The sequence below is a fragment of the Staurois parvus genome, unplaced genomic scaffold (genome assembly GCF_062004578.1).
Source record: "Staurois parvus isolate SC_StPar_1 unplaced genomic scaffold, SC_StPar_1.0 ptg000720l, whole genome shotgun sequence".
NCBI lineage: Eukaryota > Metazoa > Chordata > Amphibia > Anura > Ranidae > Staurois > Staurois parvus.
Genome location: NW_028318516.1, coordinates 1,065,949 through 1,129,730, shown reverse-complemented (window position 1 = coordinate 1,129,730; position 63,782 = coordinate 1,065,949). Strand labels below are relative to the sequence as shown.

The following is a 63,782-nucleotide window of genomic DNA, read 5'->3' as shown; positions in this document are numbered from 1 at the left end:
GTACGGCCTCCCATTGCTGCTGTCTCCATCGCCACACTCTGCCATGTGCCACTTTCAGGTCTCCTCACACTGCTGGTGGGTTCCATTTTGTCATAGGGTGCTGGCAGATTACGGGCCTCCCATTGCTGCTGCCAGGCCCGTAATCTGCCATGGGCCCCCGTACCGACTCCTCATGCTGCTGCCAGGCCCGTAATCTGTCATGGGCCCCTGTACCGCCTCCTCATGCTGCTGCCAGGTCCAGAGTGTCTCATGGGTCCCTGTACGGCCTCCCATTGCTGCTGTCTCCATCGCCACACTCTGCCATGTGCCACTTTCAGGTCTCCTCACACTGCTGGTGGGTTCCATTTTGTCATAGGGTGCTGGCAGATTACGGGCCTCCCATTGCTGCTGCCAGGCCCGTAATCTGCCATGGGCCCCCGTACCGACTCCTCATGCTGCTGCCAGCCCCGTAATCTGTCATGGGCCCCTGTACCGCCTCCTCATGCTGCTGCCAGGTCCAGAGTGTCTCATGGGTCCCTGTACGGCCTCCCATTGCTGCTGTCTCCATCGCCACACTCTGCCATGTGCCACTTTCAGGTCTCCTCACACTGCTGGTGGGTTCCATTTTGTCATAGGGTGCTGGCAGATTACGGGCCTCCCATTGCTGCTGCCAGGCCCGTAATCTGCCATGGGCCCCCGTACCGACTCCTCATGCTGCTGCCAGGCCCGTAATCTGTCATGGGCCCCTGTACCGCCTCCTCATGCTGCTGCCAGGTCTAGAGTGTCTCATGGGTCCCTGTACGGCCTCCCATTGCTGCTGTCTCCATCGCCACACTCTGCCATGTGCCACTTTCAGGTCTCCTCACACTGCTGGTGGGTTCCATTTTGTCATAGGGTGCTGGCAGATTACGGGCCTCCCATTGCTGCTGCCAGGCCCGTAATCTGCCATGGGCCCCCGTACCGACTCCTCATGCTGCTGCCAGGCCCGTAATCTGTCATGGGCCCCTGTACCGCCTCCTCATGCTGCTGCCAGGTCCAGAGTGTCTCATGGGTCCCTGTACGGCCTCCCATTGCTGCTGTCTCCATCGCCACACTCTGCCATGTGCCACTTTCAGGTCTCCTCACACTGCTGGTGGGTTCCATTTTGTCATAGGGTGCTGGCAGATTACGGGCCTCCCATTGCTGCTGCCAGGCCCGTAATCTGCCATGGGCCCCCGTACCGACTCCTCATGCTGCTGCCTGGCCCGTAATCTGTCATGGGCCCCTGTACCGCCTCCTCATGCTGCTGCCAGGTCCAGAGTGTCTCATGGGTCCCTGTATGGCCTCCCATTGCTGCTGTCTCCATCGCCACACTCTGCCATGTGCCACTTTCAGGTCTCCTCACACTGCTGGTGGGTTCCATTTTGTCATAGGGTGCTGGCAGATTACGGGCCTCCCATTGCTGCTGCCAGGCCCGTAATCTGCCATGGGCCCCCGTACCGACTCCTCATGCTGCTGCCAGGCCCGTAATCTGTCATGGGCCCCTGTACCGCCTCCTCATGCTGCTGCCAGGTCCAGAGTGTCTCATGGGTCCCTGTACGGCCTCCCATTGCTGCTGTCTCCATCGCCACACTCTGCCATGTGCCACTTTCAGGTCTCCTCACACTGCTGGTGGGTTCCATTTTGTCATAGGGTGCTGTATGGCCTCCCATTGCTGCTGCCTCCACCGCCACACTGTGGCTCCACACTCTGGTTTTGGCCCCGTGACTGCCCAAATGAGTGAAGTGTGCGGTGATTCTAAGATCAACGGCACTCATCTGCATGTCATACTGACTGACAGTATTATTTCTCTTCCCCAGCAGACTCCAAGGGCATTTAAATTAAAGGTACAGTGTTCTGCACTAATATAAAGGCTCTCTGAAGCCTAGAAACACCCTTTTTATAAGTTAAATTCGCAGCGAATATATTCGCCTCAAATCGAATTTATTCCTCGAATTCGCCGAATCAGCCGAATCGAATTTTTGAATACTTCGCTCATCTCTAGTCACACACCTCCTCTGTGATTTCCAACACTCTGACCTCTCTCTGCGGTGGGGGATGTTGTTGCTGTCGGTAACTGCCATCGTGGGTGACTGGTACCAATGATCACAGTTGCTGACCTCAGCTGCTATAGATAACCGTTGTCCTTAGCAACCTCTGCTGTTCTGGATACAGTGTCCGTGTACTTCAACAGTAGGGGCTGCAGACTCACTCCCACATTTCCTCTGCAAGGGCACACATGGCTCTCCTCCCCCTCCTCCTTACAAAGCCTCCTGGTCCTGTAGTCCTGTGCAGTATGAAGTTCCATTGTCTGCCTCTGTGATGAAACTGCAGCTCCCACAAACACTCCAGTACTGCTGACAGCTCAGCCAATCAAACCCTTTCTGACAACATGCAGAATTAAAAGGGAAACAGTTCTTTAAAAGGGAAACAGCAATGGCCCCACTACATATGGTGATTTCTCTGTCTACACGCATGGCTGAGGAGGAATGACGTGTGGGATGAAGGAAGTATTAAGAAGCCGTGTATAACCATTTGAGAAGTGGAATCATCTGACACGCTGAGGAATCATTATATTGGTCCTGTGAGAGTGGACACAAGTGTTCTATGACCTCACTTCATGGATTGGTCATATACCCCAGGGGAGAGCACATGTGGCGGTGGGGGTCACTAATCACACTACTTTTGGCACATAAAAGGTGATGATAAAGACTGAAGCAGTGAGAGGCGGTTTATAGCACCATTGGTAGGCACAGAACATATATCATAGCACTTTTTGTTAGACTGCACTATTGTGGAATTGTTTTGGATGGTTCATATGATTTCTTTGAAGTACACATTTGATGGTTTTTAAAGGGAAGTGCAGCGCTGGTGGATATTATTTTATATAACAGCTGCAAAAGACAGTCAGACATAACCTGATTAAGGACAAGAATAAGACGCATGAAGGCTATTTGCTGGCACTGGTACTAGATTATAATAAAGAATGTAAAATAATACAGAGACACTGGACAAGTTTAAAAGCAGATAAATATTTGTACAATACTGCAGACACAATATGAATAATAAAAAATACGGTTAGCTAGCATCACAATAGAAATCATTCATATATATGTGGAGAGAATAGAATAATAAGACATTTGTGAGCCTTTATGGCTTCTGAATAATATTTGTGAGCTGTGGACATGTCATGTGGATATGGCATTGTATTTCATGAGAATGCTTTCAGGTTACAATAATATGGCAGCAGCAACCAGGTTCATACAAATGGAAAGTTACCATGACAAATGTAAACACAAGGGGGAATATAAAAGTGTTGATCCATCCCCCATAGAGTCACGTGGTATAGTGACGTAACACATAGGGAGGAGCCGATGATGTCACACCGCTCTGACCGAAAAAACCAGAACACTGTATTGTGAAACACTGAGGGAGTCTGAATGCTGAAGGGGCAGTGCATGTGCTTTTCTGTGTGTACCAGTTTAGTGCACGTTATAATGCGAGTGTATTTTTTGTAGAATTGTTTTTAATAAAGGCCGGTATTTAGATGGAAAGCACTATGATGGCTCATTTTCTTGAGCTACTATGAGGTAATTGGAGGACATCTATCTGTGGGAAATACCTGGATGGAGGTGGATTGAGAAATCTGTGCTCCATGGAGGGCATCTGGTCGGGAAGGAGCATTAGATCTAAAAGTATAAAGCATGTTGTCTGGACTAATAAAAAGAATAATCCAACACAGCAAAATACTTTTCTCCTGCGTTGGGAATGGACTCGGTAGAACCAGTAAGGATGTTCTGAAACATGCAATGCTTGCTGCCCTCAACAGACCGGGGTGATCCAACTTCACTGAATGCAAACAGAAAAATAAAAAGGGCGCACTAACCTAGTACATTATCGTTTAAAATATTTATTGGAAAAACAAGGTAAGAGGAGTGCAGACTCTTGAAGTGTTGGCTCTGAGCAAGAGGTTGTGGCCTCAAAGCGCGTTAGCCAGTTGGTCATCCAGCATTCCATCGTATGGACTCAGATGCTGCTTGGATATAATATCTTGTCCGGTGTGATATGCCTGTGTTTTTATGTTCATTGTGAGTATAATACTTACCTTGTTTTTCCAATAAATATTTTAAACGATAATGCACTAGGTCAGGGCGCCCTTTTTGTTTTTCTATTTGCATTTAATAAAAAGAATATACTGAGCATGTGGTTAAGAAAAGTACATTGGAATACATGCTGGATTTGCACATTTATGATAATTTGATACATTTAATTATCTTTATGATATGCAGTTTGAAGGTAGAAGGCTGAATATCGAGTGACACTGAATTTGTAACTTTAATATTATTATGTATATGGGAAGACAGTTAACCGTGGCCAGCAGTACATTTATTGTTTTTTCTTTGATCTTGCAGGACTTTTGTAGGTTATATTACTGTATCTTCAACACATATTTAATACTGCTGTTATCTCCAGTACTGTTCTATGTGTGTGATTTGTATTTCTTAGATCTGTATCTGGCGATACAGAGACTAGTGGTTGGAGCGCCTTCAGATCCAAGTCCGGTATGTCCTCATCTGTCCACAGAGGGGAATTGGGATGAAGGATGGAGATCACCCCCCTCTGTCCTCATCCATCCACAGAGGAGAATTTGGATGAAGGATGGAGATCTCCCCCCACTGTCCTCATCCATGCACAGAGGAGAATTGGGATGAAGAATGAAGACACCCCCACACTGATCTTATCTGTCCACAGAGAAGAATTGGTATGAAGGATGGAGATCACCCCCCAATGTCCCCATACATGCACAGAGGAGAATTGGGATGAAGAATGGAGATAACCACCACACTATTCTTATCTGTCCACAGAGAAGAATTGGGATGAAGGATGGAGATCGCCCCCCACTGTCCTCATCCATCCACAGAAGAAAATTGGGGTGAAGGCTCAAGATCGCCCCCCACTGTCCTCATCCTTTAACAGAGGAGAATTGGGATGAAGAATGGAGATTGCCTCACACTGTCCTCATCCCTCCACACAGGAGAATTGGAATGAAGGATGGATATTGCCCCTCCCCCACTGTCCTCATCCGTCCACAGAGGAGAATTGGGATGAAGGATGGAGATCGGCCCCACTGTCCTCATCCATCCACAGAGAAGAATTGGGATGAAAGATGGAAATCGTCCCCCACTGTCCTCATCCATCCACAGAGGAGAATTGGGATGAAGACTGGAGATTGCCTCCCGCTGTCCTCATCTGTCCACAAAGGAGAATTGGGATGAAGGATGGAGATCACCCTCCCCCTGTCCTCACCACACGGTAACTGTGTTTTTAGTGTCTTCTACTTCTGTAGGAGGAATCTTCATGTCATGAACAGGAATTTGAAGCTGGTCTCATCAGTGGTGGCAGTTTTGGTGTGAAGATCCAAAAATCACATTTTTATTTTGTAGTAATGAATACATGAAGGAGTAACAATACAATATAAAAATGGAGGAATTGGAGGAAGGACAAATCACTCATTCCAGAAGAACGTCCAGTAGAAATCAGTCAGTAGAATCATCATCTGAATGTGAAGGAAAGGAAAATGATGAATAATCAGTATCATGAACAGGTCAATCTGATATGATTCCATTCTGGACATTCTCTTCATATCAGGATCCGAGTATTACCTATATAGATCTAGTCGAGTTCCCAAAGACCATTTTCTAATCTTCTTCTGGATATAGACACATTCCAGTAACCTCTACCACTGCATAGAAGAATAAATGGAGAGTGTTAGAGGAGGAAATGTTCCTGTGATGATGGAAAAGGGGGAGCTCATAGTGTGCTCTGTAAGAAATGATGGTCATTTTTATATATGTATCCTCAGCCCATCAGGAGCGGCTGTTGAATTTGGGTTCCCCTATAGTCCTGCACTGCCAGTCCATTAGCATTCCCCACACACACATTCATCCATGGTCAGAAATCAGCACAAGTGACTACGTACGCTCTAGACCTCTCTCCCGCACAATTCTTGCTCCACTACTCCTCACTCCCTTTTAAGACGTACCGTAAATCGTTGGCCCTGTATATGGTAAACGCAGCAAAACAGTGTATCCCAGTTCATTGGCACTCCACACATGTCCCTACTATTCGAGAATGGTTTACCAGGATTAACAAAATTGAGGAAATGGAGGAACTGATTTCTGTGGTGCAGCAACGCCCCAGAGATTCAGGAAAACATGGGAATGTTGGAGTCACTTCAAAACCACCACTACCTACCACACAACACTGCATGTCCAATCTAGACCCCCAGACTGAATGGTTATACATAATGATGTTTCCGAGAATGCCCAGTTCATTAAGGAGATTTTAGATTTACAATTAGATGGGTTGAAAACTTGTTGCATAACGGGCGTCGGAGTGTTTGACCCATATCTTGCCCTATTGATTGTCCATATGCATATTATCTGCTAAACTAAATGATGACTTTACCGGCTCGGCTCCTACATAAGAATATGATCCATTTAACCGCACTTATCTGTCCCTCCATTGCTTCTTCTCCTTCCCCCAAATTCATATTTGGAGGAGGGAAGGGGAGAAGGGAAAGGGGAGGAAAGAGAAGTAAAGGAATAATTTACTATTGTTTTTGGATAAAAAAAAAAAAAGAAATCAGGCCTTGAGCATTGGTTTTGTTTTTTCATTAAGGGGATTGAACTTGGATGGGTAAGGGATGCATAAGATGCCCAAGGGAACTGAAATCTTGAAGACACTTCCTGAACTATTAAACTGGCTGTAAAGGCTCAAGGTTTTTTTTTACCATTATAAATTCTATGCATGAAGGTAAAAAACCCTTCTCTGTGCAGCAGCTCCCCCCCAGCCCCCCAATTCCCACCTAAGCCCCCTTTTGATCCAGTGATGTGCACTGGAGTCTCGGCTATCCTTGGATTCCCTCTTTTCATTGGCTGAGACAGCAATGGGAGCCAAAGAGAATAGAGGGGGCAGGGCCGAGCCATGACTCCATGTATGAATGGACACACGGAGCAGCAGGTGCCCCCATAACAAGCTGCTTGCTGTGGGAGCACCTGACGGGGGAAGGGGCCAGGAGAATTTGTGGGGGAATCCAGAAGATCTAGGCTGCTCTGTGAAAAACCACTACACACAGCAGGTAAGTGTCGACATGTTTGTTATTTTTAGAAAAGAAAAATGAAGCCTTTAGTTATGCTTTAACAGCTTCTCCTTTAAAGTACACAATCCTGGTTGGAGTGCTAGCCAACAACTCTAGTGGTGATGCCCAGATTCTAGATGAACTCCTCTTCCACCCCACAATCTAGTAATTCCTTTCCTGAGCAGGGGATCAGGCTCATGTCACTTTAAGTTGGGGTGCACAGTCACTAGAACAGGACTGAAATGGTTTCCCACCAGAGTGTTCCTTCCCCTATCCACCCAGGGGGTGTTGGTGTACCCACTCAGATCCTCTCCTGCATGATCAGTGGAATGGCTTCCAGGCCTATCATCTGGGTGGCTCCCTCCTTGCCACACAGGTGGTCCTCAGGGGATCAGTGAGTCTTGAGCTTTCCTCCTCTCCAGTACCAGGCTTGCAGGCAGGACCCTCCCACCAGGCCTCCTGGCAGCCTTCCTCCCCCAGCTACATCTTCCTCTCTCCATTCCTCCACCTGACTCCCCACACTCTTGACTAAGCAGTCTCTATCACTTCCAAGAGAGTCCCATCCCCTTGCTGAGCCTCCCACCAGGGATTGGCTGAAGTCCCTTTGAGAGTGCAGCCAGCTACTCTTCAGATACACCCACTGCCTCCAAGGCCCCCGATGAGAACCTCAGAACAGGGGACATTCCAGAGAGGCTGGCCTGCAGAGTCCCTGAGCGCTGTCCCAAATGTGACGCATCTGGCTGTTACACCCAAGCTGCTAACCAGCTCCTGACTAACCATTTAGGGTGTAATTCCCTCTAGTGTATCTAGGAGGGTGTTACATACTAATGGGAAGTATTTTCTGTCTTCCTGGATATGTGTGTGATGTGTAATGTACAAATCTGCAGCCGTACAATGTATGTCAGAGGTCTCCTATGCTGGGAGGAGATCTGATGTAGATTGTATGTAGATGGTGGGATGTGTGATCTCTTCATACCTGACCCCAGTATGCAAATACACAAAACCATCCCCTCTGTCCTCACACTTTAGATGATTAAATGTCCCCCATTTATTGAGCCCTCCACCACTTTGTGAATCACCCACCTAATACTGAGGGGCCCTCACCATGGCAGGGGCCACACACTCGTGGCCATCCAACTATTGGGATAGCAGACTGTATGCCTGGTGTGCTGGGCTGTCATGTGTACAGGCTGAGGTCTGATCAGTTATAATGATACATTGCACAGACAGCTGAGGATGGGGGGGAGTGATTTTTCTTTAAAGGATAAGTTCACCTTTTGAGCAAAAATAATAAATGCACTTTTTTTGCATTTATTTTTTTGCAAAAAATGTGTATTTATTTTTTTTGTCTACAAGAGCCTGGAAAGCATTGTGCCAGCGGTCAGCAGATCACTCGTGCCATGCAAGTTTTCTGCAGATCTGTTAGTATATCAACTCCCATACGGGATGTACGAGAAAGCAGATATACTGACAGGAAGATTCAATGAACTACCATGGCGCTCCACAGCTCTGTGGTGGTTCATTGAAAACTGCAAGCCGACAGCCGCTAAGACTTGCAATTCATTCATTCACAGAGCGCTGTGAAGGAATGATGTGGTTGTGTGGGCAGAGCCCCACATGGCCACGTGGTTCTCAAAAATGGACCAGTATAGGGAACTTCTCCCCGTATTTCTGTCAGTGGGGGGGCAGTGGGCAGCGACTGCAGCATTAGGAACATGTTACATGCTCCACCCTAAAAGTGGGTGGAACATGTAACGTGTTCCCAAAGGTGAACTTATCCTTTAAAGGTAAAACCTTGTGGGAGTTTGTAGGACCTGGCTGATCTGATGTTCCTCATCCACTCATCTGTAACGATAAAACTTGGGATGAGGAATAAATTCTCAATCATCTGGGAAATCTGTGACTGGCACAGGAAATCTCAGTCATCTCATTATCTGTATAACTCCAGAGACCTCCAATGGGTTCTACAGACATTGTATAGAATGGTTGTCACCCCATCCTTCCATTTTCATTACAGTGCAGCCTGGGTGTCAGAAGACCTCCCAACAATGTCCCCCTTCCATCATCTCATCACCATCCAATGTGGTCTACATTTTACTATTCACATTCTAAGACTTAGTATGTGTGTTACTCCAAATATAACACTTCTTACCTTCTATATACAGTGAAGCCGGCATTTTTGAGGACCTCATAACAATGATCCATTTCTGAGTCTGACATCTTCTTATCATCATCCAATATTATCTCCAGTCTGGTCAGAGTTGGGTTTGTGGTGATAAGTGAGCGAAGATCATTACAGCACGATAATGTCACATTACAGGCAACAATACTGGTGAAAGAAACAGGAGAAGAGAGGTGAAATGTTCTTCCAGTGGCAGAAGTAGTCACATTCCAATGAATAATCAGTGGGCAGGTCTTAGAGAATGAGATGTTGGGACATTCAGATGGATGATTTCATGGAATATTGGTTGGACCTCCCCTGTGAAATGGAGGTGAGTTGTCACCCACCTGAAAAGTCTGGATTTACACTCTTGCGGGTACATTGCAGCGTACGTGGTGATGTACACATTGGAGGGGTGAATGGCCCCATATAGATTCCCTTTCACACTAAACTGTGGCACATAGATGGGAACCGGCTACATAGGAAATAATGGGATTTCTACTTGACATGTGTCTCCATACAGCCAAACCCATGAGTATTGCTGCATGAAAACAATGTGAATAGGAGCTTAAGGCTGATATCACATGTATAAAGGAGACTTGACTCATCAATACTGAACTCTTTAACCCCTTCACACTGGCTCCTCCTGGCCCTTTAAGGGATTTCTGACACTGGGAGGCGGGGCAGGGTTTTGGGTCATGTGATCGCTGTCATGGCAATCACATGATTGGAAATGTCCTGATCGCAAGGAGAGATCAGGACCTTTCCATGAGATGCCTACCCATGTGCTGGGAGCTCACAGGGCATGCACTCTCCGCATGTGTTTGTTTACAAATGGTATGCAAATATGTGGCTGCTCGGCGTCAAGGCCCAGCCACATTTATGTGTACTGTCAGTGTGAAGAGGTTATAGTGGTTCTAACGTTTTCTTTGACACTAACGAATTCTAAGGTAAAAAACCTTCTGTGTCCCAGGATCCTCCCCAGCTCCCTGTGGGCGGGGTTACTTGCTCTGCAGGCAGGGGTACTGCTCCTCTCGTGTGCACACTCATCAATGCCCAGGACCAGGTGGGGCTGTGTTAATGTGAAAGTCAATGGTTAGGCAGAACCCCGGCTTACATATGAGTTGTACACCATGTGCAGCTGTGTAATATGCATCCCATGTCACTACACACCTTCCTCATTGTATGTAGCATTAGGAGGGACACACTGAGCCCATGTTCTCTCCACCAGCCCAGCAATACCTCTGCCACCTCACTCCCAGTGACAGAATGGGGTCCCGCTGTACACCTAGGACGTATCTCATGTGTTCACTTCACTTTACTCCTTCAGCTCTCCCATACCATGTGGCCAGGTACATGAGATCTCCATACCATGGGTTTGGTCCCAGATACTTCTGAGGAACTGACCACTAGGAGATAGGCAGAACACCAACCCCCTCATTACCAGTGACAGAATGGGGTTCCGCTGTGCACCTAGGACATACAGTATGTCATGTGTTCACTTTACTCCTTCAGCTCTCCCATACCATGTGGCCAGGTACATGAGATCTCCGTACCATGGGTTTGGTCCCAGATACTTCTGGGGAACTGAGCACTAGGAGATAGGCAGAACACCAACCCCCTCACTCCCAGTGACAGAATGGGGTCCCGCTGTACACCTAGGACGTATCTCATGTGTTCACTTCACTTTACTCCTTCAGCTCTCCCATACCATGTGGCTAGGTACATGCGATCTCCATACCATGGGTTTGGTCCCAGATACTTCTGGGGAACTGATCACTAGGAGATAGGCAGAACACCAACCCCCTCACTACCAGTGACAGAATGGGGTTCTGCTGTGCACCTAGGACATACAGTATGTCATGTGTTCACTTTACTCCTTCAGCTCTCCCATACCATGTGGCCAGGTACATGAGATCTCCGTACCATGGGTTTGGTCCCAGATACTTCTGGGGAACTGAGCACTAGGAGATAGGCAGAACACCAACCCCCTCACTACCAGTGACAGAATGGGGTTCCGCTGTGTACCTAGGACATATCTCATGTGTTCACTTCACTTTACTCCTCAGCTCTCCCATACCATGTGGCCAGGTACATGAGATCTCCATACCATGGATTTGGTCCCAGATACTTCTGAGGAACTGACCACTAGGAGAGAGGCAGAACACCAACCCCCTCACTACCAGAGAACCTGTCACCTCTGCCAGATATGATGCTTATTGACCAGCTACTATACTATATGCTCCCTTGTTCTCCCTTTTCCTGGCCTACCAATCTGCATGCTTGGATAAGGGTCTGGTATGTTTTTGGGGGGAGACCTTTTCTGTTTTTTAATTTTGGCATGGGGTTCCCCTCAAAATCCCCCTCAAAATCCATACCAGATCCAATGGGCTTGGTATGGATTTGGGGGGCCTCTATGCTGTTTTTTTATTATTTATTTTTTTAAACCGGCACTTGTTTTGTTTACATTCTGTTGACAGCGGGGATCCCTCTGGCAGGATGCAGCGGTTGCCTCCTCCTTAACAAGCTGCTACCTAATGTATCTGAAAATGTTGTTAGAACTTTTTTGGATTCATTCAGATTCATTACTATGTCTATTCGGATAGATGTACGCTGCCACCTCCTCTTCACTCCCTCTCTCTGTTGGGGTCCCTCAAGGTTCTGTCCTTGGACCCCTTCTCTTCTCCATCTACACCTCCTCCCTTGGTCACTTGATAACCTCCCATGGCTTCAACTACCACCTCTATGCTGACGACACACAAATCTATCTTTCTACCCCTCACCTCACCCCTTCAGTCTCCTCCTCACCTCGCCCCTTCAGTCTCCTGCTCACCTCACCCCTTCAGTCTCCTCCTCACCTCACCCCCTCAGTCTCCTCCTCACCTCACCCCTTCAGTCTCCTCTCGCATTAATAACCTACTAAGTGACACATCGGCATGGATGTCACTCCACTTCCTCAAACTCAATCTTTCCAAAACTGAGCTCTTAGTATTCCCCCAGCTAGAGACGGGAACAATCACAAGATGTCACATTTCCCAATCACTGCAGGATCACAGATTACACTTACTCTAATTCCTGAATTTTACTCTCCAGGTTAATCAGAAAGGAAAGATTAACAGAGTTCATTTGATCTTGTGAAAAGGATTCTTCGGCTTCAGCTTTGTCCTCTCCTGGACAATCTTTACTGGAAATAGTACAATACTGAAATCTAAAGCACAATAATGAGATATTAATTATCACCAAGAATGGATTACCATTACAACAAGAATAAAAATGTAACAATCAACATTTCCACATGGCTGCCTTCCCTCTGACTCTACAGTCCCATACGGGATCTGATAAGGACTTTTCACTGGTGGCTTTGAGCAGTGTTTGAAGTTACACTCCAGACAAAACTTAAAGGAAGCCCCTGATATGTATACATGGTCACCTGTCTACCTACACAGGGGTTTCCATAATCAACAGATTCTGGAAAATCCTGGAACACCACTTTGGTTCCAAATATATAATGCAATCCAGGCATTTCCATCTCCACCCACTTCTGCAGACAACTGGCCCTCTCCAATGTTGGGATGATGATGTCACACCCCTGGCATTATTTCCATCCCCAAAATCTCTGAATACTAAGCTTGCCCTCCATTGGCTGGACACACCCATTCCTTCCCACCAATGAATGACTGGCAGATCACACCTGACCTGGCAGGAGGAGGGTGATATGTCAGACTGCACAAGTGCTGAACACTGGACAAATTCTATGAGGTGCAGACACACTGAGAAGGTCATAGAATCTATTGATGGGACACAACATCACAATAATGGGGGGTCTATGAAGGGAAATGTGAGGGATTGCTGTCATTTCACCCCACTGGTCATTTCATCCCCATACAGTTTTAGGGGAACCCTCTGTATCTCTACTTATTACAAGACCCCATAATCCTTTCATGTTGGGGGTCTATTCTGTATATTAGACAATAGGAAAGGAAGACATGAAGAGGGAACCTTCTGACTTGTGATTTCCAGGGAGACAAGATTGGATTTGTAGTGGAGGAAAAAATGTCAAGGTGGAGGAATCTTAGAATCTCCAATTTCACCGACTTTTCTAAACAGAGGAATAACTCTGGGGATTCCAGGTTTCTCCAGAAGAAAAAATTTCTTTTTTTATTACCACTACAGGTGGAACAATTATGGTGGGACAGAAAGAGGTTGCAGACAAGGCCATGGACACAATAGAGGCCAGAAATGTATCTATAAATGTGACAGCTGGATTCACTTCTTCTTGTAGAACTCCTCCCCTTCCTTGTAAAACACCCTTTGCTTGTAGAACCCATCCCCTTCCTTGCAGAACCCATCCCCCTTACTTGTAGAATTCCTCCCCCTTTGCTTGTAGAATCATTTCCACCTTCTTTGCAGAGTTCCTCCCGTTTACTTGTAGAACCCATCCCCCTCCTTGTAGAACCCCTCCCCTTTACTTGTAAAATCCCTCCCCCTTACTTGTAGAATCCCTACCCTAACTTGTAGAATCCCTCCCCCTTTACTTGAAACCCCCCTCTCTTGTAGAATTCCTCTCCATTCCTTGTAGAACCCCTCCCTTTCAGATTTCCTTGATATGCAAGGTATTGGTCATAAAATGGGTATGGGGACTTGGGTACTGCCCTGAGGGACATGAATCAGTGAAAAAAAAATTCAAAAAGTACAGTTATTAAAGCGGCAGTCATTTTTCATTGCTTAAAAGTACAAAACAATTGAAAAATTACTTTAAATATCATGCCTGGGGGGGTCCCCTTAAACTACCTGCAAAGTTAGACATCTGTACAATGTATAGAACCTGCTGCAGGAGGACTGACTTTTAAAAAAAAAAAACCAAAATACAAACAGGAGTGTGGTCCCCCCAATCCTAACCAGGTGCTTTAGGTTTGGTAGGAAGGTTAGGAGGGAACCCACAGTGAAAATGTTTTTTTTTTTTGTTAAAGTGCATGGGGTTCCCTCTAAAAGCCATACCAGGCCCTCTTAGCTGTCTGTGAGCATCTGCCTCTTCTTCTTGGTCTTTCAGACATGATGGGGATTTATATCACTTTATTTTACTGTGTGGGATGGGATTTTGGTGCTTGGGTGCAATATGTTTGTGCACCGCACCAGGCTACCGCTATACCATGGCACCGAGCTACCGCTATAACACGGCACCAGGCTACCGCTATACCATGGCACCGAGCTACCGCTATAACACGGCACCAGGCTACCGCTATAACATGGCACCAGGCTACCGCTATAACATGGCACCGAGCTACCGCTATAACATGGCACCAGGCTACTGCTATAACATGGCACCAGGCTACTGCTATACCATGGCACCGAGCTACCGCTATAACACGGCACCAGGCTACCGCTATAACACAGCACCAGGCTACCGCTATACCATGGCACCGAGCTACCGCTATAACACGGCACCAGGCTACCGCTATAACACGGCACCAGGCTACCGCTATAACATGGCACTGGGTTAAATAAAAAGCTAAAACACACTGACCCCTACATTATCTATTCTATATTGTATATGACATACTCCTGACCCCTGCATTATCTATTCTATATTGTATATGACATACTCCTGACCCCTGCATTATTTATGTTATATTGTACATGACATTCTCCTGACCCCTGCATTATCTATTCTATATTGTATATGACATACTCCTGACCCCTGCATTATCTATTCTATATTGTATATGACATACTCCTGACCCCTGCATTATCTATTCTATATTGTACATTACATACTCCTGACCCCTGCATTATTTATGTTATATTGTACATGACATTCTCCTGACCCCTGTATTATCTATGTTATAGTGTACATGACATTCTCCTGACCCCTGCATTATCTATGTTATAGTGTACATGACATACTCCTGATTCCTGTATTATCTGTGTTATAGTGTACATGACATACTCCTGATTCCTGTATTATCTGTGTTATAGTGTACATGACATTCTCCAGACCCCTGCATTATCTATGTTATTGTGTACATGACATACTCCTGATTCCTGTATTATCTGTGTTATAGTGTACATGACATACTCCTGATTTCTGTATTATCTGTGTTATAGTGTACATGACATATTCCTGATTCCTGTATTATCTGTGTTATAGTGTACATGACATACTCCTGACCCCTGCATTATCTATGTTATAGTGTACATGACATACTCCTGATTTCTGTATTATCTGTGTTATAGTGTACGTGACATACTCCTGACCCCTGCATTATCTATGTTATAGTGTACATGACATTCTCCTGATTCCTGTATTATCTGTGTTATAGTGTACATGACATACTCCTGACCCCTGCATTATATATGCTATATTGTACATGACATACTCCTGATTTCTGTATTATCTGTGTTATAGTGTACATGACATACTCCTGACCCCTGCATTATCTATGCTATATTGTACATGACATACTCCTGATTTCTGTATTATCTGTGTTATAGTGTACATGACATACTCCTGACCCCTGCATTATCTATGCTATATTGTACATGACATACTCCTGATTTCTGTATTATCTGTGTTATAGTGTACATGACATTCTCCTGATTCCTGTATTATCTGTGTTATAGTGTACATGACATTCTCCTGATTCCTGTATTATCTGTGTTATAGTGTACATGACATACTCCTGACCCCTGCATTATCTATGCTATATTGTACAACAGATGCTGGTTGCTCAGCAGTCACTGGTAATGGATTTTTTACAGATCAATATGCTGAAGTTTGTTCATGACTGCTGTACTCAGTAACTGCTTTAATTGCTGTGCTACAAGTGAGAGTCTAAGGACTGACCTATGTTACTGTGTACACAGGGAACAGGGTCAAGTTTACACCCCAATTTGTCCCACCCACATTTTGTCACATCGTGGCAGGCGTGCTGTCAAATTATTGTACCTTAGGTGCCGATGGCTGAACCCCACCAGGAAAAAGGTTTTTTTTAGGTTTATTCAATTTTACACAAATATACAAAATATAAACCCCAAAGACCATCTTTGTATTCTCCAGCCCATCTGCTTTAAGAAAATGTGAAGTTTTGTGGGGTTCAAGTGTTCCTAAACCCCCAACAGTGCAATCAGTGTGGAACCTAAGGGGTTAATCCTCTGCATTGTGTAAAAATGCTGTTTGATCCTGTCTTTTCTGATCCTCCCCTTCTTCCACAGTCCCCATTTCATCTACTGATAGCACACAGCTTCGGGAACACTCTGCACATGCTCAGTTTGGTGTGTACTGCTAGAGTGTTTATTTTTTTCTTGGGAGAGTGCATGTGATCAGCACAGAGCCAATCAGTGCTGTCCAGACAGAGAGTCAGGGGTCATGCAATCTCATAGGGCAGTGAGAGACTGAAAACTCCTCCTACAAGCTTTAACCAGTGTTCAGCTGGACACTGATATACACTGATAGAAGTCACAAGACTGCTATATACTGCAAATGATAAAAGGTATTCAGCAGTTTATATTTATTAAAATAATTGCATTTCCATGTTGTGTGTACTGTGGGAGAGCAGATATGGAGAATGTGGGGTCTGGGGAGAGCAGATATGGAGAATGCAGGGTTCGGGGTTTAGTAACACTTTCAGTAAATTTTGGTAAAATGTTATCATGTGTGTGATAAATGGTATAATTGGGTGCCAATGAAAGGGTTAATACAATATAAATAATGATTTTACCAGAAGTTGTGTATAAGGTGATATGTGGGGAAACGCCATTTAGGACTGAGGAAAGCATGAGTTCCCTGGACTTGTAATAAGTGTGGTAGATGGAGAACATGTCTGATCATCACCATTATACTGTATGCAGGTTCCTGCTCATTCTCGGAGTTCAGTTAGGATATCCTCACACTCACTTACCCAACTTTCTGACTCCTGTGTAGGAATGGAAATAGGTTTTTCTGGCACTCTGGACCCACAGTGAGTGAATCAAAATCTAAAGACTGAAAACATTCTCTCTTCAAAGCTTTCAAGCAATAGTTCAGCTGCTTGGAATAATTACTGTCCATCCACAAGTGATCAGTACGTGAGCCGTACAGCTTCAACCTTGAACAACCAGACATGACGTTCCTAATGAAGTCCTCATCCTGAGTCTCATACAGACAGAAGATGGTATGAGTACGGAAAATGTAATAGTTGTTCTTCATGGCCCATTTTTTCATTGCAGGCTTGGCTCGGAGTGAGATGTTGATGCCTGTGCTCTCTGAGAATGTCTTCACCTGCTTTTCATTTAAGAGACCAAACAGGAATTGTATAGCTAATACTAAATGTGGGTAATCTGAACTGAAGCCAAAGAGTGATTCCCCTTTACAGATCTCCGGGAGGAAAGTGCCTTTCAGAAATCCAAACTTATTATCTATCCCATAATACAGAGCAGCAAGGAACTCCTGTACACTCAGGTGGATGAAGCTGTAGCAGGTCTGGGTGCGGACGTCCCAATGAAAGATGTTCTCATTCAGAAATACAGACTCCACCTCAGACAGAGAAAGTCCATGTCTTTCTAGATCTTTTTTCTCAAATAAGATTTGTTGGTTCAGAACTCCCTGATTGGCCAGAGCACACAGCTTCTTCAGACAGGTTTGCTTCTTGCGTACTGACTGGTCCTTCTTGCTGTGATGGGTTATCAGAACCTCCAGGTATAGAAGGTAAATTAAAGTAATTGTATAACACCGAATTAATCCCAAATCTTTCTTTATTTCTTGTTTCATTACAGTGCAGACAATCCAGCATGTGATGGGGACGGCACACATGGTATACAGAACTTCATTGTCTTTTATTATACTGAGAACCTTGTCTGCATCTTCTTTATTTCCAAAGAATTTATGGACATATTGCACTCGATCTTCCCTTGTAAATCCCTGGATTTCCACATTGCGAGAATCATCGATGAATGTGTTAAGTTTCTCCATGGCCAGTGACCTGGTGGTGATTATCAGAGAAGACTGTTGGAGAACTTGTTTCCTGAGCAATCTTTGAAAAATTATCTCTTTATGGGTTTCTATAGTAATGTCAAGGCAAACCTCAGATGTCTCTTCCAGAGTCCACTTCAGTTCATCAAACCCATCAACTATAGTGAGAAGTTTTCTCTGACTTCCAGGGTCCTTCAGTATAGACAGAAGGTCATCTGAAGTCGGCATCGGCAGTCTGCAGTCTCTGGATAAAAGTCCCACAAGGCTTATGTTTCCAGGGATGGTGTTAAATTCTCTACAGCTCAGATAAAACACAAAGTCAAACTTGTCTTGGTAGAGAATCCCAGAGGCCCAGTCCAGCATGATCTTCTTGGAGGTCATTGTTTTTCCAATCCCAGCAGGTCCTTGTAACACCACAATGTTAGGGATGAAACCATCTTCATCAGGGTCAAAAAGAGCCTGGATTGTGGTTGGGGAGTATTCAGCTCTTTTCTCCATGATCTGTTGATGTCTTCTGCCTGAACTCCTTAGTTCTTCTTCCTTTTCCTTTTTATTCTGGTGTCCTCTTCTCATTGATAACTTGGTGTATCTTATTTGTAGATGAACAGCCTCCCCCATACAGTAGTTATAGTCTTTAATCCTCTGGTACCTCTCTTTCACAGACTTTCTGCATTCCTTTCTGCATTCTTTATGAGAGAAAGGAGAATATTTTATTCCTCATACATACATGAAATAGTATTTATAAGACAGAGTTGAAATATTGTATTCTAACTATCAATCCAAATATTAACCTTAAAAGAATATATTCCATCAAATACAGGAGGATGGTGGAAGCATGCAAACTATGTACACATCATCTAGACTACAACAGAACAAAATGTTCATCCAGAAGAAATTTCATATCAAGCATGGATGTCCTACTAACCTGATGATCTGTTGTCTTGTGTCATCTGCTTCAGTTTGACTGGAAATAAGATTAGGAAACGGATTAGTCCTGACAAACCTCTGAAATGTATAACATATTAGGAGAACTATTAATGTAGCAGATCCTCCCAGATACCATTATCCCACCAACCCTCTGGAGATTGGAGCCTCTCCTCTTCCAAATTCTACATGCAGGTGATGGGTAATGTTTTTGTCGGTAACATTTCAGCACATTGCAGTGATATTTGACCATAGTGGGGGGGACCAGAAAAGCACCCAATTCTCTTTGCAGGGTTTTACAGACACACACTTAAAATCTGGAGCCTCTGACTCCTCTTTCTGATGGCGGTTCAGGTGGATGCATGAGGCACAAAGCTCAGAACACCGAACAACAGTCAAGAGGGTCCCCCAGGAATACAGCTATAAATGTAGAGGTTCTGTATAATAGGCAATAGTGCAATTGTTCTCTCAGTTGATGGGCTTCTATCCATGTAATAGCTGTGTAATGTGTAAAGTAGAGTAAGGTGGAAAAAAGCCACTAGCTTTTGTTCCATTGGTACAAGGAAAGACTATGAGATTGCATCCTTCCTCACATGTAATACTAGATTTGTAGTTTACTTACTGCAATGTCCCTGCAGTAAACAATATGCACACAGGCTGAGGGACATATTGAGAGAGCACATTTAAAATATTTCAGGAGGACACAAGGCACACAGTTTATCTACCCACTTTAGGAAATGCCACCACAGAAATCCAAAAGGTTTGCAGTTTTGGGCTATAGGCACAATAGATCCACATTGGAGGGGTTCAAGTAGGGTACAACAGGTGTCTAAATTAGAGACATGGTGGGTATATGAGATGAAGTCAACCACACCATTGGCTCTTAATGTGGATATTGATATTAATTGTTTATGGACACTAATTTATGTATTTATATATTTTTCAAATAATATTTTTTAGTAGTTTCAAAATTTCAAGTGTGCATAGATGGTAAGCATCAAAATGTTTTCTAATCAGGGACGTCCATATAACATGCAACACTACTAACACTTGGAAATGAATAATTTCTCTGTTAGCAATCCAAAACTTAAGTAACGTAGTTAAACAGTAGTACAGTGGTTCAACACCAATCTGACCACGGTTTCCATATTTTATCAAAGATATCACATTTGCCTTAGCTAATGGCTAGGGAGCCTTCATATGAATAGTTCAATTTGACTAAGGCTATAGCCCCCAATGTATTAGGGGCCTGGCACTTTTTCCGTTGTGTGGCTATCAATGTTTTTGCTGAACAGTGGTTGTTAGGAACGGCGGAGGAATTTCATAAATCTTTTAGTTCAAAATGGCTAAAGCAGGATTAGACAATAACAGTGCACCTGTTGTGACAGATATTTGCTTAAATATCACATTCCAAAAATGGGTAAGGTCTAGAATATATGCTATATGTTACCTACCTGGTCTCCAGCAGAGGGCTGAGTTCTTTGGTGAAAATTTGGACAGTTGGTAGGGAGTAAGGTACCATCTAGTGGTTCATTTTTGAAGTAATTCCCAATGATTCATGCAGTAGGGAACTTTATATGTATTATTTACTGTAAATGCCCAGAGCCATTGAGAAGGAGTAAAAGATTGATGAAGGTCTGATTCCCATTTGAGTAGTGGGGAGGATTAATAAACATAAATTTTGTGTTAAAGGAGATTATAAAATAAGGAGAATTCTCTAATGTTTGAGGAGTTGGAAGAAGGATACAGTGGGGCAAAAAAGTATTTAGTCAGCCACCAATTGTGCAAGTTCTCCCACTTACAAAGATGAGAGAGGCCTGTAATTGGCATCATAGGTAGACCTCAACTATGAGAGACAAAATGAGAAAACAAATCCAGACAATCACATTGGCTGATTTTGCATTTTATGCCCGCTGCTTTGTACCGCACTGCTCCCACGGCTACCGACTCGGCTTGTCTGACCACACTCCTCCTCATCCATCCATCCATCCATCCACCTCGCTTTAGCATATCCGCCTCTTCACATCAGGCTCTCCCCCTGCAGAAACCTCTGGCGGATCCCTCTACCACGGGAGGGTGTACTAAGGAGCCGCAACCTGGTCTTGGTTCGCTCCAAGTCCATCCCCACCATCAGGGGCCATGGTGAACAAGCGTACCGGGACTTAAACTCCGTGCTCTGGGGAAACCTAACCAGTGGGCTGCTAGAGGTACCACCAGGCGGTTCTTTACAGTACCAAACGGCCATGACTGAGCCTGGGAGAGGACCATCCCCATTGGAAGATACATGCCAGCACCTGGTGGCCCTGACCCAAGCCGTCAAGATGCTGCAAGATGGATTTACCCATCTAGAAAACCGTATCCAGACATTGTCTGCACCTGTCGCCACCTCCCAGGGCCTGGCCTCCCCTGCCCCATTCGGGGGAATCTCCAGGGCCATCCACAGGGGCTTCAGCCACACTGCCTACTTCTGAACCCTGTGTTCCAGTACCAGAACACTTCTGCGGGGACCGAGCACGTTTCAGGGCCTTCCAGAACGCATGCCTCCTGTATTTCAAATTGCAGCCACGCACGTTCTCTACGGAATCAGTCAAAGTGGGGTTCATAATATCCCTGCTCCAGGATGAACCCCAAGATTGGGCTCATCGATTGATGGAGAACCACGACCCCCACCTGGAAACAGTCACAGATTTTTTTGAGTCGATGGCCATACTTTATGATGACCCGCAGCAGGCAGCCTCCGCAGAATCAGCCCTATACTCCCTTAGACAGGGCCGCCAGGCAGCAGAAGAATATGCATCGGAATTCAGACGGTGGATACAAGGTGGAACGACGCCGCCATACGCCACCAATTTTGCGTAGGGCTCTCCGAAGCTCTTAAGGATGAACTAGCCCGAGTAGGTCTACCCGAGTCCTTGGAGGAGCTCATTGTCTTGGCCATTCAGATAGACCGCAGGCTGTGGGAATGCAGGTTTGAAAGAACCAGCCAGGGTCAGAGAACAACATGGGCACCCTTCCGGGGAACAGTTCAACCTACGCTAGAGGGGAACCGTACTCCAGAACCTATGGATACCCATGAGCCCATGCAGCTGGGACTGGCTCGGCCTTCATTATCACCAGAGGAGTGCCAGAGGAGACGGTCAAAGAACCTTTGCCTGTATTGTGGAGAAGCCGGTCACATGGTGCGTTCCTGTCCCCTGAAAGCGAGTAAGTCTGCCTCTACTTTTTTCAGCAGAGATAAAAGAAAAAATAAACAGTCCAATTACTTAGCTTACCTATTTCCTTCCAGCTCCCAGGAAGAACCGTGGAAGTGACGGCCATAATGGACTCCAGAGCATGCAGTTGCTTCATGGACCTAAACTTTGCCCATCAGCAAAAAATTCCCCTCCAGACTAGAGAACATGGCCTTAACATATTTTTGGCTGATGGATCGCAAATTAAGTTGGGGTTGGTGGATCAGGAGACTCCTCCTATTTCCACTATGGTAGCGGGTCTTCAGCAGGAGTTTCTCCAATTAGACGCCATAGCCTCCCCTCTTTTCCCAGTCATTCTGGGGCTTCCTTGGTTGCAGGCCCATAACCCCCAGATTGATTGGGAAACCGGTTCTGTTCAGTTCTTATACCCATATTGTCGGGAACACTGCCACGCCTCGGGCCCCGCAGCTCCCCAATTCCTCCTATGCTCGGATGGAGACTCCAATCTAAGGCAGGTTGTCCCTTCGGCCTACCACAGTTTCTTGGACATCTTCAGCAAACGAGGGGCAGACGTCCTACCTCCACACGGAACATATGACTGCCCCATTGACCTTCTACTAGGCTCAGAGATCCCATTCGGTCAAATTTTTCCCCTGTCCGAGTTAGAATTAGGAGCTCTTAAGGAGTACATTGACAAGAATCTCCAAAAGGGGTTCATCCGCCCCTCCACTTCACCAGCAGGGGCTGGAATCTTCTTTGTAGAAAAGAAGGATAAGTCCCTAAGACCCTGCATTGACTATCGTGAACTAAACAAGGTCACGATAAAGAATCGTTATCCATTGCCCTTGGTCCCCGAACTCTTCCAGAGACTTAAATCTGCAGCCATTTTACTAAACTAGATTTGAGGGGTGCGTATAATCTGGTCCGTATAAGGGAGGGTAATGAATGGAAAACGGCATTTCGTACTCAATTTGGCCATTTCGAGTATTTGGTCATGCCTTTCGGACTCTGCAATGCCCCGGCCACGTTCCAACATTTCATTAATGATGTATTCAGAGACTATCTTGATATTTTTGTGATTGTCTATTTGGATGACATACTAATATTCTCTTCCTAACTCAAAGCTCATAGGGGCAATCTCCGTTTTTTGCAAGCTATGGGTTCCATCCCACATTCCTACCTGATTTGGTTGCCGAAAGTTCAGTTCCTGCCACTCAAAGCACACTCACTTTTTTTTCCACCACTAACAAGTTGCTTCAGGAAGCTATTTCAAGAGCTCAAGAAGACAACAAAAGAGCCTTCAATAGGAAGCGAAGGGGAGAACTAGTGTTGCAACCGGGGGATCAAGTCTGGTTGGCAACAACAAACCTGAAGATGTTGTGTCCTTCGAAGAAACTGGGACCGAAGTTTGTGGGTCCATTCCGAGTGAAGCAAATGATTAACAAAGTGGTGTATGAACTCGTTCTTCCAGAGACTTTCAAAATCCACCCAGTTTTCCATGTATCACTTCTGAAGCCAGCCGTGCCAGGTCCATTTCCAGATCGGGAGTCCAGACCTCCAGAGGCTATAACCATTGAGGAGCATGAGGAATTTGAGGTGGAAGCAATCCTGAACTGCCGGAAAAGGGGGGCCAGACCCAGTTTTTGATCAAGTGGAAGGTTATGGTCTTGAGGAAAACTCATGGGAACCAGCTCAAAATGTTTATGCCCCCAGGCTTATCCAGGCGTTCTATCCTAGTCACCCACGGTGGAGAGTTCAGTTGGGCACCCGGAGGTTGCCCGTAGGGGGGGGCAATGTCAGGAGCCACTACAATCCACAGCTCAGCGCAGGTGCACTGTGCCCGTTCATGCTAGTGTACGGGCACTAGGTCCTGGCCGGCCGCGGCGGAGACAGAATCCACGAATGCGCACTTGAAGCCGTGGGTGCGCGCCTGGCACCAATGACAGCGCAGGGCACGGTATTTAAACTTCCCTGCGCTGTCAGGAGTTGCCGTTTGGTCTCCCTGTTTTCCTGATTGCTGTTCGTGATCCCTGATTGTTGCTGACTGGATTGTTCCTGACCTTGCTGTATTCTCCTGCTCTGACCCCTGGCTTGCCTGACCTCCCTCCTGGATGCCCCCTATTGGACCTGATATTCTGTTGCTGACCTGGCGTGTGACCCGACCATTTTCTGCCCGCTGCTTTGTACCGCACTGCTCCCACAGCTACCGACTCGGCTTGTCTGACCACGCTCCTGCTCATCCATCCATCCACCTCGCTCTGGCATATCCGCCTCTTCACATCAGGCTCTCCCCCTGCAGAAACCTCTGGCGGATCCCTCTACCACAGGAGGGTGTACTCAGGAGCAGCAACCTGGTCTTGGTTCGCTCCAAGTCCATCCCCACCATCAGGGGCCATGGTGAACAAGCGTACCGGGACTTAGACTCCGCGCTCTGGGGAAAGCTAACCAGTGGGCTGCTAGAGGTAGAGGTTCTTTACAGTGTCCATCTAATAACTCCTATAAGCTCAGTGCATAAGGTAAAGACTGTTCATTGGTATCAGAGACGGATATTTTATTCTGGAGGTCAAGTGTATGGATATCAGAGAGCAATTTGGAGAGACGCATTTTTTATTATGTTTTAGATTTAGCACTCAATTAGAATGCCTGTCATAAATTGTATGTGGGCATTCCATAGAGTGGTTGACTTTTCTATCTGGCAGATTGTTGTCCAGAGAAAGAAATTTTTGAAATGTTGAAGAAAAGTAGATTGGTACATAGGGGATTGCACAATGGAATTATTACAACGCCAAACATACATGGGAGAACAGGAGTCCTTCTCCAGGGTAATAGAGATGACAGCATGGTCTGACCAAGTGATATCATATATGGCGGAGGACACCTGTTTTAACATCCACTTATCCACAATAAACAGGTCAATACGGGAGTAGCGATTATCTCTAGCTGAGTGGAATGTAAAATGTCTCTCACTGGTGTGATGGCAGCACCAAACATCATATAATTCATCTCTATGAAGAAAAAGCAGCCAGGGAAGATCCTCTGCATCTTGCCAATGGTATGCAGTCTAGGATAGGTTGTGGTACCACAATACAATCTCCACACACACAATAAGATTACCATATTGCACCGTTGAGATTTTCAGGAAAGTTTACGGATGAATCACAATTGGTGGGTGTTAGGTACATACACTGATACTGTGGTATAAGGTTTAGTGTTAGGATCACATTGCAAAATTATAAATCTGCCATCTTCACCGGAAATCATACCTTTAAGTACAAAGGATACTGTATCTCTAATAGGTATTAGCGCTCCTCTCTTTTTTGCTGTAGTTGATGAAATACATGAGGAAAGTTTTTATGTGAACATTTTAGGGTAGTCTCTATGGAAATGTGTCTCTTGCACTGCTCAGACATCTGATTTATGATGTACAGCCTCTTGCCATAAAGAGCAGCATTTGGCTGGATGATTAAATCCATGAACATTAAGAGATATCCATTTCAATTCAATATTAGCCACTTCCCGTCCGCCGTTGTATATAAATGGCTGGACGGTGGCAGTGCAGGGTCGGGTGGCTGTTTATAAATGGCCTCCCCACCCCCTGCTTGTGCACGCTCCCTGGGAGCACGCAGCACCGCGATCCGGTGCCCGCTGCGTCCTTTTGAACACAGTGGAACACTGATCGTCGGACGGGACCTCTGTGCGAGGTCCCGATCATGTGATCACTGGTTGGCCAATCAGTGATCACATGCAGAGTAGTAAGCAAGATGTCACTTCTGACATCATTGATTACTAAGTGTGAAATCTGTGAATGATCACAGAGGTCACATGGTACAGGGCTATTCACAACAGTCTTGTACCATTTGACAAGCTGTGACCAATCACAGCTCACTCAGTAGTTCTCAATGGCTGCAAGAATGCAGCTAGAGAGAAGGAGAAATGATTGCTTTTGCAGCATTTATGGGTGTAAAAGCAATCAGTGTAAAAAAAAAAAATCTTCATCACCCCCCCCCTGACAAGTAGTATAGTGTCACCATGGTGACACTGTACTGCTAGGGTGACAAGTATGTAAAAAAGAAAAAAAAACATAGATAATATAAAAAAATGTTTAAAAATTATACAATTTTTGGTTATAAACTAATTTGGGTTTTTTTTTTGCTAAAAAGATAATGGAATACATTTTGGCCAAGATTTATTATGAAGTACTATTTATTTGCAACATTTTATAAGAAAAACACTTTTTTTCAAATTTTTGGGACATTTTCATTTACATAGCAAAAAAAATAAAAATTCCAGTGGTGAATAAATACCAACAAAATAAAGCTTTATCTGTCTCAAAAAATGCTAAAAAAATTCATATGGTCATAGTGTTGCATGACCGCGCAATTGTCAAAGTGTGATAGCGCTGAAAGCTGAAAATTGCACTGGACAGGAAGGGGGTGAAAGTGTCCGGACTGGAAGGGGGTGAAAGTGTCCGGACAGGAAGAGGGGGAAAGTGTCCGGACAGGAAGGGGGTGAAAGTGTCCGGACTGGAAGGGGGTGAAAGTGTCCGGACTGGAAGGGGGGTGAAAGTGTCCGGACTGGAAGGGGGTGAAAGTGTCCGGACAGGAAGAGGGGGAAAGTGTCCGGACTGGAAGAGGGGGAAAGTGTCCGGACTGGAAGGGGGGGAAAGTGTCCGGACTGGAAGGAGGGGAAAGTGTCCGGACTGGAAGGGGGGGAAAGTGTCCAGACAGGAAGAGGGGGAAAGTGTCCGGACTGGAAGAGGGGGAAAGTGTCCGGACTGGAAGGGGGGAAAGTGTCCGGACTGGAAGGGGGGGGAAAGTGTCCGGACTGGAAGGGGGGAAAGTGTCCAGACTGGAAGGGGGGGAAAGTGTCCGGACTGGAAGGGGGGAAAGTGTCCGGACTGGAAGGGGGTGAAAGTGTCCGGACTGGAAGGGGGGTGAAAGTGTCCGGACTGGAAGGGGGTGAAAGTGTCCGGACAGGAAGAGGGGGAAAGTGTCCGGACTGGAAGAGGGGGAAAGTGTCCGGACTGGAAGGGGGGGAAAGTGTCCGGACTGGAAGGGGGTGAAAGTGTCCGGACTGGAAGGGGGGGAAAGTGTCCAGACAGGAAGAGGGGGAAAGTGTCCGGACTGGAAGAGGGGGAAAGTGTCCGGACTGGAAGGGGGGAAAGTGTCCGGACTGGAAGGGGGGGGAAAGTGTCCGGACTGGAAGGAGGGGAAAGTGTCCGGACTGGAAGGGGGGGAAAGTGTCCAGACAGGAAGAGGGGGAAAGTGTCCGGACTGGAAGAGGGGGAAAGTGTCCGGACTGGAAGGGGGGAAAGTGTCCGGACTGGAAGGGGGGGGAAAGTGTCCGGACTGGAAGGGGGGAAAGTGTCCAGACTGGAAGGGGGTGAAAGTGTCCGGACTGGAAGGGGGGTGAAAGTGTCCGGACTGGAAGGGGGTGAAAGTGTCCGGACAGGAAGAGGGGGAAAGTGTCCGGACTGGAAGAGGGGGAAAGTGTCCGGACTGGAAGGGGGGGAAAGTGTCCGGACTGGAAGGAGGGGAAAGTGTCCGGACTGGAAGGGGGGGAAAGTGTCCAGACAGGAAGAGGGGGAAAGTGTCCGGACTGGAAGAGGGGGAAAGTGTCCGGACTGGAAGGGGGGAAAGTGTCCGGACTGGAAGGGGGGGGAAAGTGTCCGGACTGGAAGGGGGGGAAGTGTCCGGACTGGAAGTGGTTAAAGAATTATTAATGCAGTGATATAACATCTGATGGTACAATGATGGAAAATCACCTTAGTGCATGGAGTGGATATGCGACAAGCTGGTGTAGAAAGTTCCATCTCCTCAAGGCAGAATTTGAGATGGTAGCATTCAGTAGTAATGAAATATTCAATAAGTGTTATCCTGCTATTGTTGCGCTTTAGATAAAAAAAGATACGAATACGAGTCACTTATAGTTTAAATGTGTTCCCACCAATAATATTATTAAGGCAAAATACATGAAACACCAAACAATGAAAATGTCTTTTGATAACAAAATCCCGGTTCTGATGATCAGCCATGTGGACAATAATCCTCCACTTGTGTAGTGAAATAGAGACTCTGGTGCCCACCAGCACATAAACACACTGCTCCTTACAGAATAGTTAGACCCCAGATAATAGGTGGTCTAAGAGCATGAGGCTGAACATATCTCTCTTGTATCATCCTAAATGGAAAAGAGGTGTCACTGACTTCAGTATCTCTCCTCCTCTTCCTCCTTTATTGTGATCCGCTCTATACTCAGTCAAAAAGGACAATACTCCAGATAGTGTGATAACGTACAAATGATTTATTATAATGAATAAAAAAAACGTACAAACTTCAAAGACATATGAGCGTGTAAGTCATAAATGCCCCTGGTGCTCCAGACAGGCGTGGGTTCCGTCAGCACAATCTCAGCCCAGCCCCTGTATATTTTTTAGCAATAGCACAACAACTGGATATCAGTTATTGAGTATTTGTATTGGTATTTGTGAGTGCAGCTATGGTTTCACTGTTTGTTTTACAATTCACAATTTGTTTGGATTTTTTGGGCATTCAGCACAGTTACATAATTTTCACAATAATGAGGTATTGCCAAAGATTCCTGAGAAGATACCAAGGCTTAAGGTGAGAAACTTGTTGCAAACTAGAAACATACCGCAACGGGGATATACTGAAAAATAATGACGTTCTAAAGAAAAAAAGAGAGGCCTTAAAAAGACCAAGAGCAGTGAAACTGCAAGTATTTAGGGGTGAAAAAGTACAATGGCTTGTACTTCTCTGGAGACTGGGAGCTGTGTAGTAAGAGTTGGCACAGGTAGATCAAAAAGAGCCCTTTTAAGCATGTTGTCTTTTCTTGTTGTGCTGGACTGGATGCCATTCCAGAGACAGTGATGGTCTTAGCGAAGTGGAGGAGGAGGGCACATTCTGCTGGAGAGGATCCATAGCTGCTGGAGAGTTGAGACCTTCATCCAGGGTTGAGATTCTCTTCATGAATCCCTGATGAGCTGCCAGGAGTGTAGCTAGATAACTCCACTGATAGGTTACCTTGTGGTTTCTGAGGACCTTGGTAACTGGTTGTAGATTTCTCCACAGCTGAAGTGTATATTTGGAAAAATTCAGTAGTACTTGAAGGCAAGCTATTTTCTCAGGAAGTTGGTCAGTGTGACAAAATATTGATAGTAGTTGCTCCTTTACTTCAAAAAAATGTTTCCCAAGTAATACATCGCTGGGAATATTCTCAGATAGGTAAGGTTTTGGTTCCCTGTGCACTCTATTTATGGTAAGGTCTGAAGATAAGGATGGAATGGCTGTGAGGAAGACATCCCGCACACAATGAGGTAGTGGAGAAGATGGGATTGATTCAAGAATTCCTCTGATTTGTATGTTATTTCTTCTAGATCTAACCTCTAAATCTGCCATCTTTCCTTTCAGCCAGGTTATATCTTCCTCTTGTTCTGCACTTGCATCCACAAGTGAATTAAATGATGTTGCAGTTACACTCATTTTATCCTCCACATGGCTGATTCTACCTCCTAGCCCATGTACCTCAGCTTTATATTGGTGCAAACGTGAGAGAACATCTGACTGTATTGAGGCTCTCATTGGTAACAGCGTTTCTTTGAGCATGGTATCTGACATAGGCTGATCAGTGGTTGTAAAAGAAGCAAGGGGGCAGGGATTTCAGTATCCTTAAAATTCTGCTTAGAACCACCTCTCACCCCAGACAGCTCTCTCTCATCATAGTTGGTATTTGTGTCTTTCCTGGGTTTGGATTTTCTCAGGGCTGCAAATGTCCGGAGAAAAGGATCCAGACTGTCCTGTAGATAGAGCTGTGTCTTCTGAAGCATCTGATGTTTCTAGCAGCAGAGGAGAAGACATTAGAGGAGTGGTATCAGCCGGTGGGCTTTGGGAGCCACAAACATGTTGTTGTAACCTCCTCTGAGTGGCCAGAAAGAACTTTATTAGTCATTTTTAGGTGTTGGAGTATCTCAGCAGCATCTGAGCATACTGCTATACAGAGCGGAAGGTTATGGCTCCCGTGGGTGCAATAGAGAGGTGATGTGGGTGCCCTGGAGGTTGGATTCCTCAGGAGCCTGACAGAGCTTTGTCAGCAAGCGGCCATACTACATGCCAGTAGCCATGCTCCCCAGTTGATTTATTTTTGTATCCAACCCTGGTCTTTTATTTTTACTTTCATTGTATTTCAAAAAGTATTATACATCTAAATGAAGTTTTATTACATGCATACATTGTTATATATAACAGGTTTTTTAACTTTGTCTATTATTTTTTATTTATTGTCAGTATTTCTTTGTATGTATCAATTTACATTACATTACATGGAGTTGGTTTCCCTTTTTCTCCATCCCCCCCATTTTTAAATAATTTTTAATTATGTTTAAAGTTATTGACTAATCTTCTGCTTTTTGATTTTTCTTTAGATATCTTTGTATTGTCCGTTTTTAGGTCTATAGTTTCCCATGAATTATATATTTTTCCAACCATGGCACCACATGCCTGGAGTTTGCATGTTCTCTGGATTTTCCGATTTCCTCCCACACGCCAAGACAGGCTGGGAGGTTAAGTGGATCCTGCCTACATTGTCCCTAGTATGTGTATGTATGAATGTGAGTTAGGGACCTTAGATTGTACCCCCCCCTGAGGGTTAGGGACTGATGTGAATGTACAATATACTGTATATGTAAAGCGCTGCGTAAATTGATGGAACTATACAAGTACCTGAAATAAATAATAAAATAAAAACGTTCACACTATTTATTGAAGGAGTTCATTGTCTTCTTGCTGTGTTTTTGGTTACTATACTGTCATGCTTCTGTGAACATTGATTCAGCACCAGGTTTTGCCTCCTATCCCAGTTGCTCGGGCTCTTGCCTATCCGCCCTGAACCTAGGCATTATTAAGTTATTGCACCTGTGTGTTAGTGTTTTAGCAACATGTCTTCACATAGAAGCCAGACCAACTCTGGTTCCTGTGGTGTTCACCGCCGTTTGAGCATTCTCATATCCAGTGTGTACCGCGTGTCCTTCCAGCATGCTATTTGGTTGCACTGTGCCTGCGCGGGTGTGTTAGAGAACTGCACCCTGGGGGCTGCCATGCAGCACAACATCCACCCCTCCAGTGGCTCTGGTAAATACTGGGTGGCTCCTTAGATCCTACAACTCGGATGCACCCCCATTTGCATGCAGTCAAACTGCTCCTGTGAGGATCAGTACACTTGTTTAGTTGTTTAAATTGGCACACTAGATATTGAGTTACAGTCCCAGGTGGTCTTACCCTCTGATCATGACATATACTACGGTCGTCTGTACATTACGATAAGCATATTATATTTATCTTTCATTGGCATTAATAGGTTTACAGGTATATATCTGAATGGGGGGGCATAATATTCAAGTCTTTTATCTACCACTTATTGTCTGTGTTGTTATAGTTAAAACGTTTGGCTGCTTAAGTTTACCTATTAAATTACTGTGAGAATTCATATACCTCTTTTTTTATACTTGGGATAATGGCTGATGAACTCCATTTAAATGGCGGCAGTATACAACGGCATTTCCTTGTCCTACAGGTTAGTGTTGATGAATTATATATGTTCTCATCCATGGGAAAATGGCCACTGAACTTCAAAATGGTGGCCGTATAAGTTATTATTAGCTTATTTGTTTTTGCATCCATGAGAAAATGGCCTCTGAACTTCAACAAAATGGCGACTGTATACTGTGTACATTGGTTTTGATCAATGGAGAAAATGGCTGCTGGACTTTGGCAATATGGCAAATGAATACAGCTCCATTCATTGTGATTGTCATTTTTTTATATATAGTAGACATTTGGTAATCAGCACTCTTTGACTGGTGAAGATGCGGGGTGTCAAACTGGCAGCCCTCCAGCTCCCATCCCCATCATGCCTCTGCCTTTGGGAGTCATGCTTGTAACTGTCAATCTTGCAATGCCTCGTGGGACTTGTAGTTTGACACCCGTGTGCTAGAGCGTGAAACACGTTGGGTGGAACTAAGAGTGCTGCCGTATTGTTCTGTTTGTGGTGGCCATCTTTGTGAGTATTTTGTTATTTTATGTTGATGCGAGTTGCTCTTAAAAAAACTACTACACTATATACATTTGTGTTCAAAATAATAGCAGTGAGTTGAAAAAAGTGAATAAAGCTGAAAATCCTTCTAATAGCTTTTATTTCCATCCACACAAATGCATTGGGAACACGACACATTCTATTCCAAATCACAACATGAAGAAAATACATCAAATTTGTGTTGTTCCTCTAAAAAAATGGAAGAAAAGTGAATATTAGATGGTTCAAAAAAATCGCAGTGTTTGTATTCTTCTGACAAACTGTCTCCGCCCACTAGACCCAAAAAGAACAATCTTACTTCCATCAGTCCACAAAATGTTGCGTCATTTCTCTTTAGGCCAGTCAATGTGCTCTTTGGCAGATTGTAACCTCTTCAGCACACGTCTTTTTCCCAACAGTGGGACTTTGCGGGGACTTCTTGCAGATAGCTTGGCTTCCCATCGGCGTCTTCTAATTGTAACAGTCCTCACAGGGAACGTCACACCTTCTTTCATCTTCCTGGAGCTGATTGTTGGCTGAGTCCGCCCCATTTTGGCTATTCTTCTATCCATTCCAATGGTAGTTTTTCGCTTTCTTCCACGTCTTTCAGGTTTTGGTTGCCATTTTAAAGCATTTTCCATCATTTTAGCTGAGCAGCCGATCATTTTCTGCACTTCTTTATATGTTTTCCCCTCTCCAATCAACTTTTTAATCAAGGTAAACTGTTCTTCTGAACAATGTCTGGAACGACCCATTTTCTCAGAATTTCAGAGAGAAATGCACTGTAACCAGCATGTACAACATTTGCTGCCTTCCTTCCTTAAATAAGGGCAATAATTGCCACCTGTTTATCAAAGAATGAATGACCTCACTAATAGAACTCCACACTGCTATTATTTTGAACATTCCCCTTTCAATGAGTGATTCAATGACACAGAATCAGCAGCATGTATGTCATGACTGTTGGGTCTGTTGGATTTCTATGACTCTACTACACCTGCTAGGAAATTATTTGCCATGTAGAAATATCATTTCCACCAAAAACAGGGATTGATCCAGTTAGTGATGTCTGACTGCTAGTATTTTGAACACAACTGTATATTTATTTGGTTCTTGCTGGTGAGCACTCACTTTATGCAGCTTGCTCTGGATTCGGATGTCCTGAATAGATGCCAATATCAGAAGGCTCTTCTATTAAAGGGACCACATCTGATGACAGAAGATCGCAGAGCTGATACAATACATAGAGCTTGTATGTGGTTTATAATTGATGCAGCCATACCTTCTGGTGAGTGCAGTGTGGAGGTGGTGGTGGACACAGTGGAAGCGTGTACAATAGTATTTGAATCATCTGGATGTCACTTAAGGGAATAACACCCACAAACTTGAATTTATATTATATATGATTCCTAGTTCTTCCTCATACAGATATTGATCAGGAATTGGTAGGAAATGGTCATTATAGATGGGAACTCACCATTTTGTGCTCTGCTTTTGTGGAGGTCATTTGCAGGTCCCATCAGATCAATCAGTGTAAAGACTTTAATGGAGACATCCAGAGCCTCTTCTTCTCCATATGTGTCTATCAGGAGGTCCTTGGTGGTGATCCAGTCTGCATTCTCTAGTCTTCCTCGAGGGATGGGATGTTTATCTCCATAGGAGAAATCAGACAATCTGTTCCTAAATCTCTTGAAATCACATTCTTTCAGATCCTCCAGAGAATATATGATAAGATCCCCGGGGGTTACATTCTTCTTTCTCCCAACACCAGGAGCCAGCCCTGCAGACAGGAAAATTCCTAATCATAAACATTCATCCTGATTGGACGATTTCTGACACATGACAGCAGAAAAGTCTGTAATGGCAGCCAGCAACACTATAAAGAGCATATAGAAAGGAATATATCCCCCAATATAGCTATATGTATATTACCCTATGGAGAGATTGGCTTCTCGGTGATAATCCTACATGCCTACCTCTAGAATGGTGACTTTCCACTCTGATGGATGAATATTGGCTGCAAACACCTACAGTTAGGGTCTATTGATAAAAACATTATCTTCACAAATAATCCCCATAATGTGTCTAACAGGCTTACTTCCTATGATCATCAACTCCATTTGGTGGCCAAAATACAGTATTTTCTTGAAATACCTCATTCAGGAAGATCTGGCTTTATGACTGCTAGATGGAGCTACTGATCATATGAATTATTATCACCCCAATATTATTTTCATTTTTTCTTTATGTAATCTTTTCCAGCAAGTTACAGGTAATAGGTAATAAAGGTTTAGGTGTCACATAGACAACAATTAGTAGAATACATTGTAATTGAGATGTTATGGTACATCATTAGACATACAGCATGAATACCAGGGAATATACAGTTGCAAGAAAAAGTATGTGAACCCCTTGGGATTACGTGGAGTTTTGCATGAATTGGGCATAAAATGTGCTCTGAACGTCATCTAAGTCACAACAATAGAAGAACACAGTCTGCTGAACATAATACTACACAAACATTAGATGTTGCCATGGTTTAATTGCACATAACATGTAAACATTCACAGTGCAGGGAGGAAAAAGTATGTGAACCTTTCGACTTAATAACTAGTTGACCCTCCTTTGGCAGCAATAACCTCAACCAAATGTTGCCTGTAGTTGCAGATCAGACCTACACAACGATCTGGAGTCATTTTGGACCACTCCTCTTCACAAAACTGTTTCAGTGTAGCAATATTCTTGGGATGTCTGGTGTGAATCGCTCTCTTAAGGTCATGCCACAGCATTTCAATCGGGTTGAGGTCAGGACTCTGACTGGGCCACTCCAGAAGGCGTATTCTGTGCTGTTGCAGCCATTGTTTTGTTGAATTACTTGTATGCTTTGGGTCATTGTCCTGTTGCATCACCCATCCTCTGCGGAGCTTTAGTTGGCGGTCAGATGGTCGTACGTTTTCCTGAAAAATGTCTTGATAAACTCTGGAATTCATTTTCCCATCAATGACAACAATCCGTCCAGGCCCTGAGGCAGCAAAGCAGCCCCAAACCATGATGCTCCCTCCGCCATGTTTCACAGTGGGGATGAGGTTTTGATGTTGGTGTGCTGTGCCTTTTTTTCTCTACACATAGTGTTGTGTGTTCTTCCCAAACAACTCAATCTTGGTGTCATCTGTCCACAGTATATTTTGCCAGTAGTGCTGTGGAACATCCAGGTGCTCTTTTGCAAACTTCAAACGTGCTGCAATATTCTTTTTGGACAGCAATGGCTTCCTCTGTGGTGTCCTCCCATGTACTCCATTCTTGTTTAATGTTTTCCATATTGTAGATGTGTCAACAAAAATGTTAGCATGTGCCAGAGATTTCTGTAGGTCTTTAGCTGACACTCTGGGATTCTTCTTTACCTCATGCAGCATTCTGCGCTGTGCTCTTGCAGTCATTTTTACAGGACGACCATGCCTAGGGAGAGTAGCAACAGTGCTAAACTTTCTCCATTTGTAGACAGTCTGTCTTACCGTGGACACATGAACATCAAGGCTTTTGGAGATACTTTTGTAACCCTTTCCAGCTTCATGCAAGTCAACAATTCTTGATCGTAGGTCTTCTGAGAGCTCTTTTCTGCGAGGCATGGTTCACATCAGACAGTGCTTCTTGAAACCAGTAAACCCAAAACAGGTGTGTGTTTTTTAAGGGCAGGACAGCTGTCAGCAACACATCCAATATCATCACAGTGATTGGAGTCAAGGTTGGCTCACTCCTGGCTCCAATTAGTTCTGGGAGAAGTCATTAAGCTAGGGCCTCACATACTTTTTCCTCCCTGCACTGTGAATGTTTACTTGTTATGTGCAATTAAACCATGGCAACATCTAATGTTTGTGTAGTATTATGTTCAGCAGACTGTGTTCTTCTATTGTTGTGACTTAGATGACGTTCAGAGCACATTTTATGCCCAATTCATGCAAAACTCCACGTAATCCCAAGGGGTTCACATACTTTTTCTTGCAACTGTACATAGTAACATACAACAGTGTAATATTTCTATTCGTCAGATCTGTATAACAATAGTCAGTGCCTAGGGTAGGTAATGTGAAATATCAACTGTAACATTGGGAGAAAAAGAATTTCAAAGAAGCAGTCATTTTCATCAAGCCCTGTTCACATCCAATGATTTGGGATCATGGACTGAATTGCTCGATTCTGCCTGCGATTCCAAATCACACTGCAGTGCTGCACACGTTTGTCTGCCATTCACTTTTAATAGTACAAGAATGCAGTGTGGTGTTTCCGTGATTGTCACACAATTTATCATGTAGCAATCAGAGCAAAGGACAACCCAGAAGTAGATTCAATGTCAATCACGATGAACGCCAACCACCAACCTGAATGAAGAGAAAAAATCTTGCTGTTTACTGAACACATCCTTTCCCATGTCTCATTGTGTCACTGAATGATACCACCTCATGTTTACCTGTCATTCAGCACTCTCAAAAAAGGTAAAAAATAGGAAATAGGACAGGATAGGAGAGAAGACATGTTTGGTTAAAGGGGGCTTCCATATTACAATAAGCTCCTCCCCCCACAGATCCCCACCACCACAGTCCAGGGTTGTGGGGAAGAGGCCCTTGTCCCCATTAACATGGGGACAAGATGCTTTTGGGGAGAGTCCCCCTCTTCCAAAGCCCCCATGTTGAGGGCACATGGCCTGGTATGGTTCAGGAGGGGGGCTGCTCACTTGTCCCTCTTTCCTGGCCTGCATTCTTGGATAAGGGCCTGTTATGGATAGGGGGGGCCCATGTTATTTTCTAATGCCGGCTCTTCTTTTGTTTACATTATGCTGTCAGCAGGGAATCCCAGTGACAGCAGAGCAGTCATAGTTGTTAAGGATGCAGCTCCTTAACAACAAGCTGTTCACAAATCAGTTTGGATCATTTGTTATTTCAGATGTTTCAAACATCCAAATGAAATAAATTAATTGTGTTGTTTCATTATAATTTATTTTGGCTTCATTGTAATTTGTTACTATTGTTTTTCAGATATTTGGATACATCCGAATCTACAAATAACAAAAATTTTGTACGAATTTCGATTCGTACCGAAATTAAAAAAAACAAAACCACATATGTCTACACAAACTCATAGCAATTTTGTTCATGCGTAGACATCCTACTGTATATGTATGGATGACCGTTTTTTAACATCAGGTTTAATAATTGTTTCATAGTAAAATAAAAGAAACTATCAGTTCGTAAAAAAACCTTATCCCTTGAATAGTAATGTGTTGGATCAGTGTGAACTCCAATTACCTGCAAATTTCCCAACTGAAGAAGGCTCCTGAACTCTTCTAATGGGTGGAGTGGCCAGATGTCTACAGGATATGTCCAGACTACAGAGATATACAGTTGCAAGAAAAAGTATGTGAACCCCTTGGGATTACGTGGAGTTTTGCATGAATTGGGCATAAAATGTGCTCTGAACGTCATCTAAGTCACAACAATAGAAGAACACAGTCTGCTGAACATAATACTACACAAACATTAGATGTTGCCATGGTTTAATTGCACATAACAAGTAAACATTCACAGTGCAGGGAGGAAAAAGTATGTGAGGCCCTAGCTTAATGACTTCTCCCAGAGCTAATTGGAGCCAGGAGTGAGCCAACCTTGACTCCAATCACTGTGATGATATTGGATGTGTTGCTGACAGCTGTCCTGCCCTTAAAAAACACACACCTGTTTTGGGTTTACTGGTTTCAAGAAGCACTGTCTGATGTGAACCATGCCTCGCAGAAAAGAGCTCTCAGAAGACCTACGATCAAGAATTGTTGACTTGCATGAAGCTGGAAAGGGTTACAAAAGTATCTCCAAAAGCCTTGATGTTCATGTGTCCACGGTAAGACAGACTGTCTACAAATGGAGAAAGTTTAGCACTGTTGCTACTCTCCCTAGGCATGGTCGTCCTGTAAAAATGACTGCAAGAGCACAGCGCAGAATGCTGCATGAGGTAAAGAAGAATCCCAGAGTGTCAGCTAAAGACCTACAGAAATCTCTGGCACATGCTAACATTTTTGTTGACACATCTACAATATGGAAAACATTAAACAAGAATGGAGTACATGGGAGGACACCACAGAGGAAGCCATTGCTGTCCAAAAAGAATATTGCAGCACGTTTGAAGTTTGCAAAAGAGCACCTGGATGTTCCACAGCACTACTGGCAAAATATACTGTGGACAGATGACACCAAGATTGAGTTGTTTGGGAAGAACACACAACACTATGTGTAGAGAAAAAAAGGCACAGCACACCAACATCAAAACCTCATCCCCACTGTGAAACATGGCGGAGGGAGCATCATGGTTTGGGGCTGCTTTGCTGCCTCAGGGCCTGGACGGATTGTTGTCATTGATGGGAAAATGAATTCCAGAGTTTACCAAGACATTTTTCAGGAAAACGTACGACCATCTGACCGCCAACTAAAGCTCCGCAGAGGATGGGTGATGCAACAGGACAATGACCCAAAGCATACAAGTAATTCAACAAAACAATGGCTGCAACAGCACAGAATACGCCTTCTGGAGTGGCCCAGTCAGAGTCCTGACCTCAACCCGATTGAAATGCTGTGGCATGACCTTAAGAGAGCGATTCACACCAGACATCCCAAGAATATTGCTACACTGAAATAGTTTTGTGAAGAGGAGTGGTCCAAAATGACTCCAGATCGTTGTGTAGGTCTGATCTGCAACTACAGGAAACATTTGGTTGAGGTTATTGCTGCCAAAGGAGGGTCAACTAGTTATTAAGTCGAAAGGTTCACATACTTTTTCCTCCCTGCACTGTGAATGTTTACATGTTATGTGCAATTAAACCATGGCAACATCTAATGTTTGTGTAGTATTATGTTCAGCAGACTGTGTTCTTCTATTGTTGTGACTTAGATGACGTTCAGAGCACATTTTATGCCCAATTCATGCAAAACTCCACGTAATCCCAAGGGGTTCACATACTTTTTCTTGCAACTGTAGGACATCCTATCATCTAATTAAAGTCTCTGGTGATGTGAGATGGAGGAAAGACATTGGAAAGGATTGTCAGGATCAGCAGTCATACCTGGTGAGGAGGAGGATGCAGAGGAAGAGGTCCCCAAGGAGATTACCTGAGATGACATCACCTGGAAGGAGCACAAGCATTAATAAACCCATTTGTAGAGTGATGAATGGAAACAATAAGGAGGATTTTGTTCCCTTAAGTGGATAACAATTGGCTGCCTGGTTGTCCAATCAAAGAATAGCAGATTTGGATGGGCTTCTGTCATTTACAACCCATAACTAGGCGTGTCAATCAGTACCTTCATTCTGGCATTCATCTGATTGGTATATTGTTTAGGGCCAGACATGAGTCTGTTGTACTTGTAGAGGCCAACTCCACAAATCTGTGCCATTCATAACTAAGACTGGTACTAATCAAAACCAAAGTATCAGCCAGCAAGTTGTCTGCAGAGAGGTCAGGTGATACGTCAGGTTTGTGGTCACCTAGGGGAAGGGAGGTGAAGATTTAAGGGACAGTTAGGGTCCAGGGGTTGGGAATAAGATTAGACATGAAGGTTGGGAGAAGGGACATAGTAAGTTTCAGGGTGATAATAAGAGGACATGGGGGATAACAGGGAACCCCAACATCTAACACTTGGATCTGGGTGTCTAAATTACCATCTTGTGATATATTTGGGTTCCTCTCTTCATCTAGATCTACTGAGATGTTGGATGTGTAAGGACATTGTAAGTAGATTTCTGTTCTACTCAATCAATTTATTTCCAACATTTTGTAATACTCAGAATTGTACAGAATCCACAGAGTCGTCTGAACATCCATCCCTTCCACTCTATATTATGTCCCTCCAGTAATTGGAATAGGATAAGAAAGGGTAGGCTGGGACCTGCAGTTCCCCACAGCTAGAGAGTTTACATAGCTGGACACATAGGAGATATTAGTAGAAGAATACTGTGACTTGTAGTTCCCAATGGTCAAACATCCAGGGGATATCAGTGGAGGGAAGCTGAGACATGTAGTTTCCCCATGGTCAGACATCGAGGGGATATCAGTGGAGGGAAGCTGAGACATGTAGTTTCCCCATGGTCAGACATCGAGGGGATAGCAGTGGAGGGAAGCTGAGACATGTAGTTTCCCCATGGTCAGACATCGAGGGGATAGCAGTGGAGGGAAGCTGAGACATGTAGTTTCCCCATGGTCAGACATCGAGGGGATATCAGTGGAGGGAAGCTGAGACATGTAGTTCCCCATGGTCAGACATCGAGGGGATATCAGTGGAGGGAAGCTGAGACATGTAGTTTCCCCATGGTCAAACATCCAGGGGATATCAGTGGAGGGAAGCTGAGACATGTAGTTCCCCATGGTCAGACATCGAGGGGATATCAGTGGAGGGAAGCTGAGACATGTAGTTTCCCCATGGTCAGACATCGAGGGGATATCAGTGGAGGGAAGCTGAGACATGTAGTTTCCCCATGGTCAGACATCGAGGGGATATCAGTGGAGGGAAGCTGAGACATGTAGTTTCCCCATGGTCAGACATCGAGGGGATAGCAGTGGAGGAATGTATAGAATTGTACAAACCCTCCTCTCTATTGAATACCATCTATAAGATGCAAAGTGTTAGCTTTATTATAAAATAAGGAAATATATCAATATTTGCATCATTGTATGATGGTTCTGGTTCTCCTAGGTGTATGGACTCATTGTTTGGTGTCTACTCAACAGCTGAACCTACAGAATTACACATACTTTTGGATTCATAATTTATAACCCAATACATTATGAGTGTTTGAAGACTATAATTACTAAAATCCTACCTGTACTACTTATATAGGATGCAGCCTCCAGTCCCTTCTATCCATGTGGTCAGGTCAGGAGGGTGAAAAATCCACGATGATCTCTAAAAAAAATTACAATTGAGAAATGCAATCATATTATTGTCATATCTGAGGGGTCTCATCTATCCTAGTGGGTATAATCCATATGTTTTATCCAATCCCAGGGCAGAAGAAATAGTTTTTATTATCTATGCCATGTGCCTGTGTTTATGTGTGTCTTACTTTTTAACTTCTGTTGTTTGTAACTGTTATTACCAAAGTGCACTGCCCACCTAGAAATATAAAAAATAAAATGAATACAGTCCTTGATTTCTCTGAATATCACAACGATCTGTAGAGACTGTGACTGGAGCGATCATACTAACTTTAGAGGTGATACTGGCTGCTTTATCTAACCTGTACCTGCTAGTGAGAGCAGTGTGTGTGGTCTGTGATAACCTGTGTGCCTTTTTTTTTGATGGCCGAGTGTACTGATCAGTGGTGTATGGAGGAAGGCTCCTCAAAAGCCCATAATTATGTAGGTTGTAATAACCTGAGTATTAGGTGTGTGTTGTTTATGGTTACTATCTGTGTCCACTTTGGGTAAATTTAGATTCCCATGAAAATTTTCCAGCGTGCTGGTGATTTCCAAGAACACATGATGGATGGTAATACATTGCTCTTTGGGCCTTTTATCACTGTACCTCTGTACCTTAACTTCTGACAAAATCCCCCTCTATTCCATATAACCATCCTCACAGTGATGAACCTCCACCATTCCATATACTAATCATACAGAGGAGCCCTTACCATCCCACCAGCTATTGCAGCCTATGGCCATAGATCATCCCCTCCAGTGTCCTGTTTATAATGAAATATATACATATGATAAAGCCTGCCCCAATCCCTTCTCCTCCTCTTTCTCACCTCCAGCACCATCATATTCTGATGTACTTAGCAACCATACTGCCTACAACCTAACCTGGCCTCTTTTGTTTAACAAAGAAACTCCTTTCAGGGATCCTGAGATCAGAGACAGGTTGATCATTAGAGAGAATCCTGACACTATCATGAAATGTGGTGAAGAGGTCCTTACAAAGAATATCCTCAAAGTGGCACATTTTGTGCTCCATATTGGGATGGAGGCCATGGATCGGTCATTTTGTCCTTGTATAATAGTCTATTAGATGGGCAGTGTTGTCCCTGTGTTGGTGTAGCACACACGGGCAGTGCTGCTCCGGTCTTGGTGTAGCACACACACACGGGCAGTGCTGTCCCGGTCTTGGTGTAGTGCACACACGGGCAGTGTTGTCCCAGTCTTGGTGTAGCACACACGGGCAGTGCTGTCCCGGTCTTGGTGTAGCACACACGGGAAGTGCTGTCCCGGTCTTGGTGTAGTGCACACATGGGCAGTGCTGTCCCGGTCTTGGTGTAGCACACACGGGAAGTGCTGTCCCGGTCTTGGTGTAGCACACACGGGAAGTGCTGTCCCGGTCTTGGTGTAGCACACACGGGCAGTGCTGTCCCGGTCTTGGTGTAGCACACACACGGGCAGTGCTGTCTCGGTCTTGGTGTAGCACACACACGGGCAGTGTTGTCCCGGTCTTGGTGTAACACACACATGGGCAGTGTTGTCCCGGTCTTGGTGTAGCACACACACGGGCAGTGTTGTTCCGGTCTTGGTGTAACACACACACGGGCAGTGTTGTCCCGGTCTTGGTGTAACACACACACAAGCAGAGTTGTCCCAGTCTTGGTGTAGCACACACACACGGGCAGTGTTGTCCCGGTCTTGGTGTAGCACACACACGGGCAGTGTTGTCCCAGTCTTGGTGTAGCACACACACACGGGCAGTGTTGTCCCGGTCTTGGTGTAACACACACACGGGCAGTGTTGTCCCAGTCTTGGTGTAGCACACACACAAGCAGAGTTGTCCCAGTCTTGGTGTAGCACACACACGGTCAGTGTTGTCCCGGTCTTGGTGTAGCACACACACGGGCAGTATTGTCCCGGTCTTGGTGTAGCACACGCACGGGCAGTATTGTCCCGGTCTTGGTGTAGCACACACACTGGCAGTGTTGTCCCAGTCTTGGTGTAGCACACAAACACAGGCAGTGTTGTCCCGGTCTTGGTGTTGCACACACACGGGCAGTATTGTCCCGGTCTTGGTGTAGCACACACACGGGCAGTATTGTCCCGGTCTTGCTGTAGCACACACACGGGCAGTGTTGTCCCGGTCTTGGTGTAGCACACATGGGCAGTGCTGTACCGGTCTTGGTGTAGCACACACACAGGCAGTGCTGTCCCGGTCTTGGTGTAACACACACACACGGGCAGTACTGTCCCGGTCTTGGTGTAGCACACACGGGCAGTGTTGTCCCGGTCTTGGTGTAGTACACACACGGGCAGTGTTGTCCCGGTCTTGGTGTAGCACACACACGGGCAGTGTTGTCCCGATCTTGGTGTAGCACACACACACGGGCAGTACTGTCCCGGTCTTGGTGTAGCACACACACACAGGCAGTGTTGTCCCGGTCTTGGTGTAGCACACACACAGGCAGTATTGTCCCAGTCTTGGTGTAGCACACACACGGGCAGTATTGTCCCGGTCTTGGTGTAGCACACACACACGGGCAGTGTTGTCCCGGTCTTGGTGTAGCACACACACGGGCAGTGCTGTCCCGGTCTTGGTGTAGCACACACACGGGCAGTGTTTTCCCGGTCTTGGTGTAGCACACACACGGGCAGTGTTTTCCCGGTCTTGGTGTAGCACACACACGGGCAGTGTTGTCCCGGTCTTGGTGTAGCACACACACGGGCAGTACTGTCCCGGTCTTGGTGTTGCGCACACACGGACAGTGCTGTCCCGTTCTTGGTGTTGCACACACACGGGTAGTGTTGTCCCGGTCTTGGTGTAGCACACACACATGGGCAGTGTTGTCCCAGTCTTGGTGTTGCACACACATGGGCAGTGTTGTCCCTGTGTTGGTGTTGCGCACACATGGGCAGTGCTGTCCCGGTCTTGGTGTAGCACACACACGGGCAGTGCTGTCCCAGTCTTGGTGTAGCACACATGGGCAGTGTTGTCCCGGTCTTGGTGTAGCACACACGGGCAGTGCTGTCCCAGTGTTGGTGTAGCGCACACACGGGCAGTGCTGTCCCAGTCTTGGTGTAGCACACACGGGCAGTGTTGTCTCGGTCTTGGTGTAGCGCACACGGGCAGTACTGTCCCGGTCTTGGTGTAGCACACACACAGGCAGTATTGTCCCAGTCTTGGTGTAGCACACACACGGGCAGTATTGTCCCGGTCTTGGTGTAGCACACACACACGGGCAGTGTTGTCCCGGTCTTGGTGTAGCACACACACGGGCAGTACTGTCCCGGTCTTGGTGTTGCGCACACACGGACAGTGCTGTCCCGTTCTTGGTGTTGCACACACACGGGTAGTGTTGTCCCGGTCTTGGTGTAGCACACACACGGACAGTGCTGTCCCGTTCTTGGTGTTGCACACACACGGGTAGTGTTGTCCCGGTCTTGGTGTAGCACACACACGGACAGTGCTGTCCCGTTCTTGGTGTTGCACACACACGGGTAGTGTTGTCCCAGTCTTGGTGTTGCGCACACACGGACAGTGCTGTCCCGTTCTTGGTGTTGCACACACACGGGTAGTGTTGTCCCGGTCTTGGTGTAGCACACACACATGGGCAGTGTTGTCCCAGTCTTGGTGTTGCACACACATGGGCAGTGTTGTCCCTGTGTTGGTGTTGCGCACACATGGGCAGTGCTGTCCCGGTCTTGGTGTAGCACACACACGGGCAGTGCTGTCCCAGTCTTGGTGTAGCACACATGGGCAGTGTTGTCCCGGTCTTGGTGTAGCACACACGGGCAGTGCTGTCCCAGTGTTGGTGTAGCGCACACACGGGCAGTGCTGTCCCAGTCTTGGTGTAGCACACACGGGCAGTGTTGTCTCGGTCTTGGTGTAGCGCACACGGGCAGTACTGTCCCGGTCTTGGTGTAGCACACACACAGGCAGTATTGTCCCAGTCTTGGTGTAGCACACACACGGGCAGTATTGTCCCGGTCTTGGTGTAGCACACACACACGGGCAGTGTTGTCCCGGTCTTGGTGTAGCACACACACGGGCAGTACTGTCCCGGTCTTGGTGTTGCGCACACACGGACAGTGCTGTCCCGTTCTTGGTGTTGCACACACACGGGTAGTGTTGTCCCGGTCTTGGTGTAGCACACACACATGGGCAGTGTTGTCCCAGTCTTGGTGTTGCACACACATGGGCAGTGTTGTCCCTGTGTTGGTGTTGCGCACACATGGGCAGTGTTGTCTCGGTCTTGGTGTAGCGCACACACGGGCAGTGTTGTCCCAGTCTTGGTGTAGCACACACACATGGGCAGTGTTGTCCCAGTCTTGGTATTGCACACACATGGGCAGTGTTGTCCCTGTGTTGGTGTTGCGCACACATGGGCAGTGTTGTCCCGGTGTTGGTGTAGCACACACACACGGGCAGTGTTGTCCCGGTCTTGGTGTTGCACACACACGGGCAGTGTTGTCCCGGTCTTGGTGTAGCACACACACACGGGCAGTGTTGTCCCGGTCTTGGTGTTGCGCACACATGGGCAGTGTTGTCCCGGTGTTCGTGTAGCGCACACACGGGCAGTGCTGTCCCGATCTTGGTGTAGCACACACAGGCAGTGCTGTCCCAGTCTTGGTGTAGCACACACACGGGCAGTGTTGTCCCGGTCTTGGTGTAGCACACACACGGGCAGTGTTGTCCCGGTCTTGGTGTAGCACACACGGCAGTGCTGTCCCAGTCTTGGTGTAGCACACACATGGGCAGTGCTGTCCCGGTCTTGGTGTAGCACACACACACGGGCAGTGCTGTCCCAGTCTTGGTGTAGCACACACGGGCAGTGCTGTCCCAGTCTTGGTGTAGCACACACACGGGCAGTGTTGTCCCGGTCTTGGTGTTGCGCACACATGGGCAGTGTTGTCCCGGTGTTCGTGTAGCGCACACACGGGCAGTGCTGTCCCGGTCTTGGTGTAGCACACACAGGCAGTGCTGTCCCAGTCTTGGTGTAGCACACACACGGGCAGTGTTGTCCCGGTCTTGGTGTAGCACACACACGGGCAGTGTTGTCCCGGTCTTGGTGTAGCACACACGGCAGTGCTGTCCCAGTCTTGGTGTAGCACACACATGGGCAGTGCCGTCCCGGTCTTGGTGTAGCACACACACACGGGCAGTGCTGTCCCAGTCTTGGTGTAGCACACACGGGCAGTGCTGTCCCAGTCTTGGTGTAGCACACACACGGGCAGTGTTGTCCCAGTCTTGGTGTAGCACACACGGGCAGTGCTGTCCCGGTCTTGGTGTAGCACACACACGGGCAGTGTTGTCCCAGTCTTGGTGTAGCACACACGGGCAGTGCTGTCCCGGTCTTGGTGTAGCACACACGGGCAGTGTTGTCCCGGTCTTGGTGTAGCACACACACACGGGCAGTGTTGTCCCAGTCTTGGTGTAGCACACACGGGCAGTATTGTCCCGGTCTTGGTGTAGCACACACACGGGCAGTGTTGTCCCGGTCTTGGTGTAGCACACACACGGGCAGTATTGTCCCGGTCTTGGTGTAGCACACACACGGGCAGTGTTGTCCCAGTCTTGGTGTAGCACACACGGGCAGTGCTGTCCCAGTCTTGGTGTAGCACACACACGGGCAGTGTTGTCCCGGTCTTGGTGTAGCACACACACGGGCAGTGTTGTCCCAGTCTTGGTGTAGCGCACACACGGCAGTGCTGTCCCAGTCTTGGTGTAGCGCACACACGGGCAGTTTTGTCCCGGTCTTAGTGTAGCGCACACACGGGCAGTGTTGTCCCAGTCTTGGTGTAGCGCACACACGGGCAGTGTTGTCCCGGTCTTGGTGTAACACACAGGCAGTACAAGGCAGACATGTACAAACACAAACAGGTGAACAGCCCCCCCTCCCCTGTCCCTCCTGAGCACTCCTTTATGTTCCCCTCACCTCCCTTCACCCCGGCTATAATTCTTCCAGCATGGCAGCAGACCAAGCATGCCGGTTAGGGAGAGGGGAGGTGGAGAATGCACAAGGAATGAAGCAGCACACAAAGTTTTGAGATTCCCCTTCCAGACACACAGTGTGTGATGGGGACAGCGCTGGTGCTGGCCCCTCCATGCTGTGAAGGCTCAGGTGACCCAGAGTAGTGAGCTCCTGGGAGGTGAATGAGAGGTGACTCCAGCTCAGGTCTGCGGAATGCAGGGAATTAGGCCCCCTAATGACCCCGGCCAGTCGGCCCCTGGTTAAACAAATTAGGCAGCTGCAAAGCCCCCAGGAGTGCGAGGTCTTAGGCAACTGCCTCATTTGGCTAATTAGAGAGCTGCCTCTGATAATATTAATATTATGTGAATGTGGGGGAGGGGACATTAGAGTGTAAGCTCCTCTGGTACAGAGACTGATGTGACTCTAGGGGAGGGGACATTAGAGTGTAAGCTCCTTTGGTACAGAGACTGATGGGACTGTAGGGGAGGGGACATTAGAGTGTAAGCTACTTTGGTGCAGAGACTGATGGGACTGTAGGGGAGGGGACATTAGAGTGTAAGCTCCTCTGGTACAGAGACTGATGTGACTGTAGGGGAGGGGACATTAGAGTGTAAGCTCCTTTGGTGCAGAGACTGATGGGACTGTAGGGGAGGGGACATTAGAGTGTAAGCTCCTCTGGTACAGAGACTGATGTGACTCTAGGGGAGGGGACATTAGAGTGTAAGCTCCTTTGGTGCAGAGACTGATGGGACTGTAGGGGAGGGGACATTAGAGTGTAAGCTCCTCTGGCTCAGTGTTCTCTGTACAGCGCTCTGGTATATGTATATATAACTGTATACGTGCAGCAAAGATCGGTATTACCTGAAGAATGTTTGTGGTTTTCAGTCTCCTTATCTCTAGAAGTATCTCTGTAGATGAAGATTTGTGGTAGTGAAGCTCTCCAGGTCACACGTCTCTCTGGGGGGGTCACACGTTTCTCTCTGGGGGGGTCACACGTTTCTCTCTCGGGGTGTGTAGTGAACAGAATATAGGAGGAAATAGTCCTTTGGGATAAATGTTTGATTGGTGAAGGGGGGAGGGGCTCACTTTACAGGTAAACATTGCTGACAATGGAAAGGGCTTGGCAGGTTGTTGTGGAATTTCCTGATCAGGAAATGTAAGTTGGTTCCTGCAGCATAAACAGAGCCTTGTGCATGGTGAGGGGGGCTCCAGGCATCTTTTGGGGGGTGCTATGCTGGTGCTTGGAGAATACATGGAAATGCTTAGTCAGAAATGAACAAAGCAATGTTATGTAGAAACCATTCACAGTGCAATGAGAAGACGGTCCCTCTTGAATATTGTTAGGTGTGTGCCAAGGGCAGTTGTCTAAAGCATCCCTAATATTGATGGGATGAAGAGCAACGCCTTGAAGGAATTGAAAAGAGAAATGTGGTGCCCTATGCATGCTGCTGCCCACTGCTTTGTAAGGTATTAGCAAGAAAACATTTGGCTGGCATAGCACGCTTCCTATACATGCTTGTGGGCATGACTGAAAAAGTGGCCATAGTCAATAAACTGGGTGTTGCTTCACATGGTATGGTTGGTATGGTGCCACCTTCCCTTCTGGTGTATTGCTATGGTAGAGGCGGAATAGGACCTCGGGGTACACTGAAGAGATTGTCCTTGGGGTACACTGAAGAGATTGTCCTTGGGGTACACTGAAGAAATTGTCCTTGGGGTACACTGAAGAGATTGTCCTTGGGGTACACTGAAGAGATTGTCCTTGGGGTACACTGAAGAGATTGTCCTTGGGGTACACTGAAGAAATTGTCCTTGGGGTACACTGAAGAGATTGTCCTTGGGGTACACTGAAGATATTGTCTCTGGGGTACACTGAAGAGTTTGTCCTTGGGGTACACTGAAGAGATTGTCCTTGGGGTACACTGAAGAAATTGTCCTTGGGGTACACTGAAGAGATTGTCCTTGGGGTACACTGAAGAAATTGTCCTTGGGGTACACTGAAGATATTGTCTCTGGGGTACACTGAAGAGATTTTCCTTGGGGTACACTGAAGCAATTTTCCTTGGGGTGCACTGAAGAGATTGTCCTTGGGGTACACTGAAGAGATTGTTCCTGGGGTACACTGAATAGATTGTGGGAGTAAAATAATCCCCATTGTTGGTGTCAGTGGTAGCATTACTAAATTACCCCAGCAAATGTCAGGGCCACAATAACCACATCATTTTGCCGGGGCCAACAAGAGCAACCTCCAGCACTGTGCCAGAGCCCACAAGAGCAAACTCCAGCATTGTGCCAGAACCCACAAGAGCAACCCCCAGCATTGTGCCAGAGCCAACAAGAGCAACCCCCAGCATTGTACCACAGCCAACAAGTACAAACACCAGCATTGTGCCAGAGCCCACAAGAGCAACCCATAGCATTGTGCCAGGGTTCACAAGAACAACCCCAATCATTGTGCCAGGGCCAACAAGAGCAACCCCCAGCATTGTGCCACAGCCAACAAGTACAAACACCAGCATTGTGCCAGAGCCCACAAGAGCAACCCATAGCATTGTGCCAGGGTTCACAAGAACAACCCCAATCATTGTGCCAGGGCCAACAAGAGCAACCCCCAGCATTGTGCCACAGCCAACAAGTACAAACACCAGCATTGTGCCAGAGCCCACAAGAGCAACCCATAGCATTGTGCCAGGGTTCACAAGAACAACCCCAATCATTGTGCCAGGGCCAACAAGAGCAACCCCCAGCATTGTGCCAGGACCAATAAGAACAACCCTGTCTCCTGGAATCTCCTCCATGCTCTTGAGACCGTGCTGGGAGACACAGCAAACCTTCTGGCAATGGCACATATTGGTGTGTCATCCTGGAGGAGCTGGACTGCCTGTACAACCTCTTTATGGTCCAGGTATGGCCTCATGCTACCAGTAGTGACACTGACCCGAGCCAAATACAAAACTAGTGAAGAACAGTCAGAAAAGATGAGTAGGGAAAAAATGTCAGTGGCCTCCACCTGTAAAACCATTACTGTTTCTAGTGCACCTATTGTTAGTTTCATTAACACCAAAGCAGCTGAAACTGAGTGTATGTGTGTGCACGCGTGTGTGTGTGTATTCCTATTTCATATTCTATGAAAAGATCTCCTCCTCCATATAGATATCCCAGAGTCCATCCATTTTGTGGCTAAGCGACCATTCAGAGTCCATGTCAGACATTAGATAAAGGTAACAAATCCACACATGATCAAAATAACCTGCACCCAATATATCCTTAGAGGGCTCCCAAGAAGGTCTAGAAGTCTCAGTTGTTACATGACATGATAATAATTAAATCATTATATAAAGTTCTCCCAACTGTGTAGATTAACCAGCAAATAAGTGAGCTGGTTCCTTCACTTCTGGTCATTATTCCCATGTAGGGACTGCGGTGACGGCGTTCCTCACCATCCGTGGAAGGACTCCATTCCTGGATCTTTGGGCTGCACTGTACCTGTGTAATATTGATGACAAGCAATCACTTTTCTACTCTCTTGTGTGTTACTTACCTTTGCTGAATAACCCATACCCTGATACTACACTCAGTGGTGCCTCCATTGCTGAATAACCCATACCCTGATACTCCACTCAGTGGTGCCTCCATTGCTGAATAACCCATACACTGATACTACACTCAGTGGTGCCTCCATTGCTGAATAACCCATACACTGATACTACACTCAGTGGTGCCTCCATTGCTGAATAACCCATACCCTGATATTACACTCAGTGGTGCCTCCATTGCTGAATAACCCATACACTGATACTACACTCAGTGGTGCCTCCATTGCTGAATAACCCATACACTGATACTACACTCAGTGGCGCCTCCATTGCTGAATAACCCATACCCTGATACTACACTCAGTGGTGCCTCCATTGCTGAATAACCCATACACTGATACCGCACTCAGTGGTGCCTCCATTGCTGAATAACCCATACACTGATACCGCACTCAGTGGTGCCTCCATTGCTGAATAACCCATACACTGATACTACACTCAGTGGCGCCTCCATTGCTGAATAACCCATACCCTGATACTACACTCAGTGGTGCCTCCATTGCTGAATAACCCATACACTGATACTACACTCAGTGGCGCCTCCATTGCTGAATAACCCATACACTGATACTACACTCAGTGGTGCCTCCATTGCTGAATAACCCATACACTGATATTACACTCAGTGGTGCCTCCATTGCTGAATAACCCATACACTGATACTACACTCAGTGGTGCCTCCATTGCTGAATAACCCATACCCTGATATTACACTCAGTGGTGCCTCCATTGCTGAATAACCCATACACTGATACTACACTCAGTGGTGCCTCCATTGCTGAATAACCCATACACTGATATTACACTCAGTGGTGCCTCCATTGCTGAATAACCCATACACTGATACTACACTCAGTGGTGCCTCCATTGCTGAATAACCCATACACTGATATTACACTCAGTGGTGCCTCCATTGCTGAATAACCCATACCCTGATACTACACTCAGTGGTGCCTCCATTGCTGAATAACCCATACACTGATACTACACTCAGTGGCGCCTCCATTGCTGAATAACCCATACCCTGATACTACACTCAGTGGTGCCTCCATTGCTGAATAACCCATACACTGATACCGCACTCAGTGGTGCCTCCATTGCTGAATAACCCATACACTGATACCGCACTCAGTGGTGCCTCCATTGCTGAATAACCCATACACTGATACTACACTCAGTGGCGCCTCCATTGCTGAATAACCCATACCCTGATACTACACTCAGTGGTGCCTCCATTGCTGAATAACCCATACACTGATACTACACTCAGTGGCGCCTCCATTGCTGAATAACCCATACACTGATACTACACTCAGTGGCGCCTCCATTGCTGAATAACCCATACACTGATACCACACTCAGTGGTGCCTCCATTGCTGAATAACCCATACACTGATACTACACTCAGTGGTGTCTCCATTGCTGAATAACCCATACCCTGATACTACACTCAGTGGTGCCTCCATTGCTGAATAACCCATACACTGATACCGCACTCAGTGGTGCCTCCATTGCTGAATAACCCATACACTGATACCGCACTCAGTGGTGCCTCCATTGCTGAATAACCCATACACTGATACCGCACTCAGTGGTGCCTCCATTGCTGAATAACCCATACACTGATACTACACTCAGTGGCGCCTCCATTGCTGAATAACCCATACCCTGATACTACACTCAGTGGTGCCTCCATTGCTGAATAACCCATACACTGATACTACACTCAGTGGCGCCTCCATTGCTGAATAACCCATACACTGATACTACACTCAGTGGCGCCTCCATTGCTGAATAACCCATACCCTGATACTACACTCAGTGGTGCCTCCATTGCTGAATAACCCATACACTGATACTACACTCAGTGGCGCCTCCATTGCTGAATAACCCATACACTGATACTACACTCAGTGGCGCCTCCATTGCTGAATAACCCATACACTGATACCACACTCAGTGGTGCCTCCATTGCTGAATAACCCATACACTGATACTACACTCAGTGGTGTCTCCATTGCTGAATAACCCATACCCTGATACTACACTCAGTGGTGCCTCCATTGCTGAATAACCCATACACTGATACTACACTCAGTGGCGCCTCCATTGCTGAATAACCCATACACTGATACTACACTCAGTGGCGCCTCCATTGCTGAATAACCCATACACTGATACCACACTCAGTGGTGCCTCCATTGCTGAATAACCCATACACTGATACTACACTCAGTGGTGTCTCCATTGCTGAATAACCCATACCCTGATACTACACTCAGTGGTGCCTCCATTGCTGAATAACCCATACACTGATACTACACTCAGTGGCGCCTCCATTGCTGAATAACCCATACACTGATACTACACTCAGTGGCGCCTCCATTGCTGAATAACCCATACACTGATACCACACTCAGTGGCGCCTCCATTGCTGAATAACCCATACACTGATACTACACTCAGTGGTGTCTCCATTGCTGAATAACCCATACACTGATACCACACTCAGTGGTGCCTCCATTGCTGAATAACCCATACACTGATACTACACTCAGTGGTGTCTCCATTGCTGAATAACCCATACCCTGATACTACACTCAGTGGTGCCTCCATTGCTGAATAACCCATACACTGATACTACACTCAGTGGCGCCTCCATTGCTGAATAACCCATACACTGATACTACACTCAGTGGCGCCTCCATTGCTGAATAACCCATACACTGATACCACACTCAGTGGCGCCTCCATTGCTGAATAACCCATACACTGATACCACACTCAGTGGTGTCTCCATTGCTGAATAACCCATACCCTGATACTACACTCAGTGGTGCCTCCATTGCTGAATAACCCATACACTGATACTACACTCAGTGGTGCCTCCATTGCTGAATAACCCATACACTGATACCGCACTCAGTGGTGCCTCCATTGCTGAATAACCCATACACTGATACCACACTCAGTGGTGCCTCCATTGCTGAATAACCCATACACTGATACCACACTCAGTGGTGCCTCCATTGCTGAATAACCCATACACTGATACTACACTCAGTGGTGCCTCCATTGCTGAATAACCCATACCCTGATACTACACTCAGTGGCGCCTCCATTGCTGAATAACCCATACACTGATACCACACTCAGTGGCGCCTCCATTGCTGAATAACCCATACACTGATACCACACTCAGTGGCGCCTCCATTGTTCTCCTATCAGTATTTTTCCTGCAGTGCTATGGGGAGCGTTCTTTAACAATTGGCCAATTATGGTTTTATTTTGGGACATTTGGTTTTTTGTATAATGTAGGTTTTCCCATAAAATGTTCACTTTGCAATTTAAGTGTGTCGATCCATTAACTGGGTCTTTTACCATTTTCAAGGATACATAACAGAATCTATACAGTATGTAGCACTACCCTCTTAGGGGCCACTGAGTATTGGGTCCCCCTTAAGATTTGCACAGCCTGGCAACATGCATTTTCCACATCTTCACACATGGAGTCAGTAATACAGTCCTTGAGCTTGTTTTTGTAGTATTTTTGAGGGGTTAAGAACTTGGATGGGGTCTAGGAGTATATGGGATGCCCAAGCAACTGTAAACTTGAGGACAAACTGAATAGAAACCTGTACACTGTGGAAAGATGTGGATTTGGAAAAATATATATATCTCTTTAACCCCTCGCCTACAGGGCACTTATAACTCCTGTCCAGGCAAATTTCCAGCTCTCACACTTTGAATGACAATTGCGCGGTCATACAACATTGTACCCATATGAAATTTTTAGCATTTTTTTGTGACAGATAGAGCTTTCTTTTGGTGGTATTTAATCACCTCTGGGATTTTTATTTTTTCCTAAACAAACCAAAAACCACTGAAAATTTTGAAAACAAAATTTTGTAAATAAGTGATTTTTCTCCTTCACTGATATGCACTAATGAGGCTGCACTGATGGCTACTGATAGGTGGCAGTGATGGGCACTGATGAGGAGGCCTTGGTAGGTGGCACTGATGGGCATTGACAGGCATCACTGATGGGCACTGAAAGGCAGCACTGATACATGGCACTGATATATGACACCGATAGGCAGCGCTGATAGGTGGCACTGATAGGCGGCACTGACTGTCACTGATAGGTGGCACTGATTGGCAGCACTGATAGGTGGCACTGACTGGCACTGATGGGTGACACTGAAAGGCAGCTCAGATGGGCACTGATATGTGGCACTGATGTGGCACTGATGGGCACTGGCACGAGGCACTGATGGACACTGACAGGTGGCATTGCTGGGGCTACACTGATAATCAGGGCACACTGATCATCAGTGCCCTGATGATAAGTGTACATGTCCCCTCCACAGAAAGCCGATTACCGGATCTGCTCTCCTCTGTCAGCGTGACAGCTTGAGAGGAGAGAAATGCCGATAACCCTGTTTACATGTGATCAGCTGTGATTGGACACAGCTGATCACATGACTGAGCCGACATCTTCGGCTGTTTCCATGATCGGTGATCCGCTGTGTCCGAGGGACACAGCGCACCGCCGATTGCCGTGCTGCGCGCTCCCTGAGCCATGCATGTGCAGTGAGAATGGGAGGACGTCATATGACGTCCTCCCAGAACGAGAGAACCACCTTGTGCCCATCATTGTACTATATGGCAGGTGGGAGGCGGTTAAAGAACACTGAAGAGCCCTTGGCGTACCTCCTCAGGCCCCAGATGAATCATCCTCTTCACCCGGCTATACCGAGGTAATCCCTGGGCAAGGGATTCCAAGAGCTAGCAATACATCCATCCTGGATGAGAACTAGTTGAATGTGGCACCTGTCTGCCCTCTCCTTTGTCTGGACCAGGTGGTGTAGAAGTACTCACACTGTCCTGTCCTGTTAGCTTGGTGGATTGTAGCTGCTTTCAGGCCTTACACTGGGTTGGGACAGTTGTCCTCCCTAGGAGACTTGGCGCAGTGGAGATTCTTCTGTCCAGCAACCAGCCTGTAGGTAGGCTCCCCTAACTGGGGCCCCCTCCCAGGCTCCACACTCCAGCCTCCTCTCAGTCCATCTTCCACCTGACACTAACACACCCTCCCATGCTGCCCAGGCTCTGCCACATTTAATTGTTGTCCTTGGTCACCATGCCCAGCCTCCTCCCCGGAGATTGGCCAAGTATCCTTAAACATGCAAATCTGGGCCTCCTCCACTCCTCTTACAGAAAGTTTGCTGTGTTTTTGGAAGGGTGGGAGAGCTTCAGAAGCCCTGACCTTTATAACCACCCAGCCTGTCCTGAGGTGAACTCACTACCTCACTCCCAGGCTGACTCATCCCAGGCTTCTACTAAGCCTCTAACAAAAAATCCTATCTACCTAACCTAGACAGCGTTACATATATATTGAGGTTGAACTCAAGTCTGGTTTTGATGTTTTTCTTTTTCCTTTGTACATGCATTCCAACTGCTCCCTCCTGTGACTCAAACACTTTTTCTTTTATTTTAATATACAGGAACTTTTTATTTACATTCTTTTAGTCAGCTAGCATGGCTGCTATAGTGGGAGGAAAAGGGTCAATTCTTTTTTCTGTTTCTCCCAGGATTCTTTGGTGAACTTTTTGGGTCTGACCCACTGGTCCTGTGGACTGTAAAAGGGACAGGGACCAGGATCCCAGGGTGGCCGTGTTCTTTATGAAGGCGCTTATTACATGACTCTTTTATATGGATATAATATACATTTTATAAATCAGCTCAATATTCTCTTTTATTGTATAAAATTGTGATGAGATATGTACAGAAGGTCAATACATTTGCTATCATGGATTCATAATATAATTTTCCATTTGTCATGTCCTTCATGTAAAGTCCCATGGTTAGGGTTTAAATTGCTGGTCACTATACTGTCCCGGTGCCGGGACCGTGTCATTTCTGTGACCATGACATTACCATGGCATTCCTAAACAATGAATGGCTTCCTTTCATGTCATTCATTGCTTACAATTGTGTTGCTAGCTGTGATTGGTCACAGTGATCACAAACAGGGCCAATGTCAGGGATAACAAGTGTTGGTAAACAGGTGTGACCAGATATGAGGTGCAAGTAGAATGTCATTTATTAAGAAGAAATTAATAACAAAAATATAAATGCACCTCCAATATATCAGAACTGTATACATCAAACCAGAACATCTAATCAGGGAGTGAACAAACAATAAACAACTGGCCCAACCAAATAGATACAGGTATCAGGGTAGAAGTCTAGTCAGTGTCAGAGCCAGGGTCATACACAGGGGGTAAGACAGGGGGAGCATGGAGCAAGCCAGGACACAGAGAGGGGAAACAGGCAGGAACAAACAGGCAGGTAAGAGGTCAGGGTCAGGACCAGGGTCATACACAGGGGGTAAGACAGGGGGAGCATGGAGCAAGCCAGGACACAGAGAGTGGAAACGGGCAGGAACAAACAGGCAGGTAAGAGGTCAGGGTCAGGACCAGGGTCATACACAGGGGAGAAGACAGGGGGAGCATGGAGCAAGCCAGGACACAGAGAGGGGAAACGGGCAGGAACAAACAGGCAGGTAAGAGGTCAGGGTCAGGACCAGGGTCATACACAGGGGAGAAGACAAGGGGAGCATGGAGCAAGCCAGGACACAGAGAGGGTAAACGGGCAGGAACAAACAGGCAGGTAAGAGGTCAGGGTCAGGACCAGGGTCATACACAGGGGATAAGACAGGGGGAGCATGGAGCAAGCCAGGACACAGAGAGGGGAAACAGGCAGGAACAAACAGGCAGGTAAGAGGTCAGGGTCAGGACCAGGGTCATACACAGGAGATAAGACAGGGGGAGCATGGAGCAAGCCAGGACACAGAGGGGAAATGGGCAGGAACAAACAGGCAGGTAAGAGGTCAGGGTCAGGATCAGGGTCATACACAGGGGATAAGACAGGGGGAGCATGGAGCAAGCCAGGACACAGAGAGGGGAAACGGGCAGGAACAAACAGGCAGGTAAGAGGTCAGGGTCAGGACCAGACTACAGAGTCAGAAGCAGGATGCAGGAACACAGGTCAGGGGCACATGGACAACCCCAAGGCACATGGACAACCCCAAATTCTGCAGCATCCGTACTTCCTTCATTCACTGCCAAACCTGGAATTAAGGTGGAAACAGCAAATTTAACTACTCCCCTTGATTTTTTGGAACTGTTTTTCACAGAAGATCTGTATGCATTGATTGTGGATCAAAGCACTTTATATGCACAACAATTTATGGCCTCCAACCCAAATTCTAACCTTGCCAGACCATTCGCATGGAAACCCATTAAGGTTCCCGAATGTAAAGTGTTTTGGGACTAACCCTCAACATGGGCATTACTAAAAAAATGAATTGCGGTTGTATCATATGCCGTGTTCTCTGCTTCCATGGCCAGGCATAGATATGAGAGTATAATGTGTTTTATGCATTTCAACGACAATACACTATCATCCTCGAGGTGACCCTGAATTTTACCGGCTCCACAAAATTCAGCCCCTCGTAAATCACCTTAACCAAAAATTTGCAGATGTCTATACTCCCCAGCAAAGCATCTGCGTTGATGAGTCCCTTATTCATTTTTCTGGCCGCCTTGCATTCAAATAATTTCTCCCCAGCAAGCATGCCAGATATGGCTCACAAACCTGTGAGAGGGCAATAGGCTATACATATGTTTCAGATTTATGAGGGAAAAGATAGTCACATGGAGCCCCCTGGATGCCCAGACTACATGGGGAGCAGTGACAAGATAGTTTGGGACTTGGTATCATCATTTTTCCATATGGGGTACCACTTATACGTGGATAATTTTTATTCAAGCGTGCCACTATTTAGACATTTGTACAATCTTGGAATTGGCACTTGTGGCACCGTGTGACCAAATGTGTGCCCACCATTAGAAGTGGGTGGATGCAAGGTGGTATATTCTAATGGTGGGCATACCAAACACTTTTTTCTGCCAGAGATTTCTTCTCTATTTTTCATTCAATCCACTGGCTGCATACATAAAAAAGAACATATCATATATACCCAACAAGGACCAGAGACGTACTGGTACTTCAGAGGACTTTGAATGGTTATACCAGGATGATGCCTACAGTGGCAGGCATCATCCTGGTATCATTTTATTCAGCCGGCAATCAGCCTTCATGTAAAAGCAATCCTAGTGGCTAATTAGCTGCAAGATTGCTTTTACAAGCAGTGGAGTAGATGCCCCTTCCTTCCACGGTCTTCTTGGGCAGTCCTGTGCCATCAGGGGAACCTGTGATAGCATTAAAAGGGATATAAAAAAATGAAAGGGACAATGTAAAAATAATAAAACAAATAAAAATAACGTTTAAAAAAGCCCCCTCGAGCGTGGTAACTTGTAAAGGCTTTTAAAGCATTGCCTATGGATATTAAGTTTGTCACCATTGCACAGGGGATGCGCAGTTTTAAATAATGTCATGTTTGGTATCTATTTATTCGGCATACCATCATCTTTTATATTTTACCAAACATATTTTGTTTTGTGCATTAAAAGTGAAAAAAGTGTAATTTTTCAAAAAAATTACATTTGAAAGATCGCTGCGTGAGTACTATGTGACATAAAAAATTGCAGCTCCCACCATTTTATTCACTAGGTTGTCTGCTTTAAAAAAATGTATAATGTTTGGAGGTTCAAAGTAATTTCCTAGCAAAAAATATGCAAAAAAAATAGCAAAAAATATGGTTCATGTGAACCAAAAGTGTCAGAGAAGGCTTGGTCTTCAGGTGGTTAGAAGAGTGAATGATGTGCGGCATAAACTTCTAATGCTGGGCATAGAATGCCCCCACCCCACAAAACAACCAATTTTTGGAAAGTAGACCACCCCAAACTATTTTCTGAGAGGCATGTTGAGTCAATAGAAGAATTAAGTTTTTTACCAAACGTTTTTGGAAAATGAAGCATGGTGAGTATTTTGCAGATTTCGTTTATTGCAACAATTCTTTGGAAAATGAAGAAAACAAAAACATATTTTTTCTATTTTTTTATATTTCAAAACCTTGTGAGAAAAAATGAGATCTGCAAAATACTCACCATGCCTCTTTTTAAATTCCTTGGGGTGTCTACTTTCCAAAAAAGGGTCATTTGGAGGGGGGGGGGGGGGTTGGTGCTATCCTGGAATTTCAAGGCCTCTGAAACTGTGATAGGTAATGAGGAAGTTACACACCTTCAGGCTTTCACAGTAGTCATTGGATTTCAGGCTCCTGTATGTGGCTAGGCTCCCAAAAAGTCTCACACATGTGGTATCCCCATACTTGGTAGAAGTAGCAGAATGTATTTTGGGGTGTAATTCCACATACACCCTGTTCCAACTTATTATGCAAATGATATTTTTCTCATTTCCCTCAATAATTGATGTAAATAACAGTCGGCATAATTCTCATGTTACAACTAGAAGAGTACAATTCACATTTTATTGAACAAACCTCCTAATAACAAGATTTTTGTTCCAAATTATTCCGCACAGGAAGTTTCAAAACACTTTCTAGGTTGTAAAGAACTGAAAATTGTCATTTGTGGTGTTTGCAGCATATTTACTGAAATCAAAAGCTATTTCAATCAAACTTTTCCCAACATTGTAACTTTGTAAACATTTGAAGCGGTCACGTTACATTGTAACATAGGACCCCTTATCTGATAGCAGATCACAAGTCTTGCATCCATTGAACTTGTCAGTTTTTGGACAGTTTCTGCTTAAATTTGTTTGCAAGATGTCAGAATAGCCTCCCAGAGCTGCTGTTTGGATGTAAACTGCCTCCCACCATCAAAGATCTTTTGCTTGAGGATGCTCCAAAGGTTCTCAATAGGATTGAGGTCAGGGGAAGATGGGGGCCACACCATGACATTCTCTCCTTTTATCCCCATAGCAGCCATTGATGCAGAGGTATTCTTTGCAGCATGAGATGGTGCATTGTCATGCATGAAGATGATTTTATTACGGAAAGCATAGTTCTTCCTTCTGTACCAGGGAAGAAAGTGGTCAGTCATAAACTCCACATACTTTGCAGAGGTCATCTTTACACCTTCGCGGACACAAAAGGGGCCGACCAGCTCTGTTCCCATGATTCCAGCCCAAAATAAGACTCCACCATCGCCTTGCTGACGTCACAGCCTTGTTGGTACAGGGTGGCCGTCCACCAACCATCCACTACTCCATCCATCTGGACCATCCAGGGTTGCACAGCACTCATCAGTGAACAGGACTGTTTGAAAATGAGTCTTCATGTATTTTTCTTCCTAATGCAGCCGTTTCTGCTTGTGAGCATTGGTTAGTGGTGGCCGAATAGAAGGTTTCTGCACAGTTGCAGGACTCTGGAGGACTCTACACCTTGATGTCCGTGGGACTCCAGAGGCACCAGCAGCTTCAAATTTCTGTTTGCTGCTATGTGATGGTATTTTAGCAGCTGCTCTCTTGATCCCAATGCAAGGATCTGGCAGAAATCTTCCTCAATGTGCCTTTATCTGCACCAACCCGTCTGTGCTCTGAATCAGCCACAAATCTCTTCATACTGCGATGATCACGCTTACATTTTCCTGAAATATCGAATGTTTTCATCCCTCATCCAAGGCATTGAACTTTTTCACTCTTTTCAGCAGCAGAGAGATCCTTTTTCTTCCCCATATTGCTTGAAAATGGTGCTCTGCTTAATAATGGGGAACGCCGTCCTTTAGGAGTTTTTCCTTAATTTGGGCTCACCGGCCAATCTAATTATCACAGATGTCCCAGATTGTTTTCAGTGATCAAAAGAGCCCTGACACACAATGCCATCCATGAGTTACACTGAAAAACATAATATTTAAATATTATGTCATTTTATAAATTTTTATGTCATTTAATTTATAATTTTATAAATTAAATGACAACTTTGTACAAAAAAAAAGGTTTTTGTAATTTTCTAAAAATTTGTGGAAAAAAATAAATCTTCTTTGGACTCAACATGCCTCTCAGTAGATAGCTTAGGGTGTCTACTTTCCGGAAAGGGGTCATTTGGGGGTGTTTGTACTGTCCTGGTATTTTAGCACCTCAAGAAATGTGATGGGCAGTCAGAAAGTAAAATTCCATTATCTATCCCATAGTTTGTAGACGCTATAACTATCACACAAAGCAATCAATATACACTTATTGTTTTTTTTTACCCAAAAACATGGAGCAGAATACATTGTGGTCTACATTTTTGATGAAATTTGAGTTTTTTGGATATTTTTTTGACAGAATTGAGAAAATCTTTTTTTTTTTTAATTTTTTTGTTTATAGCGCCACAAATTAAAAATGCACAGGTGATCAAATACCACCGAAAGAAAGCTCTATTTGTGTGAAAAAAGTGCATAAGTTTCATTTATGTACCATGTTGCATGACCACGCAATTGTCAGTTAAACTAGCACAGCGCTGTATATTAAAAAAGGTGTAAATTGCAGTATCTATCCCATAGTTTGTAGACGCTATAACTATCACACAAAGCAATCAATATACACTTCGGATTTTTTTGGATTTTTCACCAAAAACATGGAGCAGAATACATTTTGGCCTAAATTTATGACTAACTTTGAGTTTATTGTATTTTTTTTATAACTGAAAATAAAAAGAATTGTTTTTCTTCAAAAAAAATATTTTTTTTGTTTACAGCACAAAAAAATAAAAAGCGCACAGGTGATCAAATACATCCAAAAGAAAGCTCTATTTTTGTGAAAAAAGGACGTAAATTTTGTTGGGGTGCAGCATTGCATGACCGCGCAATTATCAGTGGAATTAGTGCAGTGCTGAGTAGCAAAAAGAGGCGTGGTCATTAAGGGGGGTAAATCCTCAGGAGGGCAAGTGGTTAAAGGTGGAAAAATCTGAAATTATTTATCTTTGTCTCATTTTTTTACATCCCAGAAACTTGACATTTCAGCAGGGTGTGCAGACTTTTTATATCCACTGTATCTTATTGAACTGCACCTACGCTGGCAAAATGATAATATTGCTGATTATCTGTCCTCCCAATTCTGGACAAATTCAGTTTTATAGCCAACCCTGGAAAAGCTCCTCCAGTTTTCTAGTCCACATATTATGGTTGGTGGGGACATCAATGCACATATGTCCTGTATAGGGACAGACCTTCAGCCATTGGAGGATTACCATCTAAAGGTCTGATTGCTTTATCTATGTCTTTTCCCGATCTTACGAGGGAATATCACCTATATGACTGGTGGAGGACTAAACACCCTCCCCACAAACAATATTCTTTATTCTCCGGGGGTCATCGGGTCCACTCTGGACTGGATTGATTTGTCTCAGCTCCATGGATAAAGAATATCGTCTCCTCTGAAATCATTTCCTTGGTCTGATCACACGGCCACATCATTGGATTTTCTGGTTCCCGATACGTCTAGTAGAACATGTTATTGTCGGCTGATCGACATTTTACTTCAACACCCGGAAATCCAATATGACTTGCAGGCTTCTTTGGAGGAATGGGTTAGACTGAACACTGGTACTGTGGACAGGGTGGACACGCTGTGGGGGGCACATAAGGCATTCTTTAGGGGTCCATGTATTTCTGTTGGAGCCCATCTTAAATGGGATAATAACCATCAGAAGTTTACTCTCCAGCGTGAACTTTCTAAAGCAGAAACTCATTTATTCTGCCAGAATTTCTATGAGAGAAATGATATTTTATCTTCTCTCCAACTAGAATTGTATTACACTGAAGAGGCCCAAAAATCCAAAGTGACTTCCAGGTGTCAGTTCCAGCCGGATACAATCTCCTTCCCAATAGTCAGAGTTACATTGTTTGTT

At 45.5% G+C, this 63,782-nt stretch overlaps 1 protein-coding gene across 1 annotated transcript; it reads right to left on the bottom strand.

Annotated features, from left to right (window-relative positions):
• Positions 1-5,550: 5,550 nt before the first annotated feature.
• On the bottom strand, positions 5,551-39,880 carry LOC149445471 (NACHT, LRR and PYD domains-containing protein 3-like). Its single transcript, XM_089653774.1, has 8 exons — positions 39,788-39,880; positions 39,550-39,610; positions 33,925-34,227; positions 19,172-19,210; positions 17,198-18,932; positions 12,367-12,507; positions 9,291-9,467; positions 5,551-5,554 (listed from the first exon to the last, which is right to left on the bottom strand). The coding sequence occupies exons 1-8, from the start codon at positions 39,878-39,880 to the stop codon at positions 5,551-5,553; spliced, it is 2,553 nt and encodes an 850-aa protein (XP_089509900.1).
• Positions 39,881-63,782: the final 23,902 nt, after the last annotated feature.

What these genes read in the sequence shown, in the direction of transcription:
- LOC149445471 (XM_089653774.1), bottom strand. Translation starts at nt 39,880, where the DNA reads ATGGCACAGATTTGTGGAGTTGGCCTCTACAAGTACAACAGACTCATG. An exon ending in TGCATCCTCCTCCTCACCAG is followed by an intron (nt 34,228 to 39,549) that starts GTATGACTGCTG and finishes TCCTGTCTGCAG; the next exon opens with GGCTGGCTCCTGGTGTTGGG. An exon ending in ACAAGACAACAGATCATCAG is followed by an intron (nt 18,933 to 19,171) that starts GTTAGTAGGACA and finishes TCTCTCATAAAG; the next exon opens with AATGCAGAAAGGAATGCAGA.